Source organism: Hemicordylus capensis, chromosome 3 (genome assembly GCF_027244095.1).
Source record: "Hemicordylus capensis ecotype Gifberg chromosome 3, rHemCap1.1.pri, whole genome shotgun sequence".
In the NCBI taxonomy this organism is placed as follows: Eukaryota; Metazoa; Chordata; class Lepidosauria; order Squamata; family Cordylidae; genus Hemicordylus; species Hemicordylus capensis.
The window spans coordinates 124,238,804-124,310,892 of NC_069659.1; the positions used below are offsets into that span (position 1 = coordinate 124,238,804).

The following is a 72,089-nucleotide window of genomic DNA, read 5'->3' on the forward strand; positions in this document are numbered from 1 at the left end:
TAGAGCTGAAGAGGGAGAAAAAGGTTGGGAAGTTCTTTTAAAATATTTACTCCTCATTCTGTCACGGCCTTCATGTATTTGCAGAAGAATACTTGAACACTAGCCCTGTGTGAACTACATATAGATCTAATCTATAAAACAGAGGGAGATGGGTCAAGCGAGGTAGCTTCTGAACATAATTTACAGAGGTTTGGGTGCAAAAATAGAAGGGGGGGCAACAAATAGAACAGTGTTCTGAACTTGTTGACAAATTAAATGCAAAAGTGTCATTAACATCAGGAACTATACAGATAGTTCAAGAATCCTCCTGCAAAATGAACAATCTATTATTATCTTACCAATCAACTAGCATAATTACAGTTCTTTTTCAAGATTAGGGATTCAAAGATATCCCTTGAGACATTTCACTTGTGTTACTGAAACTCATTTGGCTTCCTGAAAAATTCTCTGTTTTGTCTTGGGAAGAACCCTGAAATTTGCTTTAAGTTTCGCTTTGTGTGAAATGTTGGTGCCAGCCTAGGCAAATGTTTCAAATTGGCAGCAACATTTTGCCCAAAATGCTCACATTTGCCCTGGTTAAGGAGGCACCTTTAAAGGGGTGCCCCACTTAGCAGAGGGAGACCAACTGTCCCTACCCAGCCCAAGTACAGTGTCACAACAATTGTCTACCTTGTCTTTCTTTTTGGTTTGTGAGCCCTTTGCAGACAGGGAACCATCTTATTTCTTTTTTGAGAACTTTTTGGTTGAGAAGCACGTATACATCTTATTCTGCTTCTTAATTCTAATAATAATGAAACAGAATTCAAAGTAAACATGGCGGATCCTCCTCATGCAAAATATCAAAGCCACTTCAAGGTAAACCAGATTATTTAGATAAAACTCATAGCTGCCAGAGACACGGATTTTAGCTTAAACCTCTTTGTGGTTTCTTTCTGGTTTAAAGCTTTCTTTGTGGAGGGATTTGTGGGGTTGGGGGAGGAGTGTGGAGAAACATTTAGTCATGAGAGCACCTACCTTCAGTAGTGCAATCTAGAGCAAGGCTGTGCAACTTTGGCCCTCTAACTCCTGTGGGGCAACACCTCCCATCACCCCAGCCACAGTGGCCAATAGTGAGGGATGATAGGAATTGTAGTCCAACAAGAGCTGGGGTGGGGTAGGGGGCTGAACTTGAGTAACCCTAAGTTAAAGGCATAACTCTAGCAGTGAGATTTAAGCCATAGTAACCATTCCTTGCCAGTGAGTGAAAGATATACTGGATTGCTGGGAAGAAGTTGGTTTTTCTCAGCTTCATTGCTGATATTGCCCCCCATAAGGGGTGACTTGCTGTGCAAAGGAGTGTTATTCCACTCCATACAACAGCAACCGATTGTTGGATCAGGCAACCAGCTCCAGGTTTTTATGTGCAACAGAGTATAATAGGACCTCCTTTTGCTCTGCCCCTTTGCATCACCCCTTCCTTTTCTAACCATACCCTTTTCTCTCTTGCCCATTTCTTTTGCAAGTGCTGATTGTGGGTTCTTCTCATTGTTGGAAATAGGCATGGCTAAAGAGTGCATTGGCATCAGGGCACATGGCTAGCCAGTGTGCTTTGGTACTTCCTGTACACAACCACAGCATACCCGGTAGGAGAACATCTGAAGAGGGCTTGTGTGGTTGCTAAATAATTTGAGTTTTTTTATTTATAACATTGACATATTTTTGTGGCCAGGATATATTTTGTACAAAGACACAGACACAGACACAGACACATTTGAGAGTGATTAGGAAAATAAAAGAGTAGGAATACTATCTATAGTATAATTGTAATAAGGTGAATAATATAGAGGGCATCAGATAGCATTCAGGAGGACCTGATATGGCAGAAAGTAAATCTTGAAATATAGGTGATTCATCGAAAAATACGGTGTTTAAATACAGTGTCCTAGCTGTATCTCCCTGCTGTACACTGCCTGAACCCTAGATTTGGTAGACACCTCTGTGATAACATTTATAAAACATGTAAGTGAGGGTAAGGAAGAAGAAAACCTGTAAGAGCATAAAGACCTAACAAGATGGTTCTTGCAAATGCATGGCTTTCATTTACTTTCCGCAAAAACATGTTCTCTGAGATGTGCTGGAAGTAACATCAGGACAATAGACACTCATGTCATTCTCACAACAGCTGTAGTTTCCCCCCTCCTTTTCCTATTAGAGTTATGTTCCCTCCTAGGACCTGTACTACTGCTCTCTGCACTACTCCTTTTAACAGTACTATAAAACAATCAAGAGTATTAAAGTTATATCATATACTTTATTTAGATAAAGCAGACAGCTCTTTAAAAAAATGACTTATTTTAATATAACTTTGTATTGCTTCATGTTATATTAGTGTACAAAGAAAAGGAAAGGACACATATGATATGAGCTTTCCAGAATCTCTTTTATGGGCTCTGACTGAAGGGATGCTGTGCTGGTATTCTGTGTGTGCGTGCCCTTGTGTGTGCCCCACCCATAAACTTCAGAATGCCTGGACCATTATGAACCAAATTAGGTACAGTTGTATGGGCACATAAGGACACCTCAACAGCAGTTTGTGGTGGTGTCATCCACCCCAAATCAAGATGGCAGATGCATAAACCTTTGAGATGCAAGTGGGCTAACTTGTGGACCACCTAAACAATTTGAACCAAATCAGGTACAGTTGTAGGGGCACATAGAAATACCTCCATGGTGTAAGAACATAAGAACAGCCCTGCTGGATCATGCCCTAGGCCCATCTAGTCCAGCATCCTGTTTCACACAGTGGCCCACCAGATGCTGCTGGAAGCCACAGGGAGGAGTTGAGGGCATGCCCTCTCTCCTGCTGTTACTCCCCTGCAACTGGTACTCAGAGGCACCCCGCCCCTGAAGCTGGAGGTGGCCTAGAGTCCTCCAACAAGCAGCCGTCAATAGACCTCTCCTTCATGAAGTTATCCAAACCCCTCTTAAAGCCATCCAGGTTTCTGGCTGTCACTACATCTTGTGGCAGAGAATTCCACAAGTGGATTATGTGTTGTGTGAAAAAGAACTTCCGTTTGCTCGTCCTAGATTTCCTGGCAATCAGTTTCATGGGATTACGCCTGGTTCTAGTGTTATGGGAAAGGAAGAAGAATTTCTCTCTATCCACTTTCTCCACACCATGCATGGTTGTATAGACCTCTATCATGTCTCACCGCAGGAGACTTTTTTCTAAAGTAAATAGCCCCTGGTGTTGTAGCCTAGCCTCATAAGAAAGGTGCTCTAGGCCCTTGATCATCTTGGTTGCCCTCTTCTGCACCTTTTCCAGTTCTACAATATCCTTTTTTAGATGTAGTGACCAGAATTGTACGCAGTACTCCAGGTGTGGCAGTACCATAGTTTTGTATAAAGGCATTATAATATTAGCCGTTTTATTTTCAACCCCCTTCCTAATGATCTCTAGCATTTAATTGGCCTTTTTAACAGCTGCTGCACATTGAGTCGACACTTTCAACAAACTGTCCACCACGACCCCAAGATCCCTCTCCTGGTCAGTCACCAACAGCTCAGATTCCATCAGCATATACTTGAAGTTGGGGTTCTTTGTCCCAATGTGCATCATTTTACACTTGCCAACACTGAACTGCATTTGCCACTTTGTCGCCCATTCACCCAGTTTGAAGAGATCCTTTTGGAGCTCTTCACAATCAGTTATGGATTTCATTACCTGAAAGAGTTTGGTATCGTCTGCAAATTTGGCCACCTCGCTGCTTAACCCTGTTTCTAGATCATTTATGAATAAATTAAAAAGCACGGGTCCCAGTACAGATCCCTGGGGGACCCCACTTCTTATTTCCCTCCATTGCGAAAACTCTCCATGTATACCTACCCTCTGTTTCCTGTCTTTCAACCAGTTAGCAATCAACACATGTACTTGTCCCCTTATCCCATGACCGTTACGTTTCCTCACGAGTCGTTGATGAGGAACTTTGTCAAAAGCTTTTTGGAAGTTCATGTATACGATGTCAACTGGATCAGCCTTATCCACACACTTGACACTCTCAAAGAACTCCAAAAGGTTTGTGAGGCAAGATTTACCTTTGCGGTAGCCATGCTGGTTCACTCCCAGCAGGGCCTGTTCTTCTATATGCATTACAATTTTATCCTTGAGGATGCTTTCCATCAATTTGCCTGGAATGGATGTTAAGCTAACTGGCCTTTAATTTCCCGGATCACCCCTGGATCCCTTCTTGAAAATCGGTGTTACATTTGCTACTCTCCAGTCCTCTGGTACAGAACCTGATTGCAGGGATAAGTTATATATTTTAGCAAGGAGGTCAACAATTTCACCTTTGAGTTCTTTGAGGACTCTTGGATGGATGCCATCTGGCCCTGGTGATTTCTTAGTTTTCAGTTTTTCCAGACAGTTTAGACATCGTCTCTCGTCATTTCTATCTGACTCAGTTCTTTAGCTGCTATCCCCGAAAAGCCTGGTTTAGGAACAGGTATATGCTCAGTATCCTCTGCATTGAAGATGGACACAAAGAACTTATTTAGCTTCTCTGCAACCTCCATATCCTCCTTAATAATCCCTTTCACTCCCTCATTGTTTAATGGTCCAACTGCCTCCCTGGCATGTTTCCTGCTTCTGATGTGTTTAAAGAAGTTTTTGTTATTCCCCTTGATGCTTTTAGCTAAATGTTCCTCAAACTCTCTTTTTGCCTCCCTTATTGTCGCCTTGCATTTCTTTTGCCAGAGTTTGTGTTCCTTTCTGTTCTCTTCATTTGGACAGGCCTTCCAATTTTGGAAGGAAGTCTTCTTCCCTTGTATGGCTTCCTTGACAGTACCCGTTAGCCATGCTGGCATCTTCCCAGACTTAGTGGTACCTTTCCTCTTTTTGGGTATACAATCTAACTGGGCTTCTAATACTGTGGTTTTGAGTAAACTCCATGCACTCTTGAGCGAAGTGACTCTCCTGATTTTCCCTTTCAGCTTCCTTTTCACCATACTCCTCATTTTAGAGAAGTTTCCTTTTCTGAAATTCAAAATGTCTGTTAGACTTCCTTGGTGATTCTCTCCCCACATGTATGCTGAATTTGATGGCACTATGGTCACTGTTCCCTAAAGGGTCAATGACACTGACATCACGTACCAGGTCCTGGGTGCCACTCAGAATTAAATCCAAGGTTGCCTTCTCTCTGGTCAGTTCCAAGATCAACTGTTCTGTGTACTTTGTGATAATGTTATCCACCCTGATTCAAGATGGTGGATGTGTGAATGTTTGAGGCACAAGTGGGCTACAAATGTGGACTGTCTAACGGATTTGAACCAAATTTGGTACAGTTGTAGTGAGTGACACATGGGGACACCTCAATAGTTGGTGATGATGTCATCCACCCTGATTCAAGATGGTGAACACATAAACATTTGAAGCGCAAGTGGACTAACTTGTGAACTGCCTAAGGCCTAGGGACTAATAGGGATACCTCAATGGCAACGTTTGTGATGATATCATCTACCCTGATTCAAGATGGCAGACACATGAATGTTTGAGGTGCAAGTAGGAACCGATTTGGATCAAATTTGTTACAGTTGTAGAGACACAAAGTGACACCTCGAACACAAAGTTTGTGATGATGACAAGATGACAGATCCCTGAATGTTTGAGGCACAAGTGGGCTAACTTGTGAACTGCCAAACCAATTTATATACTGCTTGTCAACAAAAGGTCCCCCCAAAGTCCCTTTTTAAACATAGAAATAAAAAATGAATGAATAAAGACTAGCTTATCCTAAGCATCTCTGTGGTAGGACTTCATTGCTTTCCTTGCCCTCTACTGCAGCCGCTTTATTGTTCAGTGTCAGCCACCCACTCTCAGCCACCCCCTCCCCTTCACTTCACTTCACTCACTCAGCCACCCCATCTCTGTTACTCACTCACTCACTAACTCCCCTTCACTTGCTCATTCATCCAGCACCCCCTTTCCTTCACTCTGCTTCTTCCAATGAATATGCATTTTGAACGAAGATGCATTGCCCCAGTGCCACTTCTACCTTAGCCCTCCCTCCTCTGCCATCTTTTGGCTCCTCCTTGGCAGCAGCTTCTCCTCTGTCCTCAGCCCACCCAGCCCTCCTTCTTGCCTTCTCCCTCCTTGCCATTGTCACCCCAGCTTGGCCCTCCCTCCTCTGCAGCCTTCCTGCTCCTCCTCAGCAGCAGTTGTCCGCCACTCAGACCTCCTCCATGCTCTCTCTCTCCTTGCCATTGTTTACCCAGCTTGGCCTATAGCACCACCTCCACCTTGGCCTTCCCTCCTCCACCTCCCTCCTGCTTCTCCTTGGCAGCAGCTGCCTCTCCATATACTGCTCATGCCTCCTCCATATGTTGTCTCTCCACCCCCAGCTCCCTCCCTCCTCCATGGCCCTCCTGCTCCTCCTTAGTAGCAGCTGTCTGCCGCTCAGCCTGCCTCCATGCCTTCTATCTCGTTGCTGTTGTTGTCAGAACCCTCATGAGATGTGCCATGTACTACAAGATGTGCCTCATAAAATCCTGAGAAGAGCCCCTGGTGGCGCAGTGTTAAAACTGCCGCCCTGTAACCAGAAGGTTACAAGTTCGATCCTGACCAGGGGCTCAAGGTTGACTCAGCCTTCCATCCTTCCGAGGTCGGTAAAATGAGTACCCAGAATGTTGGGGGGCAATATGCTAAATCATTGTAAACCGCTTAGAGAGCTTCCAGCTATAGAGCGGTATATAAATGTAAGTGCTATTGCTATTGCTATTTATATATTGATGGCTCTCTGTCCACAAAGGGCTCACAATCTAATAAAGAAATATAAGACAGACACCAGCAACAGTTACTGGAGGGCTGCTGTGCTGGGGATGGATAGGGCCAGTTGCTCTCCCCCTGCTAAGTAAAGAAAATCACTGTTTTTAAAAGTGCCTCTTTGCTCTGTTAGCAGGGGACTAGGAAAGCTTCTAAAAGACCACTCAGGAAACAGAAATACACATAACTGAGAGTCATTCAATTCATATGGAGAAGGAGCTGTGCAAGCTGTCCCAAAGTTATTTTGTGAAATGCTTCCTACAGAAGCAATGGCAAGCCAGCATTGTTGCAAAATTCTATATGTGTTGTAAGTTATTTCACCTTTTGTATGTACTGCTCCTAACCTCCATTGATTTAGATGAAATTTGTAAGATTTATTTCCAAGAGGTATGTTTAGATTACTCATTTAAGTTACCAAGCAACAGGCTAAGAGTATGTAGCTGTACAGAATCATCGCCAGGGCCAGATGGCATCCATCCAAGAGTCCTCAAAGAACTCAAATGTGAAATTGCTGACCTCTTTGCTAAATATATATAACTTATCCCTGCAATTGGGCTCTGTACCGGAGGACTGGAAAGTAGGAAATGTAATAGCATTTTTCAAAAAGGGATCCAGGGGCGATCCAGGAAATTACAGGCCAGTTAGCTTAATGTCCGTTCCAGGCAAATTGATGGAAAGTATCCTCAAGGATAAAATTGTAAAGCACATAGAACAACAGGCCCTGCTGGGAGTGAACCAGCATGGCTTCCGCGAAGGTAAATCTTGCCTCACAAACCTTTTGGAGTTCTTTGAGAGTGTCAACAAGTGTGTGGATCAAGGTGAGACAGTTGACATCGTATACCTGAACTTCCAAAAAGCTTTTGACAAAGTTCCTCATCAAAGACTCCTGAGAAAGCTTAGCAATCATGGGATAAGGGGACAAGTACATGTGTGGATTGCTAACTGGTTGAAAGACAGGAAACAGAGGGTAGGTAAAATGGAGAGTTTTCACAATGGAGGGAAGTAAGAAGTGGGGTCCCCCAGGGAGCTATACTGGGACCTGTGCTTTTTAATTTATTCATAAATGATCTAGAAGAAGTGGTAAGCAGCGAGGTGGCCATATTTGCAGATTATACCAAACTCTTTTGGATAGTGAAATCCAAAATGGATTGTGAAGAGCTCCAAAGAGATCTCTCCAAACTGGGTGAGTGGGCGACAAAGTGGCAAATGCGCAGTTCAAAGTTGGCAAGTGTAAAGTGATGCTCATTGGGACAAAAAAACCCAACTTCAAGTATATGCTGATGGAATCTGAGCTGTTGGTGACTGACCAGGAGAGGGATCTTGGGGTCATGGTGGACAGCTCGTTGAAAGTGCCAACTCAATGTGCAGCAGCTGTGAAAAGGGCCAATTCTATGCTAGGGATCATTAGGAAGGGATTGAAAATAAAATGGCTAATATTATAATGCCTTTATACAAAACTATGGTGCGGCCACGCCTGGAGTACTGCACACAATTCTGCTCACCACATCTAAAAAAGGACATTGTAGAACTGAAAAATGTTCAGAAGAGGGCAAACAAGATGATCAGGGGCCTAGAGCACCTTTCTTATGAGGCTAGGCTACAACATCTGGGGCTTTTTAGTATAGGAAAAAAGATGACTGCGGGGAGACATGATAGAGGTCTATAAAATCATGCATGGTGTGGAGAAAGTAGATAGAGAGAAATTCTTCTTCCTCTTCCATAACACTAGAACCAGGGGTCATTCAATGAAATTGATTGCCGGGAAATCTAGGACCAACAAATGGAAGTAATTTTCCACACAATGCATAATCCACTTGTGGAATTCTCTGCCACGAGATGTGGTGACAGCCAACAAACTGGATGGCTTTAAGAAGGGTTTGGATAACTTCATGGAGGAGAGGTCTATCATTGGCTACTAGTTGGAGGGCTAAAGGCCACCTCCAGCCTCAAAGGCAGGATGCCTCTGAGTACCAGTTGCAGGAGAGTAACAGCAGGACATAGGGCATGCCCTCAACTCCTGCCCGATGACTTCCAGTGACATCTGGTGGGCCACTATGTAAAACAGGATGCTGGACTAGATGGGCCTTGGGCCTGTTCCAGCAGTGTTGTTCTTATGTTCTTACCACACCATATACTGTTATTCATCCAAATAGCTAACTTCATTGCTGTGGCATACTGCTGTTTCTGCAAGACATAAGGACTCATTCCTTTTTAAAATATAACATATTTAACAGCATCTGGTGGGCCACTGTGCGAAACAGGATGTTGGACTAGGTGGGCTTTGGGCCTGATCCAGCAGGGCTGTTCTTATGTTCTTATATCAACAGTGTTCAGAAATAGTGACATTACAGAGGATTTTGTTTTGAAAACCATGTCAATGTCCTTGGGTTCTTCTAGTGGTCATCTGTGTTCTTACACATGGAATCTTCACACATGGATGTAGAGGAGATCAGGAACCTTCTAAAGCTCTATCCCTGCTGATAGTTTTGGTGGTAACTCCACCCCCTTTGTAGTGTTTCTGCTGCTTTGCCTCAGTTCGAGTGTCTGCCAGTCTAAATAGACTGCAGTGGGGAGGAAGGGTTAGTGTGTGAGATCACAGATGGCCACTAGAAGAACCCTAGTTACAGGTAAGCAACATGACATTCTTCATTGTGGTCTCTGTGACTCACACAACTGAGCTTGTAACAAGCTGATTCACCTGGTGGAGGGAGCAGTCACTGGTAAATGGATTGTGGCACTGCCTGGCCAAATGTGGTATCTCGTCTGGCTTTGGCATCCAGCACATAATGTCTGATGAAAAAAATTGGGTTCATCCAGTTAGCCACCTGACAAATAGACTCAAGTGGAACATTTCTATCAAACACAATGGAATCAGCCATGGCTCTCATAGCCTAGCATCCTGATGGGAGCAGGTGGCGTCTTTTTTACCAATTGATAGGCTGAGAGAATGGTCTGAGTTATCCATCTAGTCAGACACTGCTCAGAGAGCTGTAAACCCTTTTTGTAAGTGCAAAACAGGAATTTTCTTTTCCTGAGAGAGGGAAATCGCTGGATATAGAAGGCCAGTTCTTGCCTTTCATCTTTCATAGGTCCCTCTTGCCTTTCATAGGGTCCTCTCTACTTGCGAGGAAGGGTTAGGAAAAAACACTGTAAGTGAAAAAGTTTGGGAACAATGAAAGTAAAAAGGAAATAAGGCAACATATATCATTAGTTCAACCTTCTTGTGGTAGAAGGAGAGTTAGGTCTTCTCGGAGGGCTCTGAGTTCCCTGAATTGCTGTGAAGGCAAAGACATCCACCTCTGGTATGTCCTAGCATTGGAAGATAGCATGGAGATGGGAGTGGTTGAGTTTCCACTCATGGGACAGTGAGGATGTTCTGAGGAGTGCATCTGTGAGACTGTCATGGCCTTGAATGTAAATTGTGGAGATATGGATATGATAGGCCACAGCCCAATCCCAGATCTCATAGGATAGGGAGATCAGTGCTCTGGAAACTGTACCTCCCTGGTGGTTTATATAGGCCTTTGCTGATGTATTGTGCATATGGATTTATACGTGAGAGTGATGCAGCAATGTTAGAAATATGCTGAGTGCCTTGTGTATTGCAAGGAGCTTGAGGTAGTGGATATAATGCCATGCCTTGGTGGCAGTCCACTGTCCACTGAACATACGCCCTAAGTGATGAGGCTCTCAACTGAGTTGTGATTCATCCGTAGTCATCACCATTGGCTGTGAGATAGTGAAAGGTGTGCCTCGTGACAGATTGCAGTGAGAGGTCCGCCAGATGATTGAGCTGGATACTGACTGAGGGATTCAATATCTCCTGGACTGGGAGTCATATTGAGGATCCAAGTGGTCTAGAAATCACCGCTGAAGGGCTATCATATGTAGTCTGGTGTGTGGTAGGACAGCTGTGGTATATGCTATGAGTCCCAGAAGCCTCTGGATCTCTGTTGCAGATTGTGCAGTGAGCTTTGTTAGTGCTCTTGCACACAGCCTTATGTCATCAACATGTTGAAGGGTATGATATGTGTAATTTGTTAGATAATTGAGAATTACTCCCACAAATTCTATCACGTGTGGGACTTCTTGTAGTTGACTTCGAGCCTGAGTTGGTTGAGAAGAGTTAGGGTACAATGGATATGATTGGAGAAGGAGATGGGAGAGGCTGCTACCAAGAGCCAGTAGTTGAGATATGGAAACATCTGGATGACTTGCTCTTGAAGGTGGGCTATGATGACAGCCATGCACTTGGTGAAGACTCACAGGGCAGAGGACAAACTGAATAGGAGAGCCTTGAATTGGTACACCAAGGACCCTATCTGAGAGCGAAGGAAAATCTGCAGTGTTTATGGTGTATAGTGATGTAATAATAAACATCTTTCAGGTCTATGGGTGTGAACCAAGTGCCTGGGAAAAGGAGAATGGCAGGGACTATGACCATCTGAAAATGTCTGTAGGTGATGAAGTCATTGAGGTCCCGTAGGTCTAGGATGGGACGTAGACTGCCATCTCTCTTGTTGACAAGGAAATAAGGGAATAAAATCCCCCTGTCACACCCATGGGGATGGGGTCTATGGTGTCCATGTCTAACAGCTGCACTTCCTCAAAAAGAGTTGGGGTAGCACAGGCTGCACAAATGAGAGTCAATGGGGGCATCTCCCTGAGTTCTAAGGCGTAACCTACACAAATGATGATAAGCACCCAGTGGTCTGATGTTATAGCTTCCCAGGTAGGAATAATGGGTCTTAGTCTGCTACCAGTTTGGGCAAGATAGAAGACAGGTTCTCTGGGCATAGAAGGACTGCCTGGATTTGCCCTGTGTCTGCTTACTGGTGGAGTAACTGCAGGCAGTTTCCTTCTTATATTGTCCTGGTCTGTTGGTACAAAAGGACTGGTCTGAAGTCTGAGAATGGGATGAAGCCTTGTGTGGTTGCTGTTGTTTATTGTATCTATAACTCTTGGAAAACTTGTTGGAAGCAATCAAGAGACTAATGGACCTTGCCGTGTTGCACAGCTTATGCACACGCTTCATGGACTCATGTGTCTTAGACCCAAATAAGGCTTTGCCATCAAAAGGCAGGTCTTCCAATCCTGGACCTTGCCTCTGGGGCTAGCCCTGAGGAGTGCAGCCACACATGTCTGTGGAGGGCTATAGATGCCCCCACAGAGTGTGCTGCTGCGTTTGCTGTGAGGTGAGAAGAGTGGAGCTGTTGTTTGGTTAATGAAGGGTCTGCACCTGTTCCTTATGCTCCTGGGGAATCATATCTAAATATGGATATAATGTCTCCCAAATGAAGTGAGTGTACCTGGATGTGCAGGCCTGGTAGTTTGCCATCTTCAACTGGAAAGCCAAAGTGGAATATATATGCTGATGGTGACCAATAGAATCCAATTTCCTCCTCTCTTTATCGATAGGGGCGAGAGAGAATGGTGGTGTGATCGTGATTGTGCTGCCTCTACTACAATGGATTTTGGTGTGGAGTGTTTTTGCAGAAAATTACAGTTGTCCAGTTGGACTCTATAAAGGGACTCCACTCTCTTTGAAGTTGGTTGCATTGAGAAGGGCTTCTCCCAGCAGAAGCTTGCAATATCTACAGGTGAAACTCGGAAAATTAGCATATCGTGCAAAAGTCCATTAATTTCAGTAATGCAAATTAAAAGATGAAACTGATATATGAGACAGACGCATTACATGCAAAGCGAAATAAGTCAAGCCTTCATTTGTTATAATTGTGATGATCATGGCGTACAGCTCATGAAAACCCCAAATCCACAATCTCACAAAATTAGAATATTACATGGAACCAAGAAGACAAGGATGGAAGAATAGAACAATATTGGACCTCTGAAAAGTATACAGTGTACTGTGCTTGATTGGCCAGCAAACTCGCCTGACCTGACCCCATAGAGAATCTATGGGGCATTGCCAAGAGAAGGATGAGAGACATGAGACCAAACAATGCAGAATTGCTGAAGGCCGCTAATGAAGCATCCTGGTCTTCCATAATACCTCATCAGTGCCACAGGCTGATAGCATCCATGCCATGCCACATTGAGGCAGTAATTGCTGCAAAAGGGGCCCAAACCATGTACTGAATACATATGGATGCTTATACTTTTCAGAGGTCCGATATTGTTCTATTCTTCAATCTTTGTCTTCTTGGTTCCATGTAATATTCCAATTTTCTGAGATTGTGGATTTGGGGTTTTCATGAGCTGTACGCCATGATCATCACAATTATAACAAATGAAGGCTTGACTTATTTCGCTTTGCATGTAATGCGTCTGTCTCATATATCAGTTTCACCTTTTAATTTGCATTACTGAAATTAATGGACTTCTGCACGATATTCTAATTTTCCGAGTTTCACCTGTAAGAGAGGAGTAAACATAGGAAGAGACACTGGGGTGGGTGCATCCTATTAAATAAGACTAAATATATGGTCCTCCTTTGGCTGAGATTGTTGCTTGACCAGTAAACCAAAGGAGGTAACCATACAGCTCACATAGTCTTAGTGTGAATGGCATTACTTTCATGGTGACTCTGGTTTAGCATCTGGAATGTCATCCAGAGAACAGCTCAGACCTTCATCCAAATTTTCAGAATCAGAGTGAAAAGAAGCCTCTGAGTCAGGTTCTGGTTCCTGCTCCTGTGGTTATGAAGATTTAATGGGGGCCAAATCAGTTTGAGTTGGCTCCTGTGATGTTGAGGGTAACACTGGAAGAGAAGATTGTGTTGATTGAGTAACAATGAGATGAGATTGCTGCAGTGGTTGAGGAGCTGCATGTGGCTGAGACACTGGCACCACCATTTTGGAACTTGCGGATCATGGCTGGGGTTCCATATGATCCCTTAGTGAAGTCAGTGCCTTATGCCCATCACAGTCTACGTCCTTCCCTGAATGTTGCTACTGACAATAGTAGACTCAAGGGTATGGTTCCTACCGAGGAGACAGGGAGTGAGCATGTGTGATGAAATGATACAATGAAGCATGGACCAGAACTCATTTTATGTAAATTAGCTTGGAACATAGTGAAGCTGTGAATCACAAGTGGCAGTTAGAGTGTGACAGCTGGGAGTTGGAACTTAGTAGTGGAGAGAGGAGTGGATTTTGGGGTCTGGTGAGAAGCAGTCTCAAAAGGAGATGTTTTAGACTCAAAGGATTAGAAACAGTCTGTGATAAAGTCCGGGAACGGGGCAAACTGTGACAAAGGCTGGGTGAATGATAGTCGACTGGGTAAAAAGGACAGTTCTAGGGAGGAATTGGGTTAAAGTTTTAAGTATTAAATGAAACACAACCAAGCACTTTAAAAGGAAATATCAATAAAATAACCAAGCAAGTTAACAGCCCTACTTAATAGTTGTGTACACAGGCCTCACAAAGCATCTTTAATAAAATTTTATTCTTGTTTTCATTCAAAACATCTCTGACTGAGTGATTCCTGTCAGCAACATTCCCCACATCTGCAAAGTTATGTTACCAGAATCCAAAACCCTAAGCATTACAAAGGCTTCATAACAAACAAATGCTAGCAGCAGAGATATAGGTGAAGTGAACAAGTCTTTGTAACAAAGGAGAAAAAGTAATGGAAATAAATTTAACACACACAGCAGAATCAGACCCAAACGCCACAGCATGGTAACAGGAATATCTATCTACCCAGTCAGGTTTGAAGGACCACAATGTGTGTCAGTATCAAGATTAATAGAGATGATACCCCCCTGGTATGATCTTCTAACCAGGGAATCATGCTCAGTGAAGTAATCACTTCAATCCTAGGGAATTTACTCAGTAGAGTCATCATGTTAGTCCCATTGATAATGGTGCTCACATTGGTGTTCCCGTGAGTGTTCCCATGGGCAATGTGTGAAGGCAGTGCTGGAGGTGGCTAGATCTGAAGGATGGATAACAAGCATCCTCAAGGTCATCAAAGTAGGTCTCTTCAGGTTCGTTGTCTGGTGGTTGTTTGGAATCAAGCTCAAAGTCAATGACTTCATCCAGGTCCAAAGAGGGGATTCGGTGAAATGGGCACTGCCACTGTGGTCAGGATCAAAGCAGCAGGTGTGGTAGGTTGTCCCCAGATTGTTGATGGGATGTGGCCTGTGGTGCCGATAGTGCCAAAGAACTGCATGAAGTTTCTGTGCTCAGTTTTATCGCATGTGTTTGGTGAACCACTGGCAATATATACAGGCATTTTTCACATACGCCTCACCCAATCACAGCAGGCAGTGGATGGGATTTTAGCCCAGCTCACCAAGCATCATTTAAAAACAACCTTTGTACTAGCCATGCAAGAAAGGAGCAGGCCAAGAAAAATGATCCCCTTCCCACTAAGGGAGATGGGATGGCGGGGCTGGGGCTGGAGAAATATAAATTGCAAAGTGGAGGTCAGATTTTTTTAGTATCAGAATTTTTTAGTATCAGTATAGTAAGTAGTGCTGAGACAAAAATGGCCTCTTTTTGCTGCCCCTTCACAGGCAGCAAAAAGAGGTCAAATGAAGCACATTAAGAAAGAATATGTGATGGCACAATGTCTTTGGTTTGTGCATATTTTGGTATCTAAAAGGCACCAAGGTGACAAAAATATGTATTCTACAACTGCTGCAGATGACATAGATGGAAGTTAGAATCTTGGATTCCCTACAGTGGAACATCCATCACCCCATGAAAGTGATCATATCATGTAATTTCTTCAGTGCAGTTGAATAAAACCATCTAAGTGTGCTTTTTTAAAAGACACTTCACACTTTCAGAGCATCAGTTATATGCTTATCTTTTCCCCATTTTTTTAAAAAACAGATGAGATTATGAATCATGGGGGTGAGGGGTGGGGAATGTGTACAGTAAAAAGGTTATCTAAAATAAATGCCTTTGTTATAAATGAATACTGACTGGAGACAAAAAGCAGAAGCATGGGAGTTTTCTGTTCTCCTCCCCTTCGTGTACTCTTCTATGGAAAAAAAAAAAAATCAAAGTCTTCCTTTTGTATATGTGAACAGAGAAGAGATGCAGTAACCCACATCCTCACAGAAATGCCTCGTGAACAGCTCTTTTTGTTATGTTAGATACTTGGTATTTCAAATATCCAGAAGGAGTATAGTGTGATGCCTAGAGTCTTATTTTTGGACCAGAGAAGCCTGTATTCAAATCCCTAGCTCACCTACAAAGTGAATTTGATTATTTGGACTAGACATTGGCTTAGATTCCACAGAGTGCAATCCCAGTGATTCAGCCCCACCACACTGCTGTGTGTATCTAAAACACTGTTGGCGGTGTTGCAGAACATGGCAGTTCTGCTACAACTTAAAATTGCAAATGCATAATTGTGCTGTGGGACATCCATTTGAAATAATGGATGTTATGTTGTACAACTGCACGTACATAACTTTAAGTCACAGTGAAGCTGCCCTGTTCTGCACCACTGCCAGCAGTGTTTTAGACCAAGGCTAACAGCTTTGGCTCTCCAACTGTTCTCAGGCTACAACTTCCATCATATCAAGCCACAGTGACCAAAAGTAGAGGTGTGCAGAGACTGGTTTTAGCCATTCAGTTCAAATTCAGACCCAACTGCTGGTCCGTGAACTGGTTCGGTCAAACTGGCCAGCTGGTCTGGTCTGTGTAATCAAACTAGTTTGAGCTGATTCAATCCAGTTTGACAGTTCAAGGGGCCATTGCTTGTAAAGGAGAATCTGGTGAGGATTCCCCTTTACAAGCAAAGGAGAATCTTGGCTTTAAAAGGCTTCTAAAGGGCAGCTTCGTGGGGGCAGGGGGAGGTGGCTGCCGCGCATGCACAAATGGCCTCTGAGAGGCTCTGGGCCATGCCAGGCCTCACAGAGGCCATTTGTGTATGCGTTGCGGCGGAGAAAATGGCTGCTGTGCCAACTTACGGAGGCCCGAATGGGCTGAAAAGGGGGGCAAAATGGGCCATAGCAGTGATGTTTGAGGCTGGCAGGGGGAGGAGGAACCTTCGTGGACACCCTCCATGGCCTAGAGGAAGCCCCCTGAAGGGGCGAAAGGTAAAAAAAAAAATTCCCCAAAAAACAAAAACAAAACATTTCGTGAACCACTCCCACCCCCTGGACCGAACCATCATCCCTACTACCTCCAGGCTCAGAGGCAGGATGCCTCTGAATCCTTGCAGGGGAGCAACAGCAAGGGGGGGCATATCCCCTGCTATCTTGGCAAAGAGGCACCTTTTAACATGGTGATTCTCATTATTTTGCAGGGGGCGAGTAACTGGCCCTACCCACCCCCAGCACAGTACCTCCAGTGACTGTTGCTGGTGTCTATCTTATGTTTATTTTTGGATTGTAAGCCCTTTGGGGACAGGGATCCATCTTATTGATTTATTATTTCTCTGTGTAAACCACCCTGAGTCATTTTTGGAAGGGTGGTATAGAAATCAAATGAATAGATAAATAAATAAATATCCTCACCTCTTGCCTGTGGGTTCCCCAGAGGCATTTATGGACCACTGTGGAAAACAGAATACTGGACTAGATAGGCTGTTCTTATGTAATAATGCACAAAGATAACCGGAAAGGTTTTGCACATCCCTACTGCCAACCAAAGTTTAAAAAGCTGTGTGTGTGTGTGTGTGTCTCAAAAACGAAACAAACCACACTGCCTCAGTTTAAAAATAGGGAAATGTTCTCATGCAGTTATGTGCATCTGAACATTTTGGCATTATCTGTAATGTCTATATGTATTATTCTTCCTCATAAAATATCATAAGGAATCGGCCAAAGAAACCCATATTTTAAAGCTTGCTGTATAGTGCAAAACAATATTTCAGGAAATGCCATTGGTGGCTAATGTTCAGGGTTACTTGTTATGCAGTCAGGGTGCCAAATCTGGCATTATTCATGTTATGCATATTTGGTATTTAAAGTTTTTCTACTCCATCCTCAGAGAATAAGAGCTGTGCTACCACATTTGAAATGTAAAGGCTTTCCTTTAGTTAAAAGATGCTACTTTGCATGTAGACATGCTCCAAGAAACATATTTAGCTATGCTTCTTAGAGCTTCATAATAGGCAGCTAAGGCTCACAAGTTACTGGAGCTGCTCAAAGAGTATTTGGTAATCTAGCTCTTTTTCAGCTTCCAAATGACCTGAAAATATATTTGGATTGCAATTTCCTCACAATTGACTTTGAATCACTTGGTTTCTCAACAAGTCATATACATTTGTATACATATATTTGGTGTATGTTTGCTTTCTGAGGTTATATGGCAAACAGCCCTTATATATAAACACCTAGTAATCTGCCCTGAGCCATTTTTTGGAAAGGCTGTATAGAAATCGAATAAATAAATAAATAAATAAATAATCAGAACATATATACAATGTTTCTAGAATGTTAATAATTATGCAATCAGTAAAACTTAACAAAAAAACTGAGCATCTAGCTCAATTAATGTACTTAAAAGTACTTGATCCACATCAAATTTTATGGCTCTGTGAATATATAGCACCACAGCCCTCCATTTTATATTGAATGGCCAGTCTATATATTAGCCTCATCATGCAAAGAAAATAAGAAACAGCCTTCACATGATGACTTCCCGATGCTACAGCCACAATACACAAAGAGATGGATTACATTGTTGATGGTCAGGAGGGTAATTCCCACCCTGTGCAGCAACCGAGCCTGGTTTTGAAATGCTCCAAATGATAGTGTGATGCAATGTGTAGTAGAATAGATAAGCCATAATTTGAAGGCTATATAATGAAGCCTCGCCTGTTTTCTGAAGATAGCATGTAAACTGGCCTTCATTTGTTGACACAGTAAATTCTGTAAACAGGGCAACCAAGGCCAACTCCAGGTTTCAAAGTGTCCTCTGCCAACTGTCACCCATAGCCTCACTCCTAACTGGATGGATCTCAGGAGAATCACTCTACTGAGTGATTCGCCACCATGACCATAACCAATGCCTCTGCCACCCCCACCATGCAAAGGCTATGGGCACAGAGGTAGTAGCTTCAAGGATCAACAGTGGACCCTTCTGTGGATCCTGGCCCTCTGCAGCTGACCAATGCAACAGCTTTTATCCATGGTGATCCAAAAGAACATGCAAGTCCACCATTTCCTCTTTTTCAAGACCCTCCTTTGTGATGTGAGCTACCAGAAACTGTGGGGGGAATCACTATAGTTTGGGTATCTTTATACATAAATTTTGCTTGGCTGAGGAGTGCATCAAGAGCCCAAAAAAAGCTTAAACAAAGTATCTCAGAAAATACGCTTACAAATTTGACGGCAAATGTTGATGTCAAATATTGGGTGGATAACCGCCCTGAGCCATTTTTGGAAGGGCGGTATATTTATTTATTTATTTATTTATTTGATTGATTTATATACCGCCCTTCCAAAATGGCTCAGGGCAGTTCACAAAATGATAAAAACAATTAAAACAAATTAACAATTAAAATCAAACTATTAAAACACAGTAAAACCAATAAAACAGCTAAAAGCCCTGAAAATCAGGGCAACAGTTTAAAACAGTTTAAAACAGTTAATCATTTAAAACTCTGGAAGGCCAGGCCAAATAGGTAGGTTTTATAGAAATTGTATAGAAATTGAATAATAATAATAATTGAAAAAGTTGTAGAAAATGAAGATGCAAAAATATTATGGGACTTCCGACTACAAACAGACAAACATCTGCCACACAATACACCAGATATAATTGTAGTCGAGAAGAAAGAAAAACAAGTTAAAATAATTGACATAGCAATACCAGGGGATAGCAGAATAGAAGAAAAAGAAATAGAAAAAATAACAAAATGCAAGGATCTACCAATTGAAATTGAAAGGCTGTGGCAGAAGAAGACCAAAATAATCCCATTGGTAACTGGCACCCTAGGTGCAATTTCAAAACAACTTGAAGAGTACTTCAACACCATAGGGGCCACAGAAACCACCATCAGCCAATTACAAGAAGAAACTTTACTGGGAACAGCCTATATTCTGTGACGATATCTATAATAACAGCAACAACATTGATAATAAAATTCAGCCATCCCAGGTCCTTGGGAAGGACTCGATGTCTGGATAAAACAAACCAGTCAATAACATCTGTCTGTGTAAGTAAGTAAGTAAATAAATAAATAATATTTATTGGTATATCTACACTGAATACTCACTGAATATTTGATTCCTGTCTTTGACATCTAATAATATTTGATTTCAACATTTAGAATGTAACTGTTTATATTTGACAGTATTTGACACCTGACACACAACTCATGTTGTATTTTATTTACTTTTTTTTTTCATTTAAATTTAAATAGTTTTCATTGGTTAGTGATAAATTAACTTACTATGGGTTTTCTCCAGAGGTTCTGCTGCAGATGGGGAATGACCGGGCTAAGGGGGAAATCAAACAACGCATCATTGATGTAGGATTGCAAGAGGAAGCTGCTTCTATTTCTAAGACCGTCTATCTTGGGGCACAATTGTTTAATCTCAAGCCAGCAGGCTATCTGTATTCTATTATTATCCCCAAATTCAGAAGTGCATTGACATTAGCCTGAATGGACGCCCTTCCATCTGCCATTTTAGAGGGCAGGTTCAAGGGTATCCCTTTCCCCGCCCGCCTCTGCCCTTGCGGTTCTGGCCACGTGGAGACTAGTACAGATTCAATTTTACATTGTGATTTTTAAGGAAGCCCGCTTTAGATTAATCTCCCCCTTAGTGTCTAAGTTTTTAGGACACTCTAATGATTTTTATTTTAAGTTTTTATTACTTAACCCAGAAGATTTTATTACTTAACCCAGATGAAAAAATTATTAATATAGTGGCCAGGTTTTGTTTTATAATCTGCAAAACTCGATCAGATCTTTAGCAATGCATTTCATAAGTTATATATATATATATATATATATATATATCTTCTTTTTAAATTTTATTTACATGATGCATTGTTTGTATTTCTTGTATATTGGTCTATTACCATAATAAAGTTCTATTCTGTTCTTATTTATTTTCTACTCAACAGAGTTTCCAAGGCAGCTTATAATTTGATAAGTGCAGGCTGGTATAGTGACTAAATTACTTGATGGAGTCCCACTGAAGTTAAATAATTCAGAGTAACTCCTGTGTAGTACTACCAAGTAATTTAGTCTGGATCTCAGCCACAGACATTTTAAGGCTATTTAAAACAGTCGGGGGAGAAATACAAAACTTGAATGAAACAGCAGAGCAGCATCTAAACTTGAATCAGTTGCAGCAGCAATTTCCAAACCTACATATTAAAAGGTGTGAGTAAATAAGTCCTTTATTAGAGGGCACCGGAGAAGCATTCCTGGGGAAGAGCATTCCACCGATCGGAAGCCACAACTGAAAAGGCCCTTTCCCTGCTCTCCAGTTATCCAATTTCTAACAGCAGCGATACCCAGAGAGGAGCCTCAGATGATGGTCTGCAACTGTTGGGCAGGTTCATGTAAGCAGACTGTTGTTAAAACATGCAATATTATTTAGTATTTGATAGATGGTGAGATATTTGGTGCCTGCTAAAACAAAACGAGAGATGCCAACAAATCTAAAGAAACCAAACAGTAAATCGCAAAGTAAAATGGCACATTTGCAATTCAGTCAGTTAACTCTATAAAGTGAATGGCTGTGAAGCCAGGAGTCTTGCAACTTCTATGTGGATGCACCATGAAAGAAAGTGAGAAATTACTATCACTGTACCAGTGGCAGACTTCACAAGAAAGCTACAGAGCAGGTAATGAATGTTGCAACATGGGAGTCATGGCAAGACAAATTTGATTATTGCACTTCCTTGACATATTAAAGTGAGCAGGGACTTGTTATTGTGCCTCTGTTAATTCGGAGGGAAAGTATATTTTGGTGGTAGAATTAGGCTATTGCTGTTTGAAAAAGCAAACAAATATCATTTAGAAATCTCTGTTGAAAAGCACACTGCTAGTATTTTCTAGTCTAATCTAGAAGTACATCACTTGGGAAATCATATTCATATACTTATTGATATATTTTCTAAAAAATAAATAAATTGCTTAATAGTCTATGTCCTTTGGTATCTAATTTAATTATCAGCAATTTGATTTGACATACACAATTTATACTCTCCTAATATTTGTTATACCCTCCCTTCTTATAAGCTAAGGCTGCAAAATGAAATATGAGTTCCCTAGACAAATGAATTAGATGAAAATCAATATGAGTACGATCAAGTTATGAAAGATGACATTTAGTAGTCAGAAGCAAATTTGCTTAACCTTATGTTGAAGTTATCAAAGAATTACATCATTTGATTTACAGAGTTGAAAAGTATGTTGACGTTTTCTTTTCCATGTTGTTTTTTTTAAAGGAAATGGTTTAAACAGAAACAACATTTATACTTCAAGAGCATGGTTCATGTTATAGGTCAAGGTTATGTAGCTGTAACATCCATAATGGTGTTATGGCAGGTAGAGTTGATGTGAGCGCTATCTCCATGCAGTGATATGGTGTTTGTGAAACAGATAATTGGTGTAATGTGCCATGTGTCTATACTGTTTTATTGAAAGCTAGCTTAAGAGGTAGCTCTTAAACTCTCATCTGGGGACCATCCCAGGCCCCCACTGTCAAGTGCCTCCCCCCCCCCCAAAAAAATTTCTGCTACAACAGTGGAAAATGGAGGGGGCCTGGATGTTCCTTTGACGTTTCCATTATGTCTTGAAAAAGAAAAACTTTTTTCTTGTTTTAGGCCATATACCTTGTGGAGCATATTAGTTCACAATATTTCAAACCCACAGTGATTGTTGTTAGTATGTTTATTAGATCGGGTTACCAAAATAGCTCTGGGATGTCTGCAAGCCTCATTTCTGAGAAGCTGGTTTACCCACCACTCTCTGGTTTCCTGACTCCATGATTGTTTTTAATTAATAATTTTTCAGTCAGGATGAACAATTTTAGCAAACATACTTTAAGACAAAAAGATAAAACATTTCCCTGTTTCAGCTTTATGTACCCATCACACTCCCCAGAGTGCTTTCAATAAACATAAAAAGAATAAAACAAACAAAACAAAAAGGACTCTAGTCATAGAATCACTCTGACCACTATTTCCCCCCAAAACAGGGGCGTAACTATAATAGGGCAAGTGGTGACCGTTGTCTCAGGGGCCCCTGCCTCGGGGGGGGGGGGCAGAGACATGTCTCCCCCACCCAATGCCCGCCCAAGCTTCCTTGAATATATATTTTTTAAAAATTAGATGAAGGCAATGACGGGGGCAGGGCATTTTAAAATTTTGTCTCTGGGCTCACTCCAACCTTGTTATGCTGCTGCCCAAAAACATCTTTCACATCACAATGTATACAATTCCAGAAATGGTTTCTAAATTACTTGGAACCTCTCATGAGCTTCCCTTTTAGAATAAGCTCCCCCCACACACACACACAAGCACCCAAAAGCAGTAAATCAGTAAGCAAGTGTTTTACCTCAGGAGTGTTCTTCACTTTCCATTTCTGAAGGGATTTTGCCAGAACTACTGCCTGCAAAAGCTTTAGTTCCTTGCCTCTAGATAAATTCCAGTCCCTTAGAATTAGACCAGGTATTGCTATAGAAGCACCTTAAGTGGCACAGTGGGGAAATGTTTGACTAACAAGCAGAAGGTTGCTGGTTTGAATCCCTGCTAGTACTATATCAGGTAGCAGCAATATAGGAAGATGTTGACAGGCATCATCTCATACTGCACGGGTGAGGCAATGGTAAACCAATCCTGCCAGAGAAAACCACAGGGCTCTGTGGGTGCCAGGAGTTGAAATCAACTTGACAGCACACTTTACCTTTTTATTGCTATAGAAGCTGTAAATTCAAAACTAGAACCAAATATTAATGATATTCTTTCAAAGGCCTCCATCCAAAAGATGGTAACAAAGTTACAGCTCCATAAAAAGTACTAATCCTGTGCTACACCACCAACAGTTATTGACATAACTGTTGAAAAGCGTAGCAGTTATTGGCATAACTATTGAAAGGCCACAATGATGAAGTCATTCTGAAGGTATATATTACCTTAATAACTTCCCCCCTGCTGGATTGATCTTAATAAAAAATCCAGTGTTGACCTGCACATATTTGATAATGCCCTGGACCAATAAAATGGGAATGAATTTATATTTAAATAAAAAAATCTTCCTTTTGTAGATGTGTGCACACATTGTACACACTTTGACACTGGACTAGAGGAGGCAGGTGGGTGTGCCTGCACTGGGAGCAGGAAGAATCGGAGCTATAAATAGGGCAGAGCATGCCAAAGGTAAGGCCAGCTTAGGGGAAAGAGGGGCAGCATCTGAGCTCATTGAAACATGAGGAACTGGTGTGGAGGCCAGGGTGATGTCAGTGCCATGCACATGAGGGAGAGGAACGCAATAGGGTGGCAAAGAGCCGAGGCAGTGGTGTCACCATGCAGTTTGATGGATGTCTGTAGGGGTCAGTGGATGCCCACACTTGTGGACCCTTGGCAGTCTCACTGTCTGAGGCCATCATCTCACCTTGCCTCATGTGGGTACTGCCTCTGGTGTTTTCAAAGGAGAAGGAGGTTGTATGAACTTTCTGTATGTGCATGCAAATGACTCTAGTCTGTGTGACAGTGAGAAAGAGGCAGAAGGGTCTTTGTGTGCTGTCATATCTCACTGTTTTGTCCAGTTCCACATCTATAAAAATGAAAGTGTTTAGAAAGTTGTCTACAAATTAGTTTACCATATGTGTGACACATATGTGTCTGGCTATAAAATGGACAAATATGTTTAGAATGTTTCCAAAATGCCTAATTCCTTCATAACATGCTTGAATATACATGTGTTATATATGCAGACGAACATACTGGGGCCATTCACATGACCAGGTGGGCGAGGAGGCCGAGGTGTGGGAAGACTTGTTCAACTCACCCACTCCGCAGATGATCACTCCCTACCACTCACAGGAGAGCGTTAGGGGGGAAACATCAGCAGATCCAGACCCAAATGGAGCATCAGTGGTAATTTACAAGGTGCATCTTTGGAGCTTTAACACCCACGTAAAATACCCCTTTCCCCAAGGACTAGATAAATATGTGACTGTTTCTATTAGAGACATTATTTGGGCTCTATAATTATTTGAAGAATATATTCAGCCAACTGTAAACAATGTCATCAATGTAAAAAATGAGCTTCGTCTGCACAGGCAAATGGATGGCTTGAAAGAGAAGCAACAAATGCTTTTGCAACTAATCATTCACCCAGCTCCAGAGACAGGCCTACTGTGTTTGAGATTCCATATAGAGTGCACAGAGAGATTTTCAAAACAGAAATGAATGAGTGGTCTGTGCCTCTAGCTTCTTGAATCAGCTGCCAGGCGTTTGCTTCTTCTCACTGAACGCTGATTGTGAAATTTGACTGGGAAAGTGGGTTAGATTGTTCTAGTGTTTTTAGAGAAATTATTTCTCCAGTTTAATGAATATATCTCTGTTCCTTTGAATATTTGCAATCTGGTTTTGGCTGTGCAGAAGATTTGGGAGCACCTTTTGCCATTCTTTAATAGGTTCTTTTCATGTAGCTGACAGGTTGAGAAATGGAATTTATTTGGGCTGTTTTCCCCCCCTCCCTCGTTCATTGATGTTTGATGTGAACAGAAAGGGGGTTTTCATCTATTTTCCAAAAATAGCTTTTGATCTATTTCTTTAATGTACCAAAGGGTGTATGTGTGTGAGGGAGGCCATTCTCAGTTCTAGAAGATTCTTAAGACACATTAACAGAGAAATCAAAGATGGTAGAAAAGATTGGTCTTTCATAATGTTTACACAGATGTCGATCAGAGTCATCAGCTGCCAGTCATCTTAATTGGAAGTTCATTGGGAAAGTGAACTGAGCCTCTGTGCTTTAATAAATGTGACTGTGATGGACAGGTATGATTGAGTTAATGAACTCTGTGGGTTTAATGTCAGAAATAAGCAATTTTATTCACTGTGCCATTCACTAAATTAGTAAGTATGCTCTTGGCCTTTCCACAAACTGGAAAGGTCTGTTTGTTGTCACCTTCACACTAATAGCATAATGATAATATGTTTGCATAACCTTAATGCACAGCAATTTTATGCCAACTGATGAGGTGTAAATCGCCCTTCTCCATGTACTGGAAGTACACAAATGAAAGAGAGAACCTGTAGCTTCAATGTACACACATTTAGACCAGTGCTGCTGTAAACATGCTCAACAATACATTCTGCTCCTGATTATTACACACACACACACTGTATTCCTCAACTGAACTGGAAGATGATGCTTGAGGATGAAAGTGATATGACCTAAGCATCAGTAACAAAGCGATAAGGTTGTCAGATATAGGAGAGTTCTGTAGTGAAGTCAAATATGGCTCTAAGAAACTTGTTTCAATGAACCTCAGTGAACTCCAGCTCTGTGTGATTGAGAAATGCCAGTAGAAAGTTATTTGGTATTCCCCCATGTGAAGTATCAAAAAGATGGTGCCACCTCCCCCCCCACCTCAGTGCACTATGTTTAAGATGTGCTTACTTGTTATTCTCTGGACTACAAGAGCCAGTGTGGTTCTCCATGAGAGACTTAGGGATGTGTGAAACAAAGAGGCAAGTCTCATGATCAATGAGACCCGCCTAGCTCACTCTTCCTGCAGACAATCCTCAGACAGCCCTGAGTGGCCGGATCAGCTGCCCACACAACTGCCAGCTCCATCACGGGGCATCCTGGAGAGACCCCCTGGGCCGGGAGGCTTGTTTCAGCCTCCTGGTGGGGGTCTCCTCGTGTGTTGCTGCAGCACAGAGCTGAGCTGTGGCAATACATGATCAAATAGATGAGGCTAGGGGAGCACTCGCTCCCCCTCGTCTAAGGGGAGGGGGAATTTGGAGGATTTGCTGTCGGGGGCCTCACTGCTCCTGCAGCAGCAGACGATCGGGCAAAAGTGGGCTAGGCTCCCTTATCCCACTTTTGCCCAATCGTGAGAATCTCCTCAGATTTTACATTTTATTTTGAGCTAAAAAACCCACACAAATAGTGAAAACATTCCATCAAAAATACTGGTTTAAACAGTTATTTCAATGGAACAAACTTGAAATGTTTAGAGTGTTTTGGCCATAAGGAACAATGGGGAGACTCAAAAACTCCATTGTTCCCCATGGGTAGCTCCTAGAGACACCAAAGTGGGTTGTATGGTAGGGTATGATGGGTGCTACCTACCTCCCCCAACCCACAGAAGAAGTGGGCAAGCAGGTAATTTTTAACAATTTTCTAACCTTTTCCCCAACCCCCCATAGGATCCTAAGGGGATTTTGGGGAAAGGTTAAAATTTTGTTTGAAATTTCCTGCTTGCCCACTTAGCTCCCTAGGAGCTACCCATGGGGAACTTGGGGGTGTTTCGAGTTTGCCCATTGTTTCCTATGGCCAGAACAAGCTGCACTCGCAGAGTGCACTGCACACAAGTAATATGCATCAACCATTTGAATGGCTTGGAGGCAACTGCTTGCCATGTAGTTTGTGTTCCTGGTACGGAGGGAGGTAGGAGCTCCATTGTGAGAAGCAAAGCTGCTAACTACACCAGTGACAGCTAGGAAAGTATGTGGGGATCACTGGAAGGCAAGGCATGTGTGGGGAGCACTTGGAGACATAGGACCGGGTCTCACGATCAGTGAGACCCGGTTCCTAGCGGTGAGCTCTCCCTGCTCACAAGTGGGCAGGGATCCCTGGGCAGCCGGATCAGCCGCCCACATGATGGCCAGCTCCGAGCCGGAGCCGGCGGGGGCTGGGGAGCTCGGGGGTCACATGGCCCCCGGAAGCCCCAGTATGCCCTGTGCTAGTGCACAGGGCATACTGGGGAGACCCCCAAGCCAGGAGGCTGCTTTTAAGCCTCCCAGCCGGGGGCCTACTAACAAGTAGCGGCGGCACGGAGCCGCACCATGGCTACTCATGAGCAGATAGCCCGGGTTTGCAGAGCACTCGCTCTGCAAACCTGGGCTAAGGGGCGGGCTACAGGAGCAGGTTTGCCGCTCCAGAACCACCGAGTTCGGCTGCGAGCCCGGTGGTTCTGACTATCACAAAAATCGGACTAGGAATTTCCTAGCCCAATTTTTGTGATCGTAAGAATAGCCCCATAGTCTTTCCCCCAAAAAGAGCTCTCTGTGAAAAATGTTTGAAAGGATAACAGCTCCAAGTATTCCCTATCCACACCTCCCAGTGCTCCCCATGCATTGCTCTAGCTGTCATTGGGGCAGCATGGGGCTACCCTTCCCATAAAGCTCCTCTCCACATCACCAGAACCATGCAGTACAGCACAGAGATAAACTCACTGTGAACAAAGTTACAAAGGGCTGGTGTTCATTATTAGACTTTGGGCACTTCTAAGCAGGAAGTCTTAGCTCTTTTTGTGTTATTAATGGTACTAACTGAAAATATAATTGATGTGTATGAAGAAGTTAAGATCCTCAAGTGTTTCTAGGTCCATCTTACACAAACATGATCAAGCCCCCAACACAAACCAATCATATTCATTAGACTAAATCTGAACTGGGGAAGTGCCAGAATGATGAGAGACGATGTGGAGATACTTTTTCAAAGTGGAAATTCTTTTTTAAATTCATTTTTTCAGGTTTCCTCCCAGAAGAAACTGAAATTCCCTCAAAATTCGAGGATTCCTCCCAAGGAGCAATTTCAGATAATGTTATCATAATTTCCGCATATGTGCCATGAGCCCAGCCCTAGCTAGAGATTCTGAGTGTGACCCTAAAGCAGAGGTGTAACCGGGGTGGGGCAGGCAGGGTACGTGCCCTAGGTGCCAGTTGCATAGGGGCGCCAAGTGCCTACCATGCCCCGCCCCATCCCAACCACCACAGTTGATTAATTTAAAAAAAAAATAAATCACCCCCCCACACACCATCCTCTCTGAGTCCAGGAGGGGGCACACGCCCCCCAGGAGCCTCCATGAGCATTGGCTTTCCCATTAATTTCAGGGAGCGTTTGCTGCCTGAAAGCATCTATTCCTCTTTCTCTCCCTCCCAGAGACGGAGAGAAAGAGAAAAGAGATGCTTTCAGGCAGCAAGCCTGCCCTGAAATGAGACTGAAGAGCTCTCTCGCAATTTCTAGCTTGAGGCCACACCCCCTTTGCATGTGATGTCATCACGTGACACATCACATGCAAAGGGGGTGTGGCCTAGAGCTCTAAAGAGCCGGAGTGAGCTCTTCAGTTCAGTCTCATTTGAGGGCAGCTGTGTGAAAGCAGCTCTTCAATCCAGGGTGTGTTCTTTAAGTTATTTGGTGAATGGATTATGTTGGCTCGCTGTAGGTATTTGATTCTAGTTAGGAGGATAGGTGTGAGTGGGCTGGGAATGTCTTCTGTAAGGAACAGCTCCTTTTGTGAGGATCTAAGATCTCATGCGTGATCATAAAACTGCTCAGGATTACCCAGTTAAATTTCAGGCCTTACCTATGGAAACTGGAAATTGCATTAAATTCTATTTAACTTGGTTCTAAGTCAGATTCATTATAAGGAAGGTGTTGTGGCACATAGCCATTTGATATTCATGCAGTAATGAAGAGTGAAAATAATTGGCTGTATAAGTATGAGTAGCATTTGTCAGGTGCACAACGGATTTGTCCTAACTCATGAGAATGCAGACTAAGCAGTCCCCTGGCCTGAGATTTTCAAGCATGTGATGGCTACTAGTGAGGGATAATTTTAGATTTAAAGACAGCACCTGTCATGTATTTTTCTGTTCTTTTCATTCTCTTCAACATTTATTCTCAACCCAAGGGAATTATGCAAAGACCAAACAAAGCCCATAGTAGAAATGTGTTTATTATTAATAAAACTGCTATCTCTGGCAATTTTTAAAAAACACCTGAAAACCCATCTTTTCACTCAAGCTTTCCCAGCTTTTAAAAATTGTCTGTCTTTAATTTTATGGCTGTTTTTAAATTGCTGCATTGTTTTAACTTTTTATATGTGTTTTAATTGTTTTTATGTTAACTGCCCAGATGACAGTTTGGGTGGTATAGAAGTTAAACAAACAAACAACCCCCTCTCCCTATCCCGCTCAAATCCAATCTTCCTTTCTTTGGGTGGGCTTTGCTCAGTGCTCTGTTGTTGGAGGGGGTTAGAGGGGAGGGGAGGGGAGTAGGTACTTAGCTGTGCTGGCTTGCCCTTTCCAGCAGCTCATGGGCACATGGATTTGATTGTTGCAGAAGGATAAACGAAATCTCTCTTCCTCTGCTGTTTGCTCTGATTTATTGGAAGGGGAAAGGAGGGGACAGTTTGATTAACATTCCAGAATTGTTCATAAGTGTACCCCTTATGAATTAATTTATTAGATTCTCTCTCTTCCATGCCCTAACCTTGAGATTCCCCAGCAATAGCCCTGCCTGCTCATTTTGTGTATCTTACTCTTAAGATGGAGTGGGTTTTTTGTTTGTTTTATTGCATGTTGTAGCTGTATGTGCATGTAGGCTGACGTGTTTTGGAGGAGGCACTGAGGCTGTAAGGCCCCACTCTGAATGCAGGTGTGCACACACTGCCTCGATAGTGGTTAGAGTGCTGGACTAGGACCAGGGAGACCCGAGTTCAAATCCCCATTCAGCCATGAGACTTGCTGGGTGACTCTGGGCCAGTCACTTCTCTCTTAGCCTAACCTACTCCACAGGGTAGTTGTGATGAGAAACTGAAGTATGTATACTGCTCTGGGCTCCTTGGAGGAAGAACGGGATATAACAAATGTGAATGTTACTGCTTGCTGGCAAATAGCAGCTGGGGGGTGGGGGCGGCAGGGGGGTTGCTAATACACAATGCTGGATTTGGAATGCAATAAACATGCTGATCAGGGAGTGTAAGGGCTACATCCAGTCTCCAGTACCTCTCTGAATAGCTGATAGGTGTGATTCCTGCTTTCTGAAGAAGGCTATATCTGTGCTGCCTCAGCAATTTGCATCAGTGAAAGCAAGTAAGGTGCAGTTATAATTATCAGGTAGTGCCATAATTTTTAATTAAAAGATTAATAAGCTTGACTTTTAATTTTTGAGCTGATATTATGGTGAAGTTATCTGAAAGATGGTTGTCAGATATTTGGGGGGTGGGGGTGCAATTTCAGTGCTTGCCCTAGGTGCTGTTTTCCCTAGATACACCTCTGCCCTAAAGAGGAAGTACGGTACCAGTATTGGATCCCGCCTTAGGCCCTGATACCAGGCCACAGTCTGAGACAGCTCCAGAGATTGAACCCTTCAAGACAACATCTATGGAGCCTCCCCCTGTAGTGATACCATCAGAACCCAAGCCCTCGGGGGAGCTGGCCCCACCCCTTTCATCATGCTCCTTGATATCTACATATCAGAGCCAGCAACAAGTGACAGAGAATCAGCTGGCAGTCGTGTGTGCGGCTGATCCAGCCACCCAGGCAGGTCTGCCCAATCATCTGCGGGGAGAGTGGGCTTAGCCCGCTCTCCCTGCAAACCTGGCAAAAGTGGGTCTCACTGATCGTGAAACCCACCTCTTAGGCTGCTCGTGAGAATAGTCTCATAGAATAATAAACAATAGTAAACAACATCAACTTTATTTTTAGGCTGCCCCATAACAAATTGTTCTCTGGGCATCTCACAAAGTAAACAAGGGAACAGGGGAACAGGATCATGCCTTTAGAGAGCATAACTGCAAAGGTTTTTTCATTAGTTATGCCAGATTTCCATGGGAGTGGGAGGTGTGGGTGCAAACAGACATAATACACCACTGTTTGTGGGGGTGTGTACAGTGCTAACAGCGAACATCTATTACATTTCCTTCTGTTCAGCTTTACAAAGGTACTTAGAACAGCAAAGCAGTTAAGGAACAGTGGATGGGCAAACTCCCAGGTGTGTGGGACACTACAGAAGATCCATTCTGATAATTTTTCTCTATAACAATTCCTTAATAGCTGTTTAAATAATTTCACAGTAATACTAAAAGTTAGCTATCATTGGCTAGCTTTTAGTATTACTGGCTGCACTGGCTGCCAATACATTTCCGGGCAAAATACAAGGTGCTGGTCATTACCAATAAAGAACTAAACAGCTTAGTCCCTGGGTACTTAAAAGAACATCTCCTTCACCATGAGCCCCTCCCTCTACTAAGATCATCTGGATAAGTTCGCCTGTGGCTGCCGCCAACTCATCTGGCGGCTACTTGGGAACGGGCTGTCTCTGTTGCAGCCCTTGGACTTTGGAATGCACTCCCTGTTGAAATAAGAGCCTCCCCATCTCTGGCAACTTTTAAAAAGGCATGGAAGACACATTTATTCACCCAGGCTTTTAATTAGATTTATGGTTTTAAATAATTCGAATAATGAAGTTATTCTCACGATCACTGGGAAGCGGGCTAAGGGAGCTTAGCCCGGTTTCCGGGGATCGTGGAAATCACCGAGCCTGGTGCTCCCAAGGCGGCTAGCCCACCTAACTACCCCTCCCCTGAGATGCGGTTAACGGTGTGAGTGCTCTATTAACCTCAGCTTTCTGCTCGTGTGCTGCTGCAGCGTGTGGCAACACACAAGTAGACCCCCGACCGGGAGGCTGCATGCAGCCTCCCAGGCTCGGGGGTCTCTCCAGGATGCCCTGTGCACTTGAATGGGGCATCCCACTTGAATGGGGCGACTTCATGCGCTCTTGACCCTTGCCCTTCATGGCTAATAAAAGCTGCAAGGGAGGGGACAGGCAGATGGCTGGAGGTGATCGTTAATGCTTCATTAAGGGAGGGCAGGATGCCATCGTGCCTTAAGGAGGCGGTGGTAAGACCTCTATTAAAAAAGCCCTCCCTTGATCCCTCCAGCCTGGACAACTATAGACCTGTCTCTAACCTTCCCTTCTTGGGCAAGGTGATGGAGCGTGTGGTAGCGTCCCAGCTGCAGAGGGTCTTGGATGATATGGATTATCTGGACCCTTTTCAATCTGGCTTCCGCCCCGGGTATGGGACTGAGACTGCCTTGGTCGCTCTAGTGGATGACCTACACCGGGAACTAGACAGGGGGAGTGCGTCCCTGTTGGTTCTGCTGGACCTCTCGGCGGCGTTCGATACCATCGACCATGGTATCCTTCTGGGCCGCCTCTCGAGTATGGGAATCGGAGGCACTGCGTTGCAGTGGTTCCGGTCCTTTCTTGAGGGGAGGGTCCAGAAGGTGGTGCTGGGGGACTACTGCTCGGCCCCGTGGCCGTTGGCCTGTGGGGTCCTGCAGGGTTCGGTCTTGTCCCCCATGCTGTTTAACATCTACATGAAGCCACTGGGAGAGGTCATCCGGGGATTTGGACTGAGTTGTCAGCAATATGCGGATGACACTCAGCTCTATCTCTCCTCGTCATCTGATCCTAGGGAGGCGGTGGATGTCCTGAACCGGGGGCTGGAGGCCGTGATGGGTTGGATGTGGGCTAACAAACTGAAATTGAATCCGGATAAGACGGAGGTACTGTTGGTCAGTAGGAGAGCCAATCGGGATGTGAAGATTTTACCAGTTCTGGATGGGGTTGCACTCCCCTTGAAGGAGCAAGTACGCAGCTTGGGGGTACTACTGGACCCGGCTCTGCTTTTGGAAGCTCAGGTGGAGGCGGTGGCCAGGGGTGCCTTTGCACGGCTTTGGCTGGTGCGCCAGCTGCGTCCCTTTCTCGAGAAGGCAGATCTGGCCATGGTTACCCACGCCTTAGTCACGTCACGGCTGGATTACTGTAGCGCGCTCTACGTGGGGCTGCCCTTGAAGAATATCTGGAAACTGCAGCTAGTGCAAAACGTGGCAGCGAGGGTTTTATCCAGAGCTGCCCGTTGGGAACATATCACCCCCATTTTGAAAGAGCTGCACTGGCTACCGGTTCGTTTCCGGGTCCAATTCAAGGTGCTGGTTTTGACCTTTAAAGCCCTAAACGGTTTGGGCCCGGGGTATTTGAGGGACCGCCTGCTCCCAAGGGTTGCTGCCCGCTTGACGAGGACATCTGAGGGGGCCCTGCTCCGGGTGCCGACAATGAGAGAGGCCCGGCTGTTGTGCACTCGGGACAGGGCCTTCTCTGTTGCTGCCCCCAGACTCTGGAATGCTCTCCCAGTGGCCATTCGTTCCTCGGACTCCATCATGGCTTTTAGAAAGCTTTTAAAGACTTGGCTTTTTACCCAGGCTTTTACATAATCGTTTTTACTGCTGCTCCTGGGTGTTTTTATTTGTTGTATTGTTTTATGCCTGTTTTTATATGTTTTTATACTCTTAGCATGTTGTTTTTGTTGTGTTTTTTATTGTATGTTTTTAACTTTTGTAAACCGCCTTGGGGCTATATTTTAACGAAAGGCGGTATAAAAATGCAAAAATAAATAAAAATAAATAAAATAAATCCTGGAACTTCCAGGGGCTGTGCGGCCCCCGATCCTTGCTGCCCCTGCCGGCTCCGTTAAGACTCTGTTAAGTCTTTTGCAAATGGATGATGCTGATTGGATTAATATGCTGCATTATCCATTAATATGGATCACTGCAATCCTAAATACTTTATAGGGAGTAAACCCCATTGAACACATGGGGCTTACATTTGAGTAAGCATGTGTAGCACTGTGCTGTTAAATTATTGTTTAGAAATTAATACTTTAGTTCATTATTTTAACCATTACGGTGCAAATATTAACCATAATGGTTTCACCATTATGTATATACAACCATCAATGGTTGTATATTGTTCAGTTGTATTATCGTATTATCTTCCATGCATTCAAGTAGAGTGGCTAAAATATAATAAATACATTTGGTTCAAGGCCATTTTTCTTTTCTTTACAGGAAGCTGGCTAGAAATTTAGGGAGAAAAAATTCAAAATATATTTCACTACACCGAGATGGAGGAAAACACAACTCCTTTATATAATACATTTCAGTGAGCAGGCTGGTTCTCCTTGACCTTTCTATAGCAACCACCACTTACAGTTTAGTTTTGCCTCACACTATTTGATATGCTGCTCAGTAATCAGGATTTCTGAATGACAATTTTTAGTTCAGTTAGCTTTCCTCCAGTGCATGGCTTACAAGGTAAGTTTTAAGCATTTCAAAAACCTGTCTATCCTTTAACAAGATGACACATTAATGCCAGTATCACAGCAGCCATTTTCTGTTTATTAGACAGGAGGGTAAATATTCAACAGAGTTCATGGGGATTTAGTTCACTGACTCCAATTAACATTAATGAGGGTTTGTGAGGTTAAATTCCTGCACATCAAACTGAAAAATTACCCTAGAGTACCAAGAGATGTGTCTTGATTCTTAAGAATCTCAAGTTCTTAGGCTTTCTTTTTCAGCAGTGTAGGCATGTAATAGTTATGCATACAAAGGACACAAATACAGATGACCAGGTGTGTGATGCCTATCATCAGTATTAGTCACTACATGTTAAGTGCTAATAATGTTTTTCTCTCTCCTTTTAATCCTAGTAATCAAGTAATGGCATAGCCTCATAGAAACAATGACAGCCTAAGCAGGAACCGTAGTTCATATATTGTGCACAGAAAAACTGCAGATTACAGCCCAATGCGTGAAAATACAAGAAGTTTTGAGGAAAGGCTTAGAGGCGAGTCACACAATCGTCCTGGGTGGGCTGGGAGGGTGGGGGGAAAGGGTGCACTTAACCTACCTTTCCCCAAGACGACTGAACTGTCCTCCACCAACACGCCTCCCACATGTCTGCATGGACAGCCCTGCTCTGTGCAGCCCCATGAAGCACAGAGTAGGGCGGAGGGATCTAGGGCCGGAACTTGTTGTTCCCGCCTCCAGGCATCCCTCAATGCAGAGCATGGCACACATGTTGCATTGGAGATTCCCCTATCAGCTGCTCTAAGTGCCCATCAATGTGACTCCTCAGGTGAATCAGGTGATACCTAGTAGCAGGGGTAAGGGTGTGAGAACACCCTTAACCTCACCTAAAAGCTGGGTTTGTTAAGTGGGTTAGGTGGGCAGGGAGTGGAGGGATCCACAAGGATCCCGCTGCTTCTCACAAGCAGCCTAACCCTGCTTGGGGAAGCCCAGGCAGAGTTAGGCTGGTCATGAGAACAGCCTCTTAATCTAATTAGGTTTGCAGTGTTTGGGGCTGGGCAAACTTGGCTCTCCAGATGTTGTTGAACTACAACCCCATTACCCCCAGCCACAGCCGATTGTTGTGCCACAATCGGCTGTGGCTGGAGGTGATGGGAGTTGTAGTTCAGTATCAACAGAAGGGTCAAGTTTACCCAGCCCTGGTTTTGTCAACTGGTTAGATTAATTGATTAAAAAAATCTGTTAAAAAATGTGTCACTGATTTTCTGATAAATTGTCTGCTAAAAGAAGGTGGGGTTGCCCTGAAAGGTATTCAGAATATTTTTTTAAAAAACATCAATACACTGACATATAAAAAATCTGCAGGCAGACACAAGGAAGCAAGAAATGGGCTTAGTTGTGTGTGATTTGCTTTTGCTTCACCTCTTCAGTTCCTTCCTGAGTTCCCAGTTTGCTCCAGCCTCCTTCAGCACTTTCCTTTCCAGTGGGTTACATCCAAAGCAACTGTGAGCAGAAAGAACCTCATGGATAGGGACCTTCCATTCACAGTTGTTTCAGTAGAACCCATTGTTTTTACAGCCTCTTCTTAGGAGCATTCTTAGGTTGGAAGTAGAACAACTTCTTCAAATGCTGAAGGTCTCAGGATCAATCCCTGGCATGTCCAGATAAAAATAGAAAAGGCCCTTGCGTGAGACCTTGAAAAGCTACTGCCAATCAGAGCAGGCAATTGATAAACTAATAATTAATGAGGAAGAACCATAACTTAGTGGAAATGATATTTCTCTGCATATGGAAGGCTCTAGATTAACCCCTTGCATATCCAAATAGGGCTGAGAAAGACTCAACTGAAACACTGGAGAGCCATTGCCAAGCAGTATAAAAATATTTATCTACAACGACGATAACGACGACAATGGTGATGAATATTTATATACCACTCTTCAACCAAAGTTCTCAAAGTGGTTTACATAGAAAAATAAATAATACATAAATAAGATGGCCCCCTGTCCCCAAAGGGCTCACAATCTAAAAAGAAACATAAAGCAGATACCAGCAACAGCCACTGGAGGGATGCTGTGCCGGGCAAGGTCTGACTTGGTAAAAAGGCAGCTTCCTGTGTAAACCTTTTTCTTTTTCTTTTCTTTTCTTTTCCTTGTTTCGCCGATTCTATATTTCTGCTGCCATTTTTGCCACCCTTCCCTCAAACCCCCTTTCACCCTTCATCCATGACATCCATGCCCCATTCCCACTCATTTTCCTGGCCCTTATCCCAACTCAAGGTTGCTTTCAGGTTTATGTAAATCAACCCTGAGCCAGCCTACATGTTGGCTCCCAAATACAAGTAAAATAACCCATTGCTGAATTTCTAGAAACATTTTTTCCCCTCTGACCGAGTTCTTTATATTGCCAGTATCCATTTATTTCTGTTAATACAACTGAATTAAACCATCTGCAACTCATACATGTTGAGAGTTTATAGATGCAGAATATGTCACAGTTTTTTCTGTGCTGTTCTGTGGGAATGTTGTAACATAAGGGTAGGATTTAACTTACTGTGTCTCCTATAGTTTGTCAGTGAAATGGGAAGAGAAGTGTATATATAGGCTGTTTACATGCAAAGTGGATAGCTAAATGTAAACCAGGCAGCTAATCAAACATCTTTAAAGCCTGCATTTTATCTGATTGAGTCAACATTCATAGCAGTGAGCCTGGCAGGTGAAAATTAGGGAGAATAGCTAGCTATCCCAAGAAAATTGCTTTTTCAATTCCCCATAAATTGTTGTGATCTAGAACAGCATTATAGCTAAACATCGAAGCTGAATGTAAAAGAGACTTCCAGGCTTTAAGAGAGAGAGAGAAATAAAAGAAAAGGAACTAGGGACAAGAGTGGGCAAGTGAAAGAATTGTCACATGAAACTGTTTTGTCTAATGACAAATATGGAATAATTAATTTCTTCCCCTTGCTAAACCAGTCTTTTACACACAAGGGGAGGAGACTGAAAGCTTCCTTTTGTGGTTTGATATAAATCACAGCTTCCTGTTTAATCTGAACTCAGAACTGTGGTTTGCTCAAACTCTGAGTTCAAAAGAGGCCTAAGTTCAATATGAAGGGGATCCTTTTTAGTTATGGCTGCATTCATGCACAACATGGAACTGCAGTTGCATAGGCCTGCGGTTCTGCTGATGTTATGGCCGAATGCAGGGAACTGCAGTCGGGCACGGTGACAAAACTAAGAGTTCAGAATTGGAACTCCAATCTGAACCCTTGGGTTACAGTGAGTTTTGTAGCCACAACTGAGGTTCCTGGTAGCCTGCGGTACATCCAAATTCGGAACCGCAGACTGCTGGCCTTGGAACCAGAGTTAATGGAGGAAGCTCCTCCCTCATCTCCGGCATGATTGACTGTGCAGGCTGTTCTTCTGTAAAGAAGGAAGCCTGCACAGCCAGCTTCCCCACCACTCTGCAGTCTTGCTGACTGAAGAGAAGCTGCTCTCCTGAATGTCCAAATTTGGACAGGAGAGAGGGGGGAGGCTGTGGAACCTCATTACATGCAAATATGGCTAGTGTTGCTGTTTCAATACAATGCACATCAAGAGGTTCTTATATAAGGTTCATGAACTGTTTTCACAGTCATGTTTTAATTAGAGATTGATGCTGAGATCCCTACTACATTTATTAAGGTTCCGCTCTTCTACAAATAACTGTGTTTAAGGTCAAATGGCTGGACTGGCAGCCCTATTTTGTCAAAACTGCCATATGTTGATGGTACAATGGTATTGTCGCTATCCACCAGGGTTGTGCATGAGTCAAATTTTCAGCCTGATAACTATCCAGGCTATTCTTGCATAATGCACCCGGCATAGGGTGTGGTCTGGATTGCACTGAGTTGATGATCAGCATTGGCTCAGTGTATTTGGATGGCACAGAGGAGGGGGCTTGTATTTTAAGGAAGATCTACCTTCTGCAGGTGCAGCAGTGTCATTTCAAATCGCCACCTTTCCTTCCCTGGTCTCACCTTATAATGCACCAGGAAAGGAAGCAACATCATGACATTATGTCCTTTTAAAAATTGCATTATTGAGAGAAAAATATCCATGCCCTATAACCATATTCCCCCCCACCCCACCCGGCCAGGTAAAAGGCAAGGCTCAATGTCATGATGTTACTTCCTTTCCTGGTGCCCTATAGGGCAAGACCAAGTAGAAAAGGTGACCTTTTGGAATGTTTTTGCTGTGGCTTCCCTGAAAGCAGCTTATTTCTTCAGAGTAGTTGGATCTTCATTAAACAGTAATCCCTCCAGCAATACTATTCAATACACTACCCATTTGGTATTGATAGAATTGCCTACCAAAATTGGAGACATTGTTCATCAGAATTATTTCTGATGAAAAATGCCTCAATAGGGCTTACATTGCCTTGGATCTGATGACTGGTCAAGTGCGATGTATAGTCTTCCTACTCACTTCCCTAGATAATAAAAGAAATAACCTTTTCAAGGGTCAGTTTTTGATTTTGAGAAAACTGAACTGGAGATATTTGGCCTTCTAGATATGCATCAGGCAGAAATTTAACAGGGGCATCTCTCACAAATGATTGGGAAAGTGGGACACGTTAAATTTCTCCCTGGATGCATCTCTTCTTAGCTAAATGTTGAGCTGAAAGACTAAGGCAAAGTGTTGGGTGCATGCAGCCTAATTTGTAAAGCCAGCATAATATAGCAGACTGCACAAAGTCTTTATAGCTTATATGATGTGGAACTTAAGATGGGTAACTAAACTTCAAATTTCCATGCTTTTTGAATGAATGAAAATTTAAAGCACCTTTATACTCATCATAACCTGAAGGTTTTTTTATTACTAATTATGGATCCATATATTAAACCAGATAGCAAAAAACAAAACAGCAACAAAACCCTGCTGATTTAAGGCTATCTCATTTAGGTCAGGTACCCCAAAGCCAGGGAAATGGAACCTAAGGCTGATGCCTTAACATACATACCACGTGATCAGGAATGATGTTGTGCGGTGTCACAAATTGTGCTCACTTCCAAATTGCCCTCCATGCACCCACACTTTTCCTTGGTCTGAGGCCCAAATCAATATGGGGAGGATGGAGTGCCTGGCACCAGCAAAGATGCCCCACATAGTTCTGTTCCTGTACCGTTGTATGACACATCTGATCCTTATAGTCTTTTATGTTACACAGACCTCTGCTTTTCAGCTCATTGTTGGGCTGGGGAGGGATGTGTCCAGACAGAAATACCAAAGGCACAGATATCCCTTCCCAATCACTTGCTAGAGATGCCACTGATGAATTTCTGCCTGATGCATCTCTACAAGCACAGTGCTAGCCCAAAATGACTGTCTGTTGAGTCCATCAAGTACCATATCTTCCCTGAATGTTTTCCCCAAATATAGCAATTCTAAAGGGTGATCTACATCAGCATATTAGAGATACCTATTTTCATCTGTGAAATGTTGGAGGGTATATTTCCATAGATATCAGGGCAGGCTATGTTTCACTCAGCATGGCTTTATGGTGTAGGTGTGAACATCCCCCTGTTTATATATCATTTTTTGTATTTTTATCACTAGAGAAAGAAATTTTAAATATGTTATATTTTAAAAAGTAATGAGTCCTTATATCTTGCAGAAACAGCAGTATGCCACTGCAATGAGGTTAGCTATCTGGATGAATGACAGTATATGGTGTGGTAAGAACAGAAGAACAACACTGCTGGATCAGGCCCAAGGCCCATCTAGTCCAGCATCCTGTTTTACACAGTGGCCCACCAGATGCCGCTGGAAGCCTGCAGGCAGGAGTTGAGGGCATGCACTCTCTCCTGCAATTACTCCCCTGCAACTGGTATTCAGAGGCATCCTGCCTCTGAGGATGAAGGTGGCCTATAGCCCTCAGACTAGTAGCTGTTGATAGACCTCTCCTCCATGAAATTATCCAAACCCCTCTTAAAGCCATCCAGGTTGTTGGCTGTCACCACATCATGTGGCAGAGAATTCCACAAGTTGATTATGTGTTGTGTGGAAAAGTACTTCCGTTTGCTGGTCCTAAATTTCCTGGCAATCAATTTCATGAGATGACCCCTGGTTCAAGTGTTATGTGAGAGGGGGAAAATTTCCCTCTATCCACTTTCTCCCTTATAGCAGACGTGATGTGTCTTATATGTGTCATATAAGAAGGAATCACTTTAAACGTGGTCATTTAAACATTTCTCAGAGAAACAGACAAATGAATATAAAGAGAGAGGTGTAAAAGAATGACAGATGCCTCAGATTTCTGAAAAAACTTCTAGAAGTAAGAGGACCAATAGCCACTGCTGAGGCAGGTTGCTAGTGACACGTCCTCCCAGTACTAAGCCTCTCTTTGAGGGAGAGTAAGGTGGTGAGGACAGAGTAGAGACACAGAGGAGCAGGATAGATAGAGAGGAAGGAGAGAGAGAGAGATGGAGGCACTTCACAGGATACGTGTAAAGCGCCTGAGGGGGCTTAGCCCACTCTCCCCGCAGATGAGCAGCCACTCGTAGCTGGGTGGCCAGGTTGGCCACCCACACGACCGCCGACTCCGTCACAGAGCTGGCAGGGCCTGCGGGGATTAGGGGCTGCACGGCCCCCGGAACTTCCAGGATGCCCCATGTGAGTGCACGGGGCATCCTGGAGAGACCCCCGAGCCCAGGAAGCTGCTTGCAGCTTTCCAGCCGGGGTCTATTCATATGTCGCTGTATACTGCAGTGACACAACAAAATGAGGTTAAGGGAGAGCTCACTCCCTTAGCCTCATTTAAGGGGAGGGTGGTTTAGGTGGGCTAGCTGCCTTGGGAGCGCCAGGCTCACCTGTGAGCCCGGTGGTTCCCACGGCCACTAGAAAGCGGGCTAAGCTCCCTTAGCCCACTTTCCAGTGATCGTGGGAATAGCTTCTTTGTGTGTCTGTCTGTGTCATTGATATTGATAGTGTTTGAGTAATTAGTAGAAGTTAATTTTAGGGATAGTGTTGGGAGGGATATAAGAGGGAAGGATAGTAAGCTTTTAGTAATAGGAGGGATAGTTAGACAGGGAGGGAGATAGGGAAAGAAATTGAGACCAATAGTCTTCTTTGCAACTTAAGTAGAATTTTATAACAGGTCTGACTATAATTCTGACTATAGTCCCCTGACCACCCTAATTAGAAAGGGGATCAGCCATGAGCACTCCTACTGTGATATCTTCTGCAGATCTTCCAGTGCTCTCCCAGCATTAACTGTGAAGCTATAATGGAGCAGGGGAAGACGAGCATCCTTTGGCCGCCAGTGCCACATGACTTTGGGGGCTGCAAGAGGTCTCCCCCTGTCCACACCTTGCCGCATTAAGAGTGGCTTCCCATTTACCGACACAACATATACACGCACAGCCCTGCACCCAGTTCCCTCTGTTGGCTCACTTGGGGCTACTCCACTCTGGAACAGTTTACTTTTCTTCCTAGTGTCAGCTCTCCCTTAGCTTTGCCATTTTTTTAAAGCTAGCCTCTCCTGTCTGTTTGCAGGTGCAACTCCCCTCCAGCTTTGCATATGTGTAACGTTTGTTTCTCCCTGAGGAGGTGATTGATTTTACACAATACAATTATCTGTTACTATACTGGTTTTCAAGCACAAGCCTGTGTTTTAATTTCCTATCTGGTGGTGTTAACCTGGGGCAGAGCTTCCAGCCAGAGAAAATAGCAAGATATGTTGTTAATGGGGGGAAAGTATCTGATCAGTTTGTTTTGGAGGAATTGGGAGGAGGGACAAGGACAAAGCAAAACAAAGAAGGAAAAATGCTTCCCTCCATGGTAACTTTGATCTCCCTTTGCTTCTCCCATTCAGTTTTCAGCCGTGTGTGTGTGTGTGTGTGTGTGTGTGTTTTCTCCTCCTCAAAAGGGAAAAATACAGTGGGTAGAGGTGGAACATCAGAGGTGTCCCTTAAAGCTCTGGCTTTTTTCTTCAGTAGTACATTTCCTAAAATTAGAAGTCCTAGTGTTGGACATCAACTGATTGATTAAAAAAACACATCAATTAAGTTCATTTGTGCTATAAGGGCATGGGGTTTTTTTAAAGTTCCCATTAATGTCCATTGCCTCCTGAAGATTTTCTTTCATTAGAAAGAAGCATGTTAAAAATTGTACTATTTGTGTTTATGAAGTTTTACTGTAGTATGTTTGTTCTTGTGTCCTAATATGCTATCACAACAATCCTGTGAGGTAGGTTAGGTTGAGAGATAAGTGACTGGCCTAGAGTCACCCAGTGAGTTTCTGAACAGGAATTTCAACTTGAGCTCCAGCCCCCCTCATCCTAGTCCAACACCTTTTTAAGGGTCGCATGCATGTGTTTCTCATTACTATCCTTCTAAAGTAATGTCTTCATTCTTCCATTTGTCAGCCTTGTTAACTTGGTACACAATATTAGACATGTCCTTAAAGTTCCTCCACAGCAAAGACAGGAGGCAGGGAAAGTAGAAGGCGTTTTCACATTTTGTCCCCAGGCCTACTCCAACCTTGCTATACCCCTGCCCAGCATGTCCCTTTATTGCATGAGGGGGCTATTCTTCTGAATGTGCTCCAAATCTTGGTTAATACTGCTATTTGGGAGCATGTAGAGGTGCCATTCAGATGAACAGTCATCTGAAAATGACTGAGAAGAGGAAGATACCAAGGAGAAATGTCTAGTTCAAAAGTTGCAGGAGTGAATTGATGGGTCAGATCAGTTGAATCATCCTATGCCTTTTGCCTTAGGTTGTAGAGATGAAGCAGAGTTGGTGTGCAGAGTAGCTTGGGAGCAAAGAGACAATGGGACTACACGAGCAGCAAAAATTGGGCTAGGAGAACCTAGCCCAATTTTCGCTGCTCGTGTAAACCACTGGGCTCGCAGGCAAGCCCGGTGGCTTACAAGCGGCTAGCCCACATTTGTAACCCTCCCCTAACCCCAGGTTTGTGGAGCGAGTGCTCCGCAAACCTGTGCTTTCCGATCGTGAGTTCCGTGCCATGGCTACTCATGAGGAGACCCCTGGAGGGGAGGTGAAAAGCCTCCTCCCGGCTCCAGGGGTCTCCCCAGTATGCCCTGCCAGCAGGACCAGGGGCCCCCAGGTGATGATGTCAGAGGCACTGCAGCATCCCCAACATCAAAAAACATTTAGGGCCATTCCCCTGCTCCTGCTGACCTGTACACTGCAGTGGTTGCAGACAGCATGAGATCAGTCATCATGGTGGAGCTTCTAGTGATCCCACACCACACTGCCATTGGAGCCAGTCTAGCCCTTTTGGTACTGGGTACTGCTGGTTCCTTCTGGGGGCCACCACAACCATCACCCTTGGTCCAGGGCTAAGATGGTCCAGGAATTGGAATGTTCTCTTCCTGCTCTTCAGTTTCAGACCTGGGGCTTGCATTGCCAAGGGGGATTGGGGAGGGTGAACATGCTGTGCTAGCAGCTGACACCTCTTCCTTTGCTATCACAGCAAGAGCTTCTTCCCAGATGGGTGAGGACCTCCCTTCTCATCCACCACCAGCGGTTGCACTAAAGGACCACCCTCCTCTGTAAAATTGAGCCTGTATGGAACAGCCATAGCAGTGGGGACGATTGTGGAGTAGGCCCATCAATCTTGCTGCCATCACCTGCCATGGCCAGTATCAACCCTCCCTCTGCCTGCCAATCTGCTCCTGGCTCTGCCTCAAACCCTCCCAGACATTTTGTGATTTTTGAAATTCAAGCCCTAACTCTGATGTGGGAGGTGGGAGAAAAGAAGAAGCACATGTAAGGCGGATATTTAAAAATGGGTATGGGGTCAAGGGTGGTCTATTTATGCTATGTGTGCCACACACAATGCTGTCTATAGCACTGTAGTGCACACACAGAAGCTAGAAAAATCACACACATACCCAAAAATAAACAGGTTTTATGAAGGGGTAGGGGCTTTTTGGAGGGGAGCAAGTAACATTGGCGTAAAGTCGAGGGGGAGGGAAGGTGGATAATTGGCCTCTCCTAACCCACCCCTCCTGTCCTACAGTCTTAGCACCTAGTACCCAAATCCTTTCTCCAAACTAGGCCCTATTTAAATAACTGTAGCCTGACCGGGGGTGGGGGTAGAGGGGACTTACCTTCTGCTGTCTTCTGCTCGAGCCTGGCCAGGTGCTGTTCTCTGGGGAACTCAGGCCGAGCAGCCATCGGGACTCAACAGCTGAGGGCAGGGCAGGTGCCCCCCCCCCAACAAAACAAAATGAAAAAGCTTGGGGTGGAGGAATGCACCAGGGAAAGAAAACAATGATAGCCTAGCAGGCTGGGCACCAGACAGAAGTCAATGAACACACCAGCCTACAATAAAGAAAAGAAGAAGAAAAAGTGCAATCCAGGCACAGAAGTAGCAAAGGTGCAGCTTGAGGCTGCAAAATAAAATAAAAACAGTCACAGCATCCCAGCATCCTCCAAAGTAAATCACACCACACTCAACTAGCAGTGCAGCGAGCTTGGCAGCCTTCTTGCCAATGTCCCTCTCTCAGAAATCTGCAGAGCAGCTACATTGTAGGGAGCCCCTGGTGGCGCAGTGGTAAAACTGCCACCCTGTAACCAGAAGGTTACAAGTTCAATCCTGACCATGGGCTCAAGGTTGACTCAGCCTTCCATCCTTCCGAGGTCAGTAAAATGAGTACCCAGAATGTTGGGGGCAATATGCTAAATCATTGTAAACCGCTTAGAGAGCTCTGGCTATAGAACGGTATATAAATGTAAGTGCTATTGCTATTGCTATTGTCCCCTATCTCTGCATTCATAGAACATTTCAAGCTGCACATTTTCCAATCAGCCCAGACAGACTTTGGGCACACTGTCCTACCTGCTACATAAATATAAACCATGCTCCCCTCCAATGGCCACTGCTCTGATAAGTCCCATAACAAAAATTATCTTCCTACACTGGGGGAGAAAGTAACATTGGTATTACTTACTATGGGATGGTTCTTTCTTCTCACTGTACGGAAGGTATCCCACTCACCCTTGGTTTATGGGTGTGGTACAGCTATCAATCAATTGGCTTACAAAAATTTGGCCCCTCTATTGTAGGGGAACCTATCTTATACATCACTTCTCTGAGCTCTGCAGGGCCAAATTTGTTTCTGTTTGTTACTTGTTCTTAATAATTCTTGCCCCGCCGCCCCAAGGTTAGTGGTTTGTTGGAGTCTTCTTTTTCTGTACAGTCCCTGAACTGGGTGGGGCTTACACCCAAAGTGCCATGTGACTCATCTTCATTCTCATTGGCTCTGTCTGTTGGGAGCAAGTGAGCAGCACAACCTATTACAAGGATACCCTCTGTACACTGGGGAGAAAGAACCCTTCATGGCAGTTAATACCAATGTTACTTTCTGTGCAGAGCACTGTGAATGTGTAACCCTGAGTGTGTGTAGCCCTCTGAGTGCACTGAATTGCTTTTGGTCCTGGTGGCTTGCCACAACAAAGTGTCTGTGAGAGAGAATTCGGGGGAAAGACTTGGTGAGGAAAAAGACGAAAACAATCTCGATGAGCAGTGAGATTAAGAAGAAGGTTGGAGACTGAACTGTTGAAATGAGAAGAGCGCAGCCGCTTTCTGCTCTCCAGCATCATTCACTCTGCCACAGAGTCAGTACAATGAGCCAGGAGACTGGGCCTAAGAGCTGTAGAGAAGCTTGAGGAGTGGCTGCTTCAGCTATCGTGGGTGAATTACAGAAAAATTACCACACATGGACAAGTTTGTTGGTACCCTTGCAGCTCATTGAAAAAGTGTTTTATGCCTCCTGAAAAGCGATTAAATGAAAAGCAATTGTTCCTTTTATACCTGCATGCCTTTGATATGTCATCGAGTAAAGCAAAGCAAGTGTGAAAAGAGATTAAAGTATTGTGTATTCTACCAAGATTCTACACTATTCTAAAGTGGCCTGGACACATTTGTTGGTACCCCTAGAAAAGATCATAAGTAATTGGATTAGAGTGATGTTTCAGATAAGCTGTTTAATTAGTATCACACGTGTCTCCAATCATGCAGTCAGTCATTCAGCCTATTTAAATGGAGAGAAGTAGTCACTCTGCTGTTTGGTATCATCGTGTGTCCCACAATGAACATGGACCAGAGAAAGCAAAGGAGAGAGTTGTCTGAGGAGATCAGAAGGAAAATTATAGACAAGCATGTTAAAGGCAAAGGTTAAAGGACCATCTCTAAGCAGATTGATGTTCTTGGGACAACAGCTGCAAAGATTATAAGAAGATCAAGGTCCATGGGACTGTAGCCAACCTCCCTGGACGCAGCCGCAAGAGGAAAAATGACCCCAGAATGAGCAGAAGGATAGTGAGAATGGTAGACAAAAAGCCAAGGACAACTTCCAAAGAGATATAAGCTGAATTCCAAGGTCAAGGTCCATCAGTGTCTGATCACACCTTCCGTCGCTTTTTAAGTGACAGTGGGCTCAATGGAAGAAGACCCAGGAGGACTCCACTGTTGAAATAAAAAATAAAAAAGCCAGACTAGAATTTGCTCAAATGCATATTGACAAGCCACAATACTTCTGGGAGAATGTCTTTTGGACAGATGAGACAAAACTGGAGCTTTTTGGCAAGTCACATCACCTCTATGTCCACAGACGAAAAAATGAAGCTTTCCAAGAAAAGAACACCATACCTACTGTGAAACATGAACTCCGCTGGGTTATGTTTTGGAGCTGCTTTGCTGCATCTGTCACAGGGTGCCTTGAGTCTGTGCAGGGAACAATGAAATCTCAAGACTATCAAGACATTCTGGAGCAAAACATACTGCCCAGTGTCAGGAAACTCTGTCCCAGTCGCAGGTCATGGATCCTCCAACAGGATCCATGACCCAAAACACACAGCTAAAAGGACCCAAGAATGGCTAAGAACAAAACATTGGACTATTCTGAAGTGGCCTTCTATGAGCCCTGATTTGAATCCTATCAAACATCTATGGAAAGAGCTGAAACATGCAGTCTGGAGAAGGCACCCTTCAAACCTGACAGCTGAAGCAGTTTGCTCAGGGCCAAACTACCTGCTGACAAGTGCAGAAGTCTCACTGAGAGCTACAGGAATCGCTTGTTTGCAGTGATTGCCTCTCAAGGTTGTGCAACAAAATATGAGGCTAAGGGTCCCATCATTTTTGTCCATGCCATTTCCATTTGTATTATTATTTGAAATATTCTGTTGCATCAAAACTCTAAAACAAAGTCTGATTTTTGTTAAATGCAGAACAAGCAACGATGGGTGCCAATTACTTTTGTCAGTTTCAAGTTATTTCAGAGACAGTTGTGGGTTCTTCTTTTTTCATGGAGGGGTACCAACACACTTGTCCACGTGTGTATATTCTTAATAGGGGATTCAGATTTGTGATCTAAATATGTCAGTGAGGAAAGTGGGCTAAGGGAGCCTAGCCTGTTTTCCTGCGGCCATGTGCTGCAACGGGAGCTGCTCGGCTCCCGGCAGCAAACTGCAGAAAGTACCCCCAGCCTTAAACGAGCTTAGTGGAGCGACTGCTTTGCTAACCCCATTTATCCGATTGTGTGTCACCACTGAGTGGCTCCGCGCCACAGTGACTCACAAGTAGACCCCCAAACAGGAGGCTACAACAAGCTTCCCCACATGGGGGGTTTCCCCAGCATGACCCACGCACTTACGAGGGGCATGCTGTGACTTCTGGGAGCCAGGTGGCCCCCAATCTCCACCACCCCTACCAGCTCCATCATGGAGCCAGTAGATGTCTGGGCAGCCAATCCAGCTGCCCAGGGCTTGGCGCTGGATCGTGTGTAGAGCCTCAGTGTGTTTTATATGTCAAAAGCCTCTTTGTTAAAGATGATTACATGAAATCCTTTTAATGATTAAATTTGCCTCAGTTCATTTCAGTATTGGTCTCTGGAGTGAGACAAATACTGTCTCACAGTATTGAGAAACAGGAGTGAGAAACAGGAGAGGATTACACATGCACCATTTGCCATGGTGCTTAGTCTTTCCAACTCCTTGTCCACAGTACTGATGTAAACATATGTGTCAATAAAACATGGCAAATCAGCAACTTTGCTGAATGATGTGAGCATTCATACAGCCATATCTAGATAATTTTTTGTGCTGCATTTTACCAGCATGCAAAGTGCAGATGCCCTTCAGTCAAAGGAAAAGCAAAAACCATCTACTTTCCCTTGTGCAGTTTTATCAGTACACACATGCACATTGGTCATAGAGAGGGCAGGGATAGCTGCTCATGAATGAAAAAAAGCAGAAGCTGTTGCAAATCATTCAGTTCTGATACAACTTTTAGAAAAACTGTTAGGAGCAGTATGTAGTAGGGATGTGCACAAAACCGGCTTGGCCTGTTTGGTTCGAATTCAAACCAGGGTGGGTAGGTTTGGTTTTCGTTTTGCTCAACCACCCCCCACCCTCAGTTTGGTTTGAATTCGAACTGGTTCTAAAAGGTTCTGCATAGGGTATAATGGGAACTCGAACTGGCCCATTATTCTCTATGAGAAGCACCTAGGGGCACAAAACTGGAGTGGGTGGTAGGCAACCAGGACCACTGAACACCAAAGCAATTGGATTCTCCTGTGATTATTAATGATTTTCTGAAGATTTTTTTCAATTTTTGCATTTCTCCCATAGGGAATAATGGGGATTTGAGGATGCCCCATTCCCTACCTTTGGGGGGCTAGGGCACCCCAAAGTGGGTCTGCGGGCATGGCAGGTCTGGCCTCAACTCCCCCCAGATAGCCCCAAGTTTGTAGGATTTATTGTTTAAAAAAAAAAAATTTAAAAAAATATTTTTTTCCTTTCATTGCGATGCATAGAAGCATCTCCCCATTCATAAGCAGAACAGTGTGTGACCTTAATTTCTGTGAACTCTTGAGTTCAGAGTTCACAGCAATTAGGGTCACTCTCACTGTTCTACTGTACTTATATTATTTCTTGTTTACACAGTCAGACAGGTGTTATTGACTGGTTTGTTTTATCCAGACATCGAGTCCTTCCCAAGGACCTGGGATGCCAGAATTTTATTATCAATATTGTTGTTGTTGTTATTATTATAGATATCATTGTAGAATATAGGCTGTTCCCAGTAAAGTTGCTTTTTGTAATTGGCTAATGGTGATTTCTGTGGCCCTTAATTTATTATTATTATTATTATTATTGCTTGTTTACACAGTCAGACAGGTGTTATTGACTGGTTTGTTTTATTCAGACATCGAGTCCTTCCCAAGGACCTGGGATGGCTGAATTTTGTTAGTTGTTATAGATATCGTCGCAGAACATAGGCTGTTCCCAGTAAAGCTGCTTTTTGTAATTGGCTGATGGTGATTTCTGTGGCCCCTGTGGTGTTGAGGTGCTCTTCAAGGTCTTTTGGAACGGCACCTAGGGCGCCAATGACCACTGGGATTATTTTGGTCTTCTTCTGCCACAGCCTTTCAATTTCAATTTGTAGATCTTTGTATTTGGTGATTATTTCTATTTCTTTTTCTTCTATTCTGCTATCCCCTGGTATTGCTATGTCAATTATTTTGACTTGTTTTTCTTTCTTCTCGACTACAGTTATGTCTGGTGTATTGTGTGGTAGATGTTTGTCTGTTTGTAGTCGGAAGTCCCATAATATTTTTACATCTTCATTTTCAACAACTTTTTCAATTTTACAGTCCCGCCAATCTTTGGCTACAGGTAGTTTGTATTTTTTGCAGATGTTCCTGTGTATCATCCCTGCTACTTTGTCATGCCTTTGTTTGTAGTCAGTCTGTGCGATCTTTTTACAACAGCTGATTAGGTGGTCCACGGTTTTATCTGCTTCTTTACAAAGGCGGCACTTGCTGTTTGTTGTTGACTTTTCTACTTTTGCTCTTATTGCATTTGTTCTTAGTGCCTGTTCTTGTGCAGCCAGTATTAAACCCTCTGTTTCTTTCTTCAAGTTGCCATTCTTAAGCCATTGCCAGGTCTTGGTGATGTCTGATTTTCCACTTATATTGTGCAAATATTGACCATGCAGTGGCTTATTTCTCCATTTTTTTGCTCAGTTCTTGACTTGTTCTTTCTTGTAGGCCTGCTTTGTTTCAAATAAATAAGATGGATCCCTGTCCCCAAAGGGCTCACAATCTAAAAAGAAACATAAGATAGATGCCAGCAACAGTCACTGGAGGTATTGTGCTGGCGGGTGGACAGGGCCAGTTATATGAATGAGGAGAGACTCCTATGGCCTCTGCCATAGTGGGCAGATTCAGATATCTTAGCTACTTTGACCTTAGTTATTTTTCCATGTTATTATGAAGATTTTGAACAATAATTATTCAAAAACTACTGGGTCGATTTTTGTCAAACAAGCAAAAGCCACTACTACTGAATGGATCTGAATTTTTCATGGCACTTAGAGATACATTTAAAATTTTTCAAAAGTATGTTATCTGTGGTCAAAAAATTGGGCCAACACTTAAATTGCCTCTTTATAAAATTTATTTCTTGAACTGCTGTATCTTATCCATTTTCCTATGGATCTTTACCAAATTTTGGGAAATGTTGTCTCTTGTTACCTACCTGGTGTCTGCAAATAGTCAGGCAGATTTGATGGATGGTTTCCATTTTATGACCCACAGAATGTTCAGGGCTTATAATGGCGAAATGTTGAAACTGCTCCTCATGCTAACTATACTGGCACCACTGTGCCAGTAGAAGTTGCCATTTTGCCACCATAAATAAATTTTGTTGAGATAAGCATGAATATCATTATGTAAATACAGTCATTCACTTTATACTCTAGGTCAGTAACAAGAGCCATGGAAACTGCAGCGTTACTTTTCTTCCCTTTTGCAAAGCACAACATTCTATATTGTTGTTGTTTTAGTTTCAGATGCTATGAAGGGCATTGGATGTCTGCCACAAGTCAAAGAGTTTACTGCAAAGCACTGGCCTATTGTCATTGTTTTGGGCATGAAGCTGTCTTCTCTCTGGCTGGTCCCTATCTATTTCTTCATTGATATTAAAGAGCTGCTTATGGAACAGCCTGCAGCTTTTGCTCTCTTTTGCTCATACCAGATAAGAACAAATGATCTCAAGTCAATTTTTCATTCCAAGTTAGATTTCCAAAGAATGATTGCAATGGGCCATGCTTCCAGTCTTGATTAGGATCACAGCCAAAGTAATTGTTTCTCCATCACTGAATTCTTTAGGGAACATTCTATTTATGTGGCCTCCCAGACAGAACCAGAACGCATGGAGGGTGGAAACCAAAACAGCATCATTTTTATCCATTTGGATTGCAAGGAAAATGGCGATTGGATTCACATGTAGGAATATATTCTCTTTTCACTTTGTTTCACTATGAGGCCTTTTTCATTGTGGGAATTCAATTGCTCTATGGTCTCTTCCAGTAAAATAGATACTGGCTGACATCCTGACTAACAATGCACCAGTGCGATGGGAGAAGCACCAGTGCAGTGAGGAGAGGTGGTCCTGAGGTACAGAGTATGAATTGTTCCCTTTGCTAAGCAGTGTCTGCTTGGGTCTGCTTTTGGATGGATAACTACATGTGAGCATTGTAAGCTATTCCCTTTAGGGGACTGAGAGCTCAGTGGAGGTTCTAGGTTCACTCCCTGGCATCTCCAAGTCGGGCTGGGAGAGTCTCCTGCCTGAAACCTTGGAGAGCCTCTGCCAGAAAACGCAGACAATACTGAGCTAGATGGACAAATGGCCTGACTTTTAAGGCAGCTTCCTGTGTAGCACCAGAGTTCTGAAGAGTTTCAGAACAACACTGCACTGGTATTAGGGTTTCTGTGTGTGTTAGGAATTTCAGTGACCACCTCTTCACCCAGAAGCTCTCTGTGTGTCATCTGAAAATATTTATTTATTTATTTATTTATTTATTTATTTATTTATTTATTTATTTATTTATAATGTATTTATCATAAATGTATCTGAAAATATATCGCTGACTTCCCTGAGGAAGGGGAGGTCATTGAACTTTGTCCCCACCACTGAGCCAGCAGTGGAGCTGAGCTGTGAACTTTTCAGAAGCACCGATGCTTCTCTCATTGCACTAGTGTTTCATTGGGATATCAACTACTTATCCTAAATGGTGGCTGGAGTGGGGGGGGCAGTTTCTGATTGGTGGTTTCTAAACAATTCCCCTTCCCCACAGATATGGCATACTACTATTTTTAAAATGTAGTTAAATATCCCATTGGGCACCCAGAAACTCTTGTGCTTCTTTGTAGGAGCTCTTTGAAGCTTTTATGCCTAGGACCTCTATCTCGCTGCTAGGTATTTACACCATAGACTCTTGGCCTATTACTCACAGACTCTTCAGAATCTTAAGGACTCTAGTCACAGGCTCTGGAAGATAGGCAAAAGAAAAAAGAAAAAGGATAAATGGAATATATTTTCCAACCAGATCACATTTCAGAGAGCTTTTAAGGAAAGGTGAGGTGGAAAAATAGCCAGGTGCACATACAAATAGAAATTCTTTATTTTTCAAAAAAAAAATGGCTAGTTCTATAATACCTGTCTTTGTTCACAGGTTCAGAAAAGAGGAAGCGCTTTAACAGGAAACATGCAAATGACAAGCAAAAGTAATCCTCCTCATGAAGTTTTTGAATTTACCCTTGGAATTTCCTTAGAAACAATGCTGCAGGTTCTCATCTATGCTGAATTGCTGTAATATGCTGCTGGTAATTAGATATTGATTAAACCTGTCAATGGATATACTTCCTAGTGTCCTTCTCCATGCCCTGAGAAATATGTCAAGTCAGAATTAATTTTGGAATGGGCTCCAAATATACATTTTACTTGAATAGAGTCTGTTGCAGAAGAAAATTACTGCAATTAGAAATTAAAGGCTGACCAAGAAAAAAGAAAGAAAGACCCTTAATGGTAAAGTTAGGTTAACAAGAAAGTTAACCTAAAAGTTAACTGCTGCTCATTCCAGGCTGTGAACTGAAGTATATTTATTCCTTAATATCCTTGCTAACTAGTACATTCTGAGACATGATAAAAACATGTGCACTCATAATCAGGTTCAGTATGCACCCACCTGTTCTTCTGTTACCCTAGAAACAGTTCTAGCATTCTAAGTCTCTTCTTCTAGGAGTTCATAACGCAGAATTTTTATAAATGATTTGTTGCCCATTTTTATACAACCAAGAAGAAGAAAAGTATTGGATAACTGCAAATTAAAGTCAAAGTAAACAGAAGCAAAAAGGTTGTGGGGGGAGGGGAGGAGAAGAAAACCCAAGTTGGAACTGAAAATTATCATGTTAGAAAGAAACAATATATACATCTGCATTTGATTTTTGTGTGTAGAATCTTGAAGATTATCCATGTAGGAGAGAAATAAACTTTTTCTTCTTCTTGAGATAGGGTTTTTGCCTGTTGTACTTAATAGTTGACATCCAGGCTAACTTGCTGACTAGTATTTCACAGTACTAAAGAACTACTAAATTTCAGTAGGCCTTTCTCTGGTACATTTAGTCAGTACATCAGCCACTGAGTAACTTGGTACATAATAATAATCTTCCATTTAAAACACACACACACACACGTAGTGATCTTAAGAAGTCTGCTTTGAAAATTGCCAATGAGACCTTCTGCTTTGTGTGAAATATTTTGGAGGAAAGCTGTTATCTAGGCCCACTTCAAACTGGCTTTATAGTGGCCTATGGGGTTGAGATGGCCTTGGTCGGTCTGATGGATTTACCAGGGAATTGAATAGAAGGAGTGTGACTCCGTTAATTCTTTTGGATCTCTCAGCAGTGTTCGATACCATCAACCATCGTATCCTTCTGGATAGCCTGGGGGAGTTGGGGATGGGAGGCACTGCTTTGAAGTGGTTCCACTCAGCTCTCTCGGGAAGATTCCAGATGGTGGAGCTTGGTTATGGTTGGAACTATTATATGGAGTCCCTCAGGGCTCCATTTTGTCAGCAGTGCTTTTTAACATCTACACAAAACTGCTGGGTGAGGTCATCGGGAGATTTGGTGCAGAGTGTTACCACTACGCTGATGACACCCAAATCTATTTCTGCTCATCATCATCATCATCATCATCATCATCATGAAATGGCATTCATTCCCTAAATGCTTGCCTATGAGCAGTAATGGGCAGGATAAGGGACAACAAATTGAAGCTGAATCCAAGCAAGATGGAGGTGCTCATTGTGGGGGATCAGAATTTGAGGGCTGAGTTAGATCTTCCTGTGGTTACATTCTTCCAGAAGGAGCAGGTACGCAGCTGGGAAGTGCACTTGGATCCAGGCCTCACCCTGATATCTCAGGTGGAGGCTATGGCCAGGAATGCTTTCTATCAGCTTCAGCTGATTTACCAGCTGTGTCCATTCCTCAAAGAGAACGATCTCAAAACAGTGGTGCATGTTACCAACTGAGCTAATTGCTTATTCCTCCAGGCTTAACTATTGCAATGCGCTCTACGTGGGGCCGCCTTTGCACATAGTTCAGTAACTTCAGTTAGTTCAAAATGAGGCAGCCAGACTGGTTTCCGGGGTAACCCAAAAAGACCATAATACACCTGGATTAAAAGAGTTGCACTGGCTGCTAATATGTTTCCAGGAGAAATACGAAGTGCTGGTTATTACCTTTAAAGCCCTGAATGGCTTGGATCCAGGCTACTGAGGAGAGCTGGTGTTGTTGTAGCAAGCATGACTTGTCCCCATAGCTAAGCACAGTCTGCCCTGGTTGCATCTGAATTGGAGACTTGATGTATGAGCACTGCAAGATATTCCCCTCAGGGGATGAAGCTGGTCTGGGAAGAGCAGAAGGTTTCAAGTTCCCTCCCTGGCTTCTCCAAGATAGGGCTGAGAGAGATTCCTGCCTGCAAACTTGGAGAAGGCACTGCCAGTCTGTGAAGACAATACTGAGCTAGATAGACCAATGGTATGACTCAGTATATGGCAGTTTCCTATGTTCCTATGTTCTGTATGATCCCCATTGTATGCTGAGGTCATCTGGAGAGGTCCATCTCCAGTTTCCTCTGGCACGTCTGGGGGCAACTCAGAGTCGGGCCTTCTCTGTAGCTGCTTCTGGCCTATGGAATGCATTCCCAGCAGATATCCGTAATTTAGGCTCTTTGTTGGCCTTTAAGAGAGCCTTAAAGACTTACTTGTTTTGCCTGGCCTACCAAGGTTTTTAAATTGTTTTAAAGTATTTTAATTGCTTTTAAGTGGTGAATTGTTTTAAAGTTGTATATATATTGTTTTAAGCTGTGTGTTTTAAATGGTGGTGGTTTTTTTTTTTTAACATTTTAAACTTATTGTGCACCACCCAGAGCCTTTGGATGGAATGGTCTAGAAATGTAATAAATAAATAACGTAACATTAAAAAGATGGATATCCATAGTGACAATTCAAAATTAACTGGAGGAAAATATTTGTTACACAGTGCAAGTGTTATCATACATCTACCCTGCATCACTCTCTTTGGGAAGCTCTGATTTTCTGTAGAATAACAACAACAACACAACTTTATTTGTTAGCCACACTATAACAAACTATTATCTGGGTGGCTCACAATAGAGGATTAAAACATACACCAAAACCACTTAACACATTAAATCATAACAGACAAAAAGGTGAAAAGAAAAATGTCACAGAAAATGAATTACAAAGCAGATTAAAAACTCATTTTAAAATGTGTAAAAAATCAGATCGGAGAAATCAGAAGCAAAGGAAGCAGTGCATGGACAAGCATTTGATGTCATAAGGGGAAACCAGGCATCTATTTGAATTGAACAGTAGTATCATGCAAATATTGAGCGAGTGCAAAAAGTGCCTAGAAAAACATAATGCACCCCATCTTTGAATCCCCTGCATTATTAATGAAGCCAGAGTTCCTGATGCAGCAAAAGATTCTGTAGGGTTGGAGAGTCTTTAAATAGACAAAGCATCCTGGAATGCAATAAAACTTAGAGTTCCAAATCAGTTATAATAACACCCTTTCGTTATGTGCTTCCTCTGATAACCACCTCCACACTCACAGCCACTACCTGGGATTTCCCCTTGTTCACAATGTAAGCTAAAGTTTTTTGTGGATTTTTTGTTTTGTTTTGTTTTGTTTTTTGGTCATTGGGTCTTTACAGAGAAGTGAAACCTATAAAAGAGCTGGGCCCCAGAATCTTCTAGTGACCCAGAGCCTGCCTGGCTGGGTGCCCTCTGAGTGCTCAAACCTCAAACCTAAGCTAGATAACTGAACTGCTAAGTTGGTACACTAGACTGCAGGGTACAAAACTGCATGTGCAGAAATCACTCTTCTTAAGCATTCCTTGCATGAACTGCCCTGGATACTCCTGTGCTGGTATTCCCTGGAGTCCAGTGCAGGTCAGTCTTGGAATCCAGAGTCGTAGAATCACTTCTGTGTGAGCTCACAACCATCTCTGTGTTTGGCTGCCTGAGATCCTCGATACTCCCATAAAGATCCTCAATACTCCCATGAAATTCTAGAGCCTTTGAAGCTGGGCCATTATTTATATGTGCTTCATGTTGGCTAAACCCTACACCTGACTGCCTGGGGAACCCAGTGCTCCCCTTTGCTAGCTGTAAGCATATGGTGTGCCACAGACACTGGAAACTGGTGCCAGACTGGCATCTCACTGTCTCTACTTGATGTGTGAGCACTTCAAGATATTCCCCTCAGGGGATGAAGCTGCTCTGGGAAGAGCAGAAGATTCCAAGTTCCCTCCCTGGCTTCTCCAAGATAGGGCTGAGAGTGATTCCTGCCTGCAACCTTGGAGAAGCCGCTGCCAGTCTGTGAAGACAATACTGAGCTAGATAGACCAATGGTCTGACTCAGTATATGGCTGTTTCCTATGTTCCTATGTATTGCTTTGTAGTGGGACACTAAATCTTTCCAGGTGGAAGTCTTTCTTTTTTGGCTGCATGCACAAATCAGCAGATATGGACAAGTATTAAATTACTTTAAATCTTCTCTCTTTTCTCTATCTGCTTTCCTTCACCATCATTTCACCCTCCTTCTGTCCACATTCCAATGCCCACTGACCACTGGGCTATTAGAACTACAATTCCTCACTTCCCCTCCTTACTTATTTAGGCCCTGGGAGATGCCTTTGCTCTCAGTGCAATAGCAAATTCATCAAGGTTGTGAAATACCACTGTTTACATTGTCCCTCTGCTTTATTAATGCATTTTATTTCTTTGTTTCAAAAGCCTTGTCCCTGAGTCTGTTGCTCCTGTTGGCTATCCAAACACTGGCATTTACCTGTGTCCAGACTCAAGTTTATTATTCACATTTGAAAATTCACTTTTGGGCTAAATCCTCCCAAGTCAGTCCAAAGGCATTACCCAGCTTATATGTGGAAGCCACAGTGGTAACACAAACCTATTCTTTTTTATTTACACATTAAAGATTCTTTCTTTTGGAGGTTCTGTGTGCTATGTATTATCATGAAAGCAGAGTCTTTTGTTGAAATTGGTAGAATAGAACAAATTAATTGTTGCCATTTCTACACACAGCATCATTGCAATATTATTTAAGATGAAATAAGGAATTAGGGGAGGAAATGAAAAGAGGGCCAGATGTCACAATTCCTACACACACACACACACACACACACACACACAGAGTATTCATGTTTGCTTAGATCCTTGCACTGTGCTCTATCAGACATACTCCTGGTAAGTGTGGATAATATTGCAGCGCTAGCTAAAAATGGGTATCCGTTTGCTTCACTGAGCACTAACATGGGTTCTATTTAATCTTCTATATCACAATGAAACTATTACAAGGGAATGTTCAATGCACATACAAGCTATGTGCATGTGCACACATATCCAGATCTTCACATACATGCAGTAGTCCCACGTTATGTTCAAGACATGTACAGTAGTACAATTGCTATCTTTACCCTGCATCTGAATGGGTCTTCCCAGGTTCATAGTTAAAATGGTGGCATGTATGTACAGTCATTCACACAAAACTACGTACATTCGTCCAGACAGCTGAGCACATGTACAACACAATGTCAGAACTGGGTTTTGTTTTCCAAACATGAGGCAAAAGGTAATTTTTTAAAGATCCTTTCTATCCCTAGCAGTTCCTCTCTGTGCATCCATGCCTCATGAAGCTGCTATACCATAACTGGCTGCTATAACAGATGTAGGCTATTCCAATAAAAAGCAGATAGATAGCATATGGTTAATATGTCAAGCTCCTTCTACCTCAGAATTGACTATAATGCAGTTCTACCAAATCATGTAGATTAGATCAAACTTTGACATATTGCATCACCAGCACAGGAAAGCTGACATTGTTCTAGGCCTCTTTAAAAGGTAGGGGTGTGTGTGTGTGTGTGTGTGTGTGTGTGTGTGTGTGTGTGTAGGGTGAACTAAACATTATAGATAAACTTTTGCATGATTTGTTGTTGTAAACTGCCTAGAGACTTTGGTAGTGGGTGGTATATAAATATATTAAATAAATAAATTATTCCGTAAGACATCAGCCTGGTTGTCAGTTGAATCAGTGTCAGATTCTGTTGGAATCTGCACGGAAATAACATGGTAAAAGAGGGGGTGTAAGCATTACCCTCACCCACAAGGTAGCCCCCAGTTTGAACCAGACTCTGCATATGCACATCAATATGCAATTATAGAGGCCTTATTTGTATGATTTCTTCCCCTCAGAAAAGGAGAGGATAATTGCCCAAACTCTCCCCCCCTCCTTTTCTGAGGGAGAGGCATCATACAAATAAAACTTTTATATAATTAGATGCTGATATAGAGAGTCTGGTGCAGATTGGAAGCTACCTGCTGGGTGAATGGAAGGGCTTACATCACTCTTCTGCCATGTTATTTCAGTGCTGCCCCCAACTGAATAGTTTATATGAACCAGAGCCTAGTATTAAATCCTATGTAGCTGACAGCATTCTAGTCAACATGCATTATTATTGGCCAGGGTGGATAATAGACATCTGATTTGAAGTCAGTTACTAATGTTGGTTCCAGAACTGAAGGCTGCGTGGAATATGCCCACATATACAGGCTCATGGACCACAAGCAATATTGGTGTATTGTCCATCCGCTGACCAGATATCAGTCTCACTGCCAGACTCTGGAAACCAGAGTTTTGACTTTTGGCCTGTTGTGTGAAGCTGCCAATTATATCTACATTTATCCCAATTTGAGCATAGGTCCATTCACATGTTATGTTCAACACTCGTACAATGAGTGTACAGAGGTACAGATCTGTACATAGGTACAGTCATTCACATGTTATATTGAATGTAGTTAAAGAAGTACACTTACTATCTGTGCCATGCATTTGAAGGACTTTATGCACATACACTTTTAAAATGAACACAGGTACAGTCATTCACACGAACACATGTATGAGTGTACAGATGTTTGTACACTTATACAGCATAGTGCCTGAATCGGGTTTATGTGTCAAAATTGGACAAACCTGGGCCAAAGAGTGAAATCAAAACATGGAGCTAGTGTGTGTTGTATGTTTAGGTAAAGCATATTTTTCTTTTTCTCAGAAAGAACAAATCTGTCCTAGATGCTCATCAGGTATGCTAATAATAGGATTCTGTGCAATTTTATGGAGTGTGTGTGTAAATCTCTTTGAGGAAAGCCTGAAACAATTTTGAGATATAACATTAAACTGGCTTTTAAGTTCTAGAACTCTGTTACATAAAAAAATATGACAGCAGATCACCACTTCCTCAGGATTCATATATATGTATACACACACACACACACACACACACACACACACACACACACACACACCAGATAAAAGATCAAAATGCAGAGACTGCATGGAAAAATGCAACTCTGATATAAATGCTTTAATCATTTGGGAGCATTGAGGGATAGAAAAGGGATGTGTATATTATATTTCCCAGAAAAAAATTGAATCATCTTTAGAAGTAGGTGGCATGGAAGTTAATGGCACTGCTGTGAAACCACCCAAGGGACATAAAGAACTACAACAATACAGATTATAGCATCAGCAATTTTCCAGAGCAGTTGTCTATGACATGCTATATTTATTGAAGAAATACCGATAAATTACAGCCCTGATCTGGCCCCCAATAAGGAAAACAAAAGCCAAACAAAACATGACTATGAGACACCTTGAGCTAGTGGTTAAGCAAATTGCTACTGGTAACTCTATTCCAGAAAATCTCTTCTGGCTTTTCAGACAAGCCAATTCTGATTTACACTTAGGCCTGGGGTTGATTCAACCACTGCATTTCATCAGAATTTTGGCTGTCTTCAATGTTCCAGGGAGGTTAGAAACTTCTGTCACATTGTGAGGGAGGGAACTTTTTTTTAATTCTGAGGATTAGATTAGTTAACAACACATATCTCACAGAATGAAAGAGGGGATTGGGAGGATTTGAGAGAAGTCTGTGAGTTTGAAAGACTCCTATTCACAAAAGGAGAACTACATGCCTGTGTGTATGTGCGTGTGTGTGTGCGCGCACACACACACACCAATACAAATGTTTGCAGATGCAGAGTGCAAAGAAGCTTTAGGCTTTCCAAAATGGAGTTTAGTTGATCGACCTTTTAAAAATACAGCATATTTCAGTTACAAAGCCATTACAGTTTTTTGGGTGTTTTTTTTTACATTTTATCCAAGGTTACATTTTATCCTTCCTCCAAGGAGCCCAGAGCGATGTACTACATACTTAAGTTTCTCCTCACAACAACCCTGTTAAGTAGGTTAGGTTGAGAGAGAAGTGACTGGCCCAGAGTCACCCAGCATTCAGTATCATGGCTGAATGGGGATTTGAAGTTGGGTCTTCCCGGTCCTAGTCCAGCACTCTAACAACTACACCACACTGGCTATTTGAAAGTAGTTAATGCTCTCAAAGAACTGAATAATTTTGAGACCCAACATAACATATTTCCAATGTCCTCCCCATTCATTGATAACAAAATGAATGCCAGCAAAGCATACAATGAGGTCATTCACACAATCAAAAACTGTATTCTACCTGGGTTTGGGATCTATGTGTGCTCCCAATTTTTGTGTGGAAGCAAGGTAGGAGGAAAAGCTACTCAGGTTTTCCTCCTAACTTTCCTGCACAACCAAAAATTGGGAGCACACGCAGTTCCCAAACCTGGGTAGAACACAGTTTCTGATTGCGTGAATGACCTCATTGTCTTAAAGTCTAATACTTGGAAAACTTTTATGACAGGATATTCTGTGTCCACACATCCCCAAATCCATCCAATTTCAAAAAAATTGACAGTTACCAGGAGTATGATCCATAAATATATGTGACATCTTTCAGTGACTGTTAAAGTTCTTTAGCTTCTTTTCAAAGACACTTTGCCACTGACATAATAAGCTCTACTATTTGAGACATCCTGTAAATGGATTGACTTCTTACATTAGAGGTTTCAGATGGATGAACTAATGGAGACGCAATGATAAGCCATTATGGGCTCCTTCCTAAAATATCTATGAATTTTAGAATAATTGAGGCACATTCTTTAAATGGATTTATAGAATGTAGAAGATGTATGTATCCAATCTACAGTCTAGAATTAGCTCCTAGGTAGCTTTCAATATCTGTAAGCAATCTAAGTGAGAACATGGGACCTGATTAAAACCACACTCTTTCATTTGCTTTCGAAATCTAACGGAAAAGCATTTTCCCCTGCTGTTTTAGAGGAGTGGATTATCAAATAATTAACATTTCCTAGTAAATTCTTTTGAATTTTTACAGTAAATGGCCCAGCACTTTGACTAAGTTTTGTCAGCAGTGTAAGTATACCTGTAACTAAAACAGATGTGCTGCTACCTGCTTTCATGTCTCTGCCTATCTGTGCATGACAAGGAGAATAATGCAGAGATAAAAGTCCAAAAAGCACATACAACAAAATGCTGCATTGTACCCTGTCCACTTCTGATGCAGAGAGGTACAACAGCATGTTCAGCATGCTGAAAGGCCTACACACGGGAGGATTAATGCATAGGCAAGGTAGTTACTTGCCTACTGCAGCAAATTATGAGAGGTAGCAAATTCGGGGGCTGGGGGCAAGTTAAATTTTAAAATAACTTTGGATGGTAGTGGGGATGGTAGCAAAGATTGGGCATGGCCAGTGGGGGGCAGGCACTTGCGGAGTTGAGGGGAGTCTGAGGCTGGGGAGGTGGAAGTGGTGGCATGAACTCCTTCCATGAGCCTGCCTGCTTCCCAAATGACAGGTCGGCCCATTTTCGGCCCATTTTGGGGCTCTCTGCACATGCATGCAGAGGCCCCAAATGGGCCGAAAATAGCCCAACCTGTCATTTGGGCAGCAAACTGGCTCAGGGAAGGAGCTCTTGCCACTGTGTCAGCCACCATGGACGGTGATGGAGATGGTGGCAATAGTTCCTTCCCTGAGTCCACCTAATGCCCAAAAGGCAGGTTGGGCCTTTCGGCCCATTTCGGGCCTCGTGCATGAGCCCCCAGATGGCCTGAAAATGGCCTGACCTATCATTTGGACAGCAGGCTGTTCAGGGAAGGAGCTCTTTGACACCGCCTCCCCAGTCTCAGTCTCCCCTCACTTTGAGTGCCCGCTGGCCGCCCCCCATCTCAGCTACCATCCCCGCCACACATTGGCAGTTGAAAAATGAGTAGTTTTAAAAAATAAAAAATAAAAAAAATGGTAACTTGTCCCGACCACCTCCTCAAGCCGGGGCAGCAAATCTTTTTTGCCTACAGGTGGCAAAAAGATTAACCCACCCCTCCCTACACAATGCCAGATGCAAATAGTCAAAGAATTTCCTTAACTGAAATGTACGTCTAAAATGCTGACCCAGGAGACACTCTTCATCATGTTTGTTTGTTCATCAAAATGTACAGACTGCTTTTGTACCCAGATGCCCCAAGCATATGATAAATGTATGATGAGATAATAGAAACAGATGCAGAACAGAAAACGCAATGTGAACAAATTCATATTGTGCAGTAGCATAACATGAAATAAATATGTAAAAAAATAGCCAAAGCTTAGTGCTACACTTATTTTTAATAAGATATTCAGCATTATCTTAGGAATCCAATCTATGACATTTTGCTTTTTACAAGTACATTTAGTTTGGCATGTGATGCTGACATTCTGCCAACCTTGACTGACTACTTTGGTAGGCTTCTTCAGTTATCCTGTTTCTTTTAGTTATGTTTGGTTCAGTTTACTCATGAGCTCTAACTTAAGTTATGGTGGTCCAGGACATTTTGGTGCCTGAGGGAAATATCACCCATCTGCATATAGGTGCTCAGCATTCTCAGGCCATGTTGCCAACACAGCAGTGAGCACTCTCAGATTATGCTTCCAAGCCAGATAGTGGTTTCAGTGGTGGTCCTAGTTCAAGTGACGTAGCGGAGAATAAGTACACCCCAGCAGGGTGAGGAGGAAAATGAACAGCGTGGCCCAGCAGGGCAAGGAAGGGCAACTGAAATGGATTGCAGGACCATTCCTGTGGTGTGAGGGACGTGACATTTTATATCCCCTGCCCCTTCATCACACCCACACCCACACCTGAAGCAACTGCCTCACCCTTCCTCATAGAAAGGCTGCCCCCTATGTTGCATGTCCAATGTACCTGTGTACAATGGAATTAATGCATCTGGAATATATGAGTGACAGTACATGTGTACATACTACCCACACTGAACATGTGTACATTGCAATTAAACACGTATACATAAGTGATTCAGAGGCAAGCCTTCTCTGTAGCTGCTCCCGGGCTATAGAATGCACTCGCAGCAGAAATTCATAATCTTAATTCCTTACTGACCTTCAAGAGAGTCCTTAAAACCCATCTGTTTGGCCTGGCCTTTCAGGGCTTTTACTTAGTTTTGTTTTCATGTTAACCTGGTTTTCAGGCTTTTAATTGTTCTGATAGTTTAATTGTTTTATAAGATGTTTTTTAATTGGTGTTCATATTTATATTTCTGTTTTAATTGTTATTGGTTTTAATGGTTTCTGTTTTTAATTGTAAATCGCCCTGAGCCATTTTGGAAGAGCGGTATAAAAACTGAATGAATGAATGAATAATAACCATCTGAACAGGCAATAGAAGAAGACAATTTGGCTGAAGACAATTCTTCTGGAAGCCCTGTGGCATAGACCAGGACTTAGCTGATGAAACCATAATAGAGAACAGTGGGGGAAGGGGGGAATGGAGGCCTGGCACTGAGGCCATCTGCCTCAGCATCATTGCCATGCACTACTTCTATCATCAGGTGAGTTTTCTGGGAAGGAAGGGGCAAGGCGTTGTGCTCAGGGGCTTACAACAGACTGCAAGACATTGAAACAATTGGGGAGAGAAGTGCACAAACCCTGTTATATTCTAATGGCATCATGAGGATATTCAGAACTGTTGCCCAACTGTTGGAAACTCATTTTAACAAATCTATTTTGAATGAAGCTGATCAAGTGGAGCCATCATTAGCCAGAAGTTGTCATTCTAAAGCACTGCTAAGCTTGCATTTTTCTTCAGGCAACTAATGAACATCATTTGTACCTTCTAGGTTTCAAGACTATTCACACTTACACAGGAGTAAGTGCTACTGCACTCCGTGGAATTCATTATTAAATAAATATTCATCACATTTTCTTTTTCCAAAAATCTGTTTCAAGAAAGAATAGAAAGAGGATACCAAATAACAATTACAGACTCTATATCTATACTATTTTTTTAAAACCCACTGATGTGGGGAGCACTGATAATTCTAGTGCATTTCCTTTGTACAATATTAGTAAACTGATGGCAGTTAAACAATGGCATGTACTCACTCTGTATTTCTTCTGGTTAACCCCTCCCCTATTGTCCCCCTCCCCACTTTCCTCTTCCTTGTCCCCCCTCCACTTTATTATTTGCTCATTAGCAAAAAGTGTAAGTATAAATATATGTGCCATGTGTTTGTCAAAACAGGCAAGTCTGAGGAGCTGAATTGTAATACTGACTACTGCAAAGACTTTTGCTTAATGTATTTCTGCAGGACAACACGCAAGTGATAAATTGACTAAGTTTCAAAGGAATTGACAGTCGCTAGGGGGTGGTTTTCATAGTACTACTGTACCATCCTTGTTTAATTTAATGGATGCATCTGTTCCTTATTGGCCTATAAATTTCAAAGTCACTCTAATGTCAAAGTTAGTTTCAGGTTGTGTGGTAATATGACTGTGCATGACAGGTTTATGCACTTTAGCAACAGAGGTCATTCTTGTTGCCTGTAGGAAGATAATGGATTCCAACAATCTCTCTTTATAATGACATATCCTAAAGGACATCAGTCATTTGTTAGTTAACCCTAGTCAGAGTATTCCTTGTCATTTGCAGTGTATCTGTCCAAAATACTGTTGTACATATTTTGATCATAAGCATAGAGCGTTGGCCTGCTATTGGGACTGGGTGAGACAGCCACTGCAGGAAATTGATTGGCAAATGTTGTGGATTGGAGGAGCCATACCTACAACTTCTGCAACTTCTCCCTTACCTGGCAGTGGAACACACTCTTCTTCACACTCCTGCCTCTGGCATTTTCAAAAGCCAGAGGGGAAAAGAACAGAAGGAAGTGTGGAAGAGAGTAGAATACTGGGACTGTTCTTCCCTCATCTACACTTCTTTCCACTCTTTTGAAAATGCCAGATGTGGAAACAGGAGCAGGGAGAGTGGCAGCATTAGTCATCATCACCAAATAAGGCAAGGGAAGGGAGAGGGATTAATAGAATGGGATGGAACCCATTTTGGAATTTGGCTAGCACATCTTTCAGAAAATAAACTGTTGGGATATTGGTTTCAGATTGACAGAGATTTTAGTGCTCATGGCAAACAAATTGTATTTGCATTGACACTCCAGAATGCAATGCTAGATTCATTCTGGGCCAATATAAATCAAACAATTCTCTCAATGAACTTTATTCATTCTTAAGGCAATATGATACTATATGTTCTTTATTCGGTCAGTGACCAGGAAACAAACAAACAAAAGCAATACATCAAAATATTAAAAAACATCAAAGCATAACAAATTACATCCAACAACCACAGAGAGGTGAAGAGGCTGTAGAAGATATCATAACTTGCCAAATCCAATTAGCAGTCAGAAGAAATGCAGTCAGATTGTATGTAACCTCAGCACCTTGATTCGACAGTAAATAACTAATACAGGATTCATCTGAATGGCCAGAACAATTTTTAAAAACAAACAAACAAACAAACAAACAAACAATTTTTGACATGATGGAGCAATAAGAGCAACCCAAAAATTATTATAAAATTTACAATATAGTACAATATGAGTAATTGACTAAACCACTTTATCACCACTTTGAAAAAAACATGCTGAATAAGGGACTTTTTTGTACCTGCCCTCCAGTACCACAGATGGGAGTGCATTGAAGCAAGCTAAAGAGAATATTCTCCTATATTTAAGTACAAGTGAATTTAAATATCTGACAGGCAAAAGCTCAAATAATTGCAGGTCATAAACAGATCTATCAGACAAATGAGTAAGCTCTTCTTGATAAGCCACATCCAGTATCCTCTGCTTAAGAGCAAGCTTAGCTCACTCGTAGCCTGAATCCAGTAATAGGGCAGGAGAAAAACCGAAATGATGTAATTTGTCCTCGATAGAGGCTCTCCAACTAGCGTGGAAATGATCTGATAATAACAGAGGGATTAGGCCTTTAGGAAAGAGAAGGCCAAAAATTGCAGAATAAGATCCAAGTTCTGACTTCCATCATGTGCATACCTTATTCCAAATGTTTTATTTATTTATTTATTTATTTAACATATTTTCATACCACCCAAAACCTATGTCTCTGGGCAGTTTACAACAAAATAAAAGCAGCAAGTAAAACATTAGTTAAAACAAAAACAAAAAAACAATATTTTAAAACAGCATTAAAACCATTAAAACATTATTAATTAAAAGCCTGGGTGAACAGATGCATCTTTAAAGCCTTTTTATAAGCTGTCCGAGATGGGGAGGCTCTTATGTCACTAGGGAGCGCATTCCAAAGCCTCGGGGCAGCAACAGAGAAGGCTGTTGGTGGCCAAGAGTGGCCACCAGACGAGCCCGTGGCAAATGCAGATGGACCTCTCCAGATGATCTCAGTGGGTGGTGGGGTTCATGATGAAGAAGATGTTCTCTTAAATACCCAGGGCCCGAGCTGTTTAGGGCTTTATAGGTTATAATCAATACCTTGTATTTTGCCTGGAAACATATCAGCAGCCAGTGTAGCTCTTTCAATACATGAGTTATATGGAAACCAGGGAGAGACTTGGATCCAGAAGCACCCCTAGGCTGTGTACCTGTTCCTTCTGGGGACGTGTGACCCCATCCAGAGCTGGCAGATCAAACTCGTCTCTCGGGTTCCAACCCTGCACAATGAGTACCTCCATCTTAGCCAGATTCAGTCTCAGTTTGTTATCCCTCATCCAGCCAATCACCGACTCCAGGCAGGCATTTAGGGAGGTTATGCCCTCTCCCGATGATGCTGACTTGGAGAAGTAGATTTGAGTGTCAACAGCATACTGATAGCACCCTGCACCAAATCTCCTAATGATCTCTCCCAGTGGTTTCATGTAGATGTTAAACAACATCGGAGACAATATGGAACCCTGAGGCACACCATACAAGTGTTCAGATTTTGAAGAAGAGCAGTCTCCAAGGGACACCATCTGGAACCTGCCCAAGAGGTAGGGGCAGAACCACCGCAAAGCAGTGCCTCCAACTCCCAACCCCCTCAGGTGCTCCAGAAGGATACTATGGTCGATAGTATTGAAAGCCGCCGGGAGGTCCAAAAGGACCAACAATGTCACACTTCCTCTGTCCATTTCCAATTGGAGATCACCCATCAGGCTGACCAAGGCAGTCTCCACCCCATAGCCAGCCCGAAAGCCAGTTTGAAATGGGTAAAGTTAATCAGTTTCCTCCAAGACTGTCTGGAACTGGGAGGCCACCACCCTCTCAATTACCTTGCTCCGCCACAGAAGGTTAGAGACAGGCCTGTAGTTGTTCAACTCTGAGGGATCCAAGGTAGGCTTCTTCAGAAGTGGTCTAATAATTGCCTCCTTAAGACAAGGAGGCATCCTACCTTCCCTCAGAGACACATTTATAATCTCTACCAGGCCTTTACAACAAGCTAGATAATATAAGTCATGTTGAGCAAGGGTCAAGAAGACATGTGGTGGGCTGCACCGTTTCAATCAGCTTGTCCACATCCTCAGGAGTCACAAACTGGAACTGATCCAACCTAATCACACAAGAGGAGTCGCTGGACACCTCCACATCAGACACTGAAGTAATTGTGGAGATGGAGTCTTAAGTGTATAAGAGCATTAGATACACACTGGGAGACTTGTACAAGAAATGTACAATGTATAAGAGTATTAGATACATTAGATACAAATGTATAAGAGCATTTTATACACACTGGGAGACTTGGGACAAACGCCTCAAAAATTTTGATTGAATAACTTTGAGAGATGCCAGTTCCTGATGGGGGAATATCTGAATTCCATAGAACAGCTGAGCAAGAGCCTTAGCTTCATATAGTTTAACCACAGCAGGGATAAATTGTCCCTCTTCAGATTTATAAAAAGCCAAAATGGTTTAGGAACCTTTTTGCACATTCTGTTTCACATATTCTTTATGGGGGTTCAAGCTACCTTTAAAAAGAAAAATTATGTCCAAATATTTAAAATGATCTACTTGCTGAATCAAATGACCAATAGACTTTTTAAAATTAGTTTTAGCAAACCGCATGATTTTGGTCTTAGGATAATTAATAGGTAAGATATTTTCTCTACAAAAACTGACCAAAGCTGCTAAGTTTGTCTTTTTAACTAACTCGAAAACTGGGAAAGAATCACAGTGTCATCCATATACAAAGGGACAGAGATATGCTTTGAGGATAATTTTGTACTGTGTAATTCTAGTTTGTTTAAACATTCAGCAATAGTATTTATATAATAATTAAACAAGAGTGGAGCTCAACTCCTCTATAAATAGCAATTAATTTAGTTTACAAACTGCCAGAAGTGCATCTAACATTTAGACAAGCATTATGATAGATAAGCATAGATAAGAGGCTTATAGATAAGCAAGAGCAGTCTCTTGTCAATAATAGATGCACTAAGTCTGCTCCGTAGAATCTCTCAGGAAATTGAATCAAATGCAAAGCAGAAATTCACAAAAGTGGCATATAAAGCAGAATGTGAATGCCAAGTGTATTTTTTTCCGCCAAATGCTGAAACATCAAACACTGCTCTAAGAGAGAACATCCAGACTTAAAGTCAGCTTGTTCTATCACAATAATTTCCTCTGACTTGAGCCAATCCAAGATTTTCTCATACAGGTGGCATGCATAGACCTTGCTAATAATGATCAACTAGCTCATGGGGCGATAATTACCAGGATCATCTAAATTGACCTTTTAAAAGATATGAATTATTATAGCCTAGCCCCATTCATTAGGTATATGGGCAGTCTGTTCAATATAAGTAAATAATGAAGTCAGCAGAGGAGCCCACCAGTCTAAACTATTTTTAATTAGTTTGAAAGGAATTAAGTCACTGCTGGAAACTTTTCCTGATTTTAGTTGTCTTATCAGAGACACTTCAGAAATAATGACAGAAGGCCACTCTGGGAGAGTGCCAACCTCAAGAATCAAGGCAAATGAATTTGAAGCCTCAGTATCATATAATTGGTTAAAATGTGTTTCCAAGTCTGAAATTGGAATATGGCATTCTAAACGAGTTAGACCATAGGACAGTTTCCTAGCTAGTAGATACCAAAACAAGGCAGAATTCTTTGACTTGATGGCTGAAATTAGTTGCTGCCAGGCCAAACTCAAAGCAGTTCTCTTCTTCATTATAATCAACAATTTATACTGATTCTTCAGTAACAGAAGCGCTTGGTTGAGACAGCCTTGGTCAACCTGTTGGATGATCTCCAATTAGGAATCAACAGGAGAAGTGTGACTCTGTTGATACTTTTGGATCTCTCGGCAGCTTTTGATACCATCAACCATGGTATCCTCCTGGGGCACCTGAAGGAGCTGGGAGTGAGAGGCATTGCTTCACAGTGGTCTACCTACCTCTCAGGTAGATTCCAGATGGTGTCATTTGGAGACTGTTGCTCTTCAAAACAAGAGCTCTGATGTGGAGTCCCACAGGGCTCTATACTATCTCCAATGCTTTTTAACATTTACATGAAATTGCTGGGAGAGATCATCAGGTGATTTGGTTCAGGGTGTTATCAGTGTTCTGACAACATCTAAATCTATGTATCCATGTCAGCTTCATCAGGAAATCACCTAATGGCCATAAATGCCTGCCTGGATGTGGTAATGGGCTGGGTGAGGAAGAACAAACTGAGGCTGAATCCAAGCAAGACAGAGATACTCATTGTGGGAGGTCAAGACTTAGGAACTGATTTAGATCTGCCTGTTCTGGATGTGGTTGCACTCCCCTGGAAAGAGCAGGTGTGTTGTCTGGGAGTACTTCTGAACCAAAACCTCTCCCTGATTTCTCAGCAGTGGCCAGGAGTGCTTTCTATTAGCTTCAGCTGATTTGCCAGCTTTGTCCATTTCTGGAGATAAACAACCAACAGTGGTGCATATGTTGGTAACATCCAGGCTTGACAACTAGGTTGGGCTGCCTTTGTACGTAGTTTGGAAACTGCAGTTAGTACAGAATGCAGCAGCCAGGTTGGTCTCTGGGGTTGCCCAAAGAGATTCTAAGCATATTCCCACGATCACTAGAAAGTAGGCTAAGGGAGCCTAGCCCATTTTCAAGTGATCATCGGAACCACTGGGCTTGCAGGTGAGCCCGGTGGTTCCCCACCAACTAGACCGCATTTCCCCCTCCTCTTAAATGAAGTTAACAGAGTGAGTGCTCCATTAACCTTGTTTTCTTGATCATGTGCTGCTGTGGTGCGGTGACACACAAGTAGACCCCTGACTGGGAGGCTACAAGCAGCCTCCCAGTGTTGGGTGTCTCCCCAGAATGCCCCGCATGCCCGTGCAGGACATCCTGGGACTTCTGGGGGCTAGGCGGCCCCCGTTCCACGCAGCCCCCACTGGCTCTTTGACAGATCAGGTAGTCATGTGTGCGGCTGATGTGGCTACCCAGGCCTGCAGGACTGATCATCTGCTGGGAGAGAGGGCTAAGCCCGCTCTCCCCTGAATCTTCCCAGACTCTACACACCGCTTGTGTAAGCCCTAAATGGCTTGCGTCCAAGGTATGTAAGAGAAAGCCTTCTTCTTCATCAACCCCACCACCTGTTAAGATAT

At 42.9% G+C, this 72,089-nt stretch overlaps 1 long non-coding RNA gene across 1 annotated transcript; it reads left to right on the forward strand.

Moving 5' to 3' along the window:
• The first annotated feature begins 28,951 nt into the window (after nucleotides 1-28,951).
• On the forward strand, nucleotides 28,952-53,518 carry LOC128348730 (uncharacterized). The gene is made up of 2 exons (XR_008318284.1): nucleotides 28,952-29,044; nucleotides 53,334-53,518. It is a non-coding gene; the product is annotated as an uncharacterized LOC128348730 (long non-coding RNA).
• Nucleotides 53,519-72,089: the final 18,571 nt, after the last annotated feature.